Source organism: Lethenteron reissneri, chromosome 52, assembly GCF_015708825.2.
Source record: "Lethenteron reissneri isolate LAM-NWPU_2019-01 chromosome 52, ASM1570882v1, whole genome shotgun sequence".
Classification (NCBI taxonomy): domain Eukaryota; kingdom Metazoa; phylum Chordata; class Hyperoartia; order Petromyzontiformes; family Petromyzontidae; genus Lethenteron; species Lethenteron reissneri.
In genome coordinates, this window is record NC_083830.1 from 10,842,974 (window position 1) to 10,914,782 (window position 71,809).

Consider the following 71,809-nt stretch of genomic DNA (forward strand, 5'->3'; position numbering starts at 1 on the left):
CGGATTGTGGGGTTTGTAGTGCAGCGCGCTAACCGCCGCACCACCGCTCCCCACAACAACAACAACAACCACCACCGCTCCCGCGTGATATCTGCGGACCTCTCATTCTATGAGTGCTCGCGATTCAATTACAGAATCCATGTTACATTTATATTTTTAAAACACTGTGAATGTAGCAGCTTCAAGTGGCCGGATAAGGTCACGTTAATATATTTATATAACCAACATCATCAGCGGTCATGGTAAATTCACTGCTGTCACTCTAAAGAAGAACCATTGCCCGAAACGTCGCCTATTGCATATTTTATTTCTCAGTAGGGACGGGTACGAACGTCACAAGACATCTGGAGCACACTGCTAAGTCGGATTGTTATTCGCGCTATGGCCCGTGCGCGTGTGTCCGTCTCGTCTGTGGAAAAGCGCTTCATAGCTCATCGGATTCCTCCAGTGCAATCTGCGGAAGAACGTAATCAACCAGGCGGGGTGTTGACTGTTATGTTTGCCGACTCTCTGTGACGGACGCTGAACGTCTGTCGCGCCGCACGTGGCCAACCGCGCTCGTGTCGGAGGTTCGGATGGCTCTTTCATTTGTACCTGATGATGATTGCGTGTGTTGCAATCGAAACGTCGTATGCTATAATTGAATTTATTGTTCTTTCTACGTGACTTTACCGAAAGAACCAAAGAGTAATTCCTACAGTCACGAAAGCTTCAAATGAAGTTTGAGTCTCGATGGACTCGATGCGATGGACGAGTCCTGCAATTCGCAGGAACAGGATCATTGCATCACGCGCTAAAGGTTGGTGGCAGTGGGGGAGGGAGGGGAGGGAGGGGGGATTTCGAGGGCAAGGGGGGGGTGAGAGGTTATTGTGTGGGGGCGAGATAATGGGGGGGGGTTAAGAGAGTGGTGGGGTGGGGGGTTGTTGGGGGGGGGGGGGAATGGGGATGAGAGGCTAGGGATAGGGAGGGGTGGGATAATGGTGGGGGAAGACAATTGAAGACTTTGGGATGGCAATTGAGGAGGGGGTGGAGAAGTCTGGAGCGGGGGGGGGGCATTGTGTGTGGGGTTAATGGAGGGAGGAGATGTGCGGGATGTTGGATGGGAGTGCGGTGGGATGCTAATGGACGGGTGAGGAGGAGGAGGAGCGGGAGGTGGGGGGGGGATGAGGGAAGGGGGGTCAGGGTGGATGGGGGGGGCGTCACATCGCGCTCGCCGCTCTCATTCCGCGCACGTTCCGCCTCCCTCCCAGCGGCAGGTGCAGCAGCAGCAGCGGCAGCAGCGGCAGCAGCGTCGCGTTTCGCTCCTCCGCCCGTGGGCCGCCTCGAGCCGTCGACTGGAACGACGCCTCCGTCACGTGGTGCCCCCCCCCTCGCTCGTCCGTGCGCGGTGCTGCGCGCATCGCCATCAGCAACATCAGCACCGCCGTCACCACGCCCCACGCCTCTGTCGCGAGCATCTCCCCCTCCTCCAATCGTCGTCGTCGTCATCATCATCATCATCCCTATCACTGGCACCTTCACCACCACCATCACAACCGTCAGGTCCATCACCAACCGCAGCACGCATCTCCGATTCACATCACCCATCATCCTCACTCACATCCTTCATCGTTACCGACTTCGTCACACACGCCCATCATCCATACACCCATCTCCATCATCACCAGCACCAAAATCATTCATCATCCATACACCCATCTCCATCGCCACACGCATTCACCTCCATCACCACCATCATCCATCACCCCATCGCTGCTTCCTCGCTATCTCTCATCTCGCTCTTTGCCCGCGGGGAGGGGGGGTAGGGTGGGGGTGGTGCCGGTCGAGACGCCGTGGCGATGTCGGCAGGAGAAGCGAGCTCCGCGCAGGTGGAGAATGGAGCCGAGGCGGCTGAGACGGCTGAGACGGGAGGAGCGGGAGGAGCTGGAGGTGTATCAGGAGGCGGTGGGGCAGGAGAAGCCCCCGTGGACCCCAGGGAGCTGGAGGAGGCGTTCCGTCGCTTCGCGCTGCACGGAGACCCCAAGGCGAGCGGCGCGGAGCTGAACGGCAAGAACTGGGCCAAGCTCTGCCGCGACTGCCGCGTGGCGGACGGGAAGCGCGTGACGGCCACCGACGTGGACATCGTGTTCTCCAAAGTGAAGTGAGCGAGCGCCACGGCACCCGCGGTGATGCTGATCGTGATGATGTTGGCGCTGCTGCTGATGATGTTGATCGTGATGCTGGTGGTGGTGATGCTGGTGGTGGTGATGTTGGTAATGGTGCTGTTGGTGGTGGTCACCATGGGGATGGTGGAGGCGGTGTACGAGGTGATGGTGTTAAGATGGGATCATGGTGGGGATGCTGATGGTGGTGGTGATGTTGGAGGTGGTGGGCCAGGTGTGGGGTTCCGGTAGTGTAGCAGTTAGTGCGCCGCGCTACGAACCCGGCAACCCGAGTTCGATTCCCGCTCACGGCCAACACCCAGTGACGATTATCTGAACCGGTCCTTGGCCTCCCCTAGGTCGACTCAGCCTCAAATGAGTACCTGGTGCAGTGCGTAAAGATCGCCACTGGGGAGACAAAGGCGGCCGGGCGTGGTGCTGGCCATCCACCCCCTCGTGTGCTCCTCGCTAACAGCACTTGCCCCAACAGTCTGTTATGGCTATACGGGGGACCTTTGTCTTTTGTATTGGTGGAAACGCTGATGGTGCTGGTGGAGAGAGCAACGATGGTGACGTTAGCCACCAATGACGACGTTGACATTAGACGATGGCTGTGGATGATTGATGATGACGATGCTTTTGACCTTATCCGCCACAAAGGTTGGCAGCTGACGACGATGTTGACGATGACGACGTTCGCCATTATGATGACGGTCTCCCTGCAACGATATCAATGTGACACTCCAGCCATGAAAACGACAGCAGATGACAACGGAGGGGGAGGATTTCATTCATCCAGCGGTGCATTGACCATGGCTGATGACAACGACATCGACGACGTTATCCACACATCGCAATTTAAATTAATCGCTTCCGGCGCGCCTGATTGGTCGGCTGTCGGTGCGCGCACGGACGGACGTTGACCTTCTTTCGCACCGCACGTGGCCAACCGCGCTCGTGTCCGAGGCTCGGATGGCTCCGTCGGTCCTCGGGCGCCGCCCTGCGGCAGCTGGGGCTGAGCCTGCGTCACGCAGCGATCGATTGATCGCTGCGTCACTCAGAGATCGATCGATCGCTGAAGCTCATGACGACAGCCACGTGAAAGAACGCGCGCGGCAATGAGCCGCAGCCGTAGGCGGTGGTGATGTTGGTGATGTTGTGGATGGCGATGTTGGTGATGTTGTGGATGGCGATGTTGGTGATGTTGGTGATGTTGTGGATGGCGATGTTGATGATGTTGTGGATGGCGATGTTGGTGATGTGTATGGCGATGTTGGTGATGTTGTGGATGGCGATGTTGGATGGTAGTGGGGAGCGGCGGTGTAGCGGTTAGCGCTACGCTGCGCTACGAACCCGGCGACCCGAGTTCGAATCCCGCTCGCGTCCAAGAGCGGTGACGATTATCGGTCCTGGGCCTCCTCCCCTAGGCCGACTGAGCCTCAATTGAGTACCTGGAGCGCTGTGTAAAAACATCACCACTAGGGAGACAAAGGCGGCCGGGCGTGGTGCTGGCCACCCACCCACCCCCTCGTGTGCCGTGCCGGCCTTCATCGGTGCTCGCTAACAGCACTTGCTCCTACAGTCGGTTAAGTCTATACGGGGATCTTTGTCTTTGCTTGGTAGTGGAGGCGGTGGAGGTCACCGTGCTGATTTTGGTGGTGATGTTGGTGGTGGTGCTGGTGGTGATGATGGTGGTGATGGTGGTGGTGATGGTGGTGCTGGTGATGGTGGTGGTGCTGGTGGTGATGGTGGTGGCGCTGGTGGTGGTGATGGTGGTGGTGCTGGTGATGTTGGTGACTTCTATATTTGGTGGAGGGTCGCTTCGTCCCTCACATTAAGCATCGCGGGTGCATATCATAAATATTTTTTTTAATCTTAATTATTGACTACAGAAAATAAATTAATAAAGGTTTCCAGTTTGCCCCCCCCCCCGCAAACTCCGCCCATGACAGAACCAACGAGCGGACCCCTCCCTCGCCACCAGCCTCATCCCCGATCAGAGACCCTCGACTCTCTCTCTGTGTGCCCCCCACTATCACCCCTCTGCTCCCCTCAATCTTCACTCCTCTCTCTCTATGCGTATGCGCCCCACCTTTATTTATATTAAACTAAAACTATTTTTGAAAATATTTGATTTTAGCAGGTAAGTCCCCCTTGCGCTACGTAGCACTCTGCTATCGCAAGTGGTAGCTCAGCCAAGTGGCTTGTCACCTAAACATGGAGAGCAGCAGCAGCAGCAGCCAAATCATTTAAACGCGTGAAGTTGATTCGTAATGTGCATGGACAAACCGGAGGACCTGGAGAAAAATCCACGCGACCACGGGGAGGGAGAGACACGCAAACTCCAAATACACAGCAGCAGGCGTCAGAGTAGGGATCGAACCCACGACCTCGTGTGTACCAGGCGAGGTAGTCAACATCCTTGCCTTGCCCCCCCCCCCCCCACTCTCCAGGGAGCGCACGGCGCGTGTCATCACGGTCCCCCAGTTCCTGTCGGCGCTGGAGGAACTCTCCCGCAAGCGCTTCCCCAGCCGCGAGCCGGAGCACGCGCTGAGGGGGGTCCACGGCCTGGTGGCGGGGGGAGCGCCCGCCATCGCGGGGGTCACGGTACGGCAACAACAACATCAACAACAACAACATCATCGTCAACATCATCAGCAATATAATCAACAATAACAACATCGACAACATGAACATCATCAACAACATCATCAACAACATCATCATCAACATCAACAACATCATCATCAACATGATGAACAACATCGTAAAAAACATCAACAACATCATTAGCAACATCAACAACATCATTAGCAACATCAACAACATCATCAACAACATCATCAACAACATCATCATCGTGAACAACATCATCAACATCAACAACAACACCCGCCAGGGTCACCCAGAACGAGGGGGTCATGCTGTGCCCCTGGGTCTCACCCAACCGCCCTGCCCCCTTCTGTCGCTCATCAACACGGGGAAGGGGAGGGGGGGGGATCTGCCCTTGGGGGGCTCCCAGAACCTAATGGGGGGCACTGACAATCACAACAACAACAACATGACAACAACATGACAACAACATGACAACAATAGCACAACAACAAACAGCGGCATAACCACGACACAATCACAACAGCGTGGACAACAGCATTACAAACACAACAACAACATCAACAGCACAATAGCAGAACCGTTACACGCTCAATCACATTACAAAATTAGTGAGTTAAACAATGTTTACCAGGTAAGGCCCGCTGAGCTGTGTGGCTAGTTTACAGAAGCGACAACCTGGCTTACTGGCTATCATCACCAATGATAGCCAAAGGAAGTGGAAATTTATCGCAGCCGAATACTCTAAATGCGTGACGTTGATTCTAAATGTGGAGGGAAAAACCGGAGGACCCGGAGAAAAATCCACAATACTTCACGCACGATAATTAGTGATGCACGATTGATGTTTTTTGGGGGGCTAAGGCCACGTAGCCATGCGACGCGGCCACCGTCACCCTTCACGCAATCGCTGGCGATGCTGAACGCCGGCGCGGCCCGACCCTGCAACTCCACTCACGTGCAACGCTCAGCAGCGTAGCGAGCATGGGGCAGGCACGGGGGGGTGCCTTGACCCCCCCCCGCCAGCGCCGGATGAAGTAAGTGCGAGGCCTCTAGCGAATGTTGTTATGAAGGGGCCCTACATAAAAAAAACATAAATATTAAAACACATCCACTGTTTAACTTGCATAGTAAAGTAATTGTGTTTTTTCATTTGCTATACAGCCAGGTAATACGACAAATCGCTAACCTTAAACACTCAGTCGTTCGTAAAAGTTGAAGGCGGTATAGTACTATAGTAGTAGAGCAAGTGCAGAATCACTGAACCGGAATTGGTAGCTTGGAACCATTTAGCGTGGGGCCCTTGAAAGTGCGGGGCCCGTAGCATATGTAGCTACTTGCATTATGTTATACAATAATTATATATGCATTGAATATACTTACTGGAATCAATGTCTATATTGTACTACACAAAGTAACCACCAGAGGGTGACATCGCATCGCTGCCCAAACCCCCGACTCGAATCTCTCGCTATCCTTAAATCGTCTCACCTGGTTAAATCATCTCACCTGGTTAAATCATCTCTCCTGGTTAAATCATCTCACCTGGTTAAATCATCTCTCCTGGTTAAATAGTCTCTCCTGGTTAAATCATCTCACTTGGTTAAATCATCTCACCTGGTTAAATCATCTCACCTGGTTAAATCATCTCTCCTGGTTAAATCATCTCACCTGGTTGAATCATCTCCCCTGGTTAAATCATCTCTCCTGGTTAAATCATCTCACCTGGTTAAATCATCTCTCCTGGTTAAATCATCTCATCTGGTTAAATAATCTCTCCTGGTTAAATCATCTCTCCTGGTTAAATCATCTCACCTGGTTAAATCATCTCACCTTGTTAAATGATCTCTCCTGGTTAAATCATCTCACCTGGTTAAATCATCTCTCCTGGTTAAATCGTCTCACCTGGTTAATTCATCTCTCCTGGTTAAATAATCTATCCTGGTTAAATCATCTCACCTGGTTAAATCAGCTCATCTGGTTCAATCATCTCACCTGGTTAAATCATCTCACTTGGTTAAATAATCTCACCTGGTTAAATCATCTCTCCTGGTTAAATCATCTCTCCTGGTTAAATCATCTCACCTTGTTAAATGATCTCTCCTGGTTAAATCATCTCACCTGGTTAAATCATCTCTCCTGGTTAAATCGTCTCTCCTGGTTAAATCATCTCACCTGGTTAAATAATCTCTCCTGGTTAAATCATCTCACCTGGTTAAATCGTCTCACCTGGTTAAATCATCTCACCTGCTTAAATCATCTCACCTGGTTAAATCATCTCACCTGAATAAATCATCTCACCTGGTTAAATCATCTCACCTGGTTAAATCGTCTCACCTGGTTAAACCATCTCACCTGGTTAAATCGTCTCACCTGGTTAAATCATCTCACCTGGTTAAATTGTCTCACCTGGTTAAATCGTCTCACCTGGTTAAATCATCTCTCCTGGTTAAATCGTCTCTCCTGGTTAAATCATCTCTCCCGGTTAAATCATCTCACCTGGTTAAATCATCTCTCCTGGTTAAATCATATCTCCTGGTTAAATCGTCTCACCTGGTTAAATCATCTCACCTGGTTAAATAATCTCACCTGGTTAAATCATCTCACCTGGTTAAATCATCTCACCTTGTTAAATCGTCTCTCCTGGTTAAATCATCTCTCCTGGTTAAATCATCTCACCTGGTTAAATCATCTCTTCTGGTTAAATCATCTCTTCTGGTTGAATCATCTCACGTGGTTAAATCATTTCACCTGGTTAAATCGTCTCGCCTGGTTAAATCATCTCACCTGGTTAAATCATCTCACCTGGTTAAATCGTCTCACCTGGTTAAATCATCTCACCTGGTTAAATCATCTCACCTGGTTAAATCATCTCACCTGGTTAAATCATCTCACCTGGTTAAATCGTCTCACCTGGTTAAATCATCTCTCCTGGTTAAATCATCTCACCAGGTTAAATCATCTTTTCTGGTTAAATCATCTCACCTGGTTAAATCATCTCACCTGGTTAAATAATCTCTCCTGGTTAAATCATCTCTCCTGGTTAAATCATCTCACCTGGTTAAATCATCTCACCTTGTTAAATGATCTCTCCTGGTTAAATCATCTCACCTGGTTAAATCATCTCTCCTGGTTAAATCGTCTCACCTGGTTAATTCATCTCTCCTGGTTAAATAATCTATCCTGGTTAAATCATCTCACCTGGTTAAATCAGCTCATCTGGTTCAATCATCTCACCTGGTTAAATCATCTCACTTGGTTAAATAATCTCACCTGGTTAAATCATCTCTCCTGGTTAAATCATCTCTCCTGGTTAAATCATCTCACCTTGTTAAATGATCTCTCCTGGTTAAATCATCTCACCTGGTTAAATCATCTCTCCTGGTTAAATCGTCTCTCCTGGTTAAATCATCTCACCTGGTTAAATAATCTCTCCTGGTTAAATCATCTCACCTGGTTAAATCGTCTCACCTGGTTAAATCATCTCACCTGCTTAAATCATCTCACCTGGTTAAATCATCTCACCTGAATAAATCATCTCACCTGGTTAAATCATCTCACCTGGTTAAATCGTCTCACCTGGTTAAACCATCTCACCTGGTTAAATCGTCTCACCTGGTTAAATCATCTCACCTGGTTAAATTGTCTCACCTGGTTAAATCGTCTCACCTGGTTAAATCATCTCTCCTGGTTAAATCGTCTCTCCTGGTTAAATCATCTCTCCCGGTTAAATCATCTCACCTGGTTAAATCATCTCTCCTGGTTAAATCATATCTCCTGGTTAAATCGTCTCACCTGGTTAAATCATCTCACCTGGTTAAATAATCTCACCTGGTTAAATCATCTCACCTGGTTAAATCATCTCACCTTGTTAAATCGTCTCTCCTGGTTAAATCATCTCTCCTGGTTAAATCATCTCACCTGGTTAAATCATCTCTTCTGGTTAAATCATCTCTTCTGGTTGAATCATCTCACGTGGTTAAATCATTTCACCTGGTTAAATCGTCTCGCCTGGTTAAATCATCTCACCTGGTTAAATCATCTCACCTGGTTAAATCGTCTCACCTGGTTAAATCATCTCACCTGGTTAAATCATCTCACCTGGTTAAATCATCTCACCTGGTTAAATCATCTCACCTGGTTAAATCGTCTCACCTGGTTAAATCATCTCTCCTGGTTAAATCATCTCACCAGGTTAAATCATCTTTTCTGGTTAAATCATCTCACCTGGTTAAATCATCTCACCTGGTTAAAGCATCTCTCCTCGTTAAATCATCTCTCTTGGTTAAATCACCTCACCTGGTTAAATCATCTCTCCTGGTTAAATCATCTCACCTGGTAAAAACATCTCACCTGGTTAAATCATCTCTCCTGGTTAAATCGTCTCACCTGGTTAAATCGTCTCTCCTGGTTAAATCATCTGTCCTGGTTAAATCGTCTCACCTGGTTAAATCATCTCTCCTGGTTAAATAATCTCTCCTGGTTAAATCGTCTCACCTGGTTAAATCGTCTCTCCTGGTTAAATCATCTCTCCTGGTTAAATCGTCTCTCCTGGTTAAATAATCTCACCTGGTTAAATCGTCTATCCTGGTTAAATCATCTGTCCTGGTTAAATCGTCTCACCTGGTTAAATCATCTCACCTGGTTAAATCATCTCTCCTGGTTAAATCGTCTCTCCTGGTTAAATCATCTTTCCTGGTTAAATCATCTCTCCTGGTTAAATCGTCTCTCCTGGTTAAATCATCTCACCTGGTTAAATCGTCTCACCTGGTTAAATTGTCTCTCCTGGTTAAATCATCTCTCCTGGTTAAATCGTCTCTCCTGGTTAAATCATCTCACCTGGTTAAATCGGCTCACCTGGTTAAATAATCTCTCCTGGTTAAATCATCTCACCTGGTTAAATCATCTCACCTGGTTAAATCGTCTCTCCTGGTTAAATCGTCTCACCTGGTTAAATCATCTCTCCTGGTTAAATCATCTCTCCTGGTTAAATCGTCTCACCTGGTTAAATCATCTCACCTGGTTAAATCGTCTCACCTGGTTAAATCATCTCTCCTGGTTAAATCATCTCTCCTGGTTAAATCATCTCTCCTGGTTAAATCATCTCAACTGGTTAAATCGTCTCACCTGGTTAAATCATCTCTCCTGGTTAAATCATCTCACCTGGTTAAATCATCTCACCTGGTTAAATCGTCTCACCTGGTTAAATCATCTCACCTGGTTAAATCATCTCACCTGGTTAAATCGTCTCACCTGGTTAAATCATCTCTCCTGGTTAAATCATCTCTCCTGGTTAAATCGTCTCACCTGGTTAAATCATCTCACCTGGTTAAATCATCTCACCTGGTTAAATCGTCTCTCCTGGTTAAATCATCTCTCCTGGTTAAATCATCTCACCTGGTTAAATCGTCTCTCCTGGTTAAATCGTCTCACCTGGTTAAATCATCTCTCCTGGTTAAATCGTCTTTCCTGGTTAAATCATCTCACCTGGTTAAATCGTCTCACCTGGTTAAATTGTCTCTCCTGGTTAAATCATCTCTCCTGGTTAAATCATCTCACCTGGTTAAATCATCTCACCTGGTTAAATCATCTCACCTGGTTAAATCGTCTCACCTGGTTAAATCATCTCTCCTGGTTAAATCATCTCACCTGGTTAAATCATCTTTTCTGGTTAAATCATCTCACCTGGTTAAATCATCTCACCTGGTTAAAGCATCTCTCCTCGTTAAATCATCTCTCTTGGTTAAATCATCTCACCTGGTTAAATCATCTCTCCTGGTTAAATCATCTCACCTGGTAAAAACATCTCACCTGGTTAAATCATCTCACCTGGTTAAATCGTCTCTCCTGGTTAAATCATCTCTCCTGGTTAAATCGTCTCACCTGGTTAAATCGTCTCTCCTGGTTAAATCATCTGTCCTGGTTAAATCGTCTCACCTGGTTAAATCATCTCTCCTGGTTAAATAATCTCTCCTGGTTAAATCGTCTCACCTGGTTAAATCGTCTCTCCTGGTTAAATCATCTCTCCTGGTTAAATCGTCTCTCCTGGTTAAATCATCTCACCTGGTTAAATCGTCTATCCTGGTTAAATCATCTGTCCTGGTTAAATCGTCTCACCTGGTTAAATCATCTCACCTGGTTAAATCATCTCTCCTGGTTAAATCGTCTCTCCTGGTTAAATCATCTCTCCTGGTTAAATCATCTCTCCTGGTTAAATTGTCTCTCCTGGTTAAATCATCTCACCTGGTTAAATCGTCTCACCTGGTTAAATTGTCTCTCCTGGTTAAATCTCTCCTGGTTAAATCGTCTCTTCTGGTTAAATCATCTCACCTGGTTAAATCGGCTCACCTGGTTAAATAATCTCTCCTGGTTAAATCATCTCACCTGGTTAAATCATCTCACCTGGTTAAATCGTCTCTCCTGGTTAAATCGTCTCACCTGGTTAAATCATCTCTCCTGGTTAAATCATCTCTCCTGGTTAAATCGTCTCACCTGGTTAAATCATCTCACCTGGTTAAATCATCTCTCCTGGTTAAATCATCTCTCCTGGTTAAATCATCTCTCCTGGTTAAATCATCTCTCCTGGTTAAATCATCTCTCCTGGTTAAATCGTCTTTCCTGGTTAAATCATCTCACCTGGTTAAATCGTCTCACCTGGTTAAATTGTCTCTCCTGGTTAAATCATCTCTCCTGGTTAAATCATCTCACCTGGTTAAATCATCTCACCTGGTTAAATCATCTCACCTGGTTAAATCGTCTCACCTGGTTAAATCATCTCTCCTGGTTAAATCATCTCACCTGGTTAAATCATCTTTTCTGGTTAAATCATCTCACCTGGTTAAATCATCTCACCTGGTTAAAGCATCTCTCCTCGTTAAATCATCTCTCTTGGTTAAATCATCTCACCTGGTTAAATCATCTCTCCTGGTTAAATCATCTCACCTGGTAAAAACATCTCACCTGGTTAAATCATCTCACCTGGTTAAATCGTCTCTCCTGGTTAAATCATCTCTCCTGGTTAAATCGTCTCACCTGGTTAAATCATCTCACCTGGTTAAATCATCTCTCCTGGTTAAATCATCTCTCCTGGTTAAATCATCTCTCCTGGTTAAATCATCTCTCCTGGTTAAATCATCTCTCCTGGTTAAATCGTCTTTCCTGGTTAAATCATCTCACCTGGTTAAATCGTCTCACCTGGTTAAATTGTCTCTCCTGGTTAAATCATCTCTCCTGGTTAAATCATCTCACCTGGTTAAATCATCTCACCTGGTTAAATCATCTCACCTGGTTAAATCGTCTCACCTGGTTAAATCATCTCTCCTGGTTAAATCATCTCACCTGGTTAAATCATCTTTTCTGGTTAAATCATCTCACCTGGTTAAATCATCTCACCTGGTTAAAGCATCTCTCCTCGTTAAATCATCTCTCTTGGTTAAATCATCTCACCTGGTTAAATCATCTCTCCTGGTTAAATCATCTCACCTGGTAAAAACATCTCACCTGGTTAAATCATCTCACCTGGTTAAATCGTCTCTCCTGGTTAAATCATCTCTCCTGGTTAAATCGTCTCACCTGGTTAAATCGTCTCTCCTGGTTAAATCATCTGTCCTGGTTAAATCGTCTCACCTGGTTAAATCATCTCTCCTGGTTAAATAATCTCTCCTGGTTAAATCGTCTCACCTGGTTAAATCGTCTCTCCTGGTTAAATCATCTCTCCTGGTTAAATCGTCTCTCCTGGTTAAATCATCTCACCTGGTTAAATCGTCTATCCTGGTTAAATCATCTGTCCTGGTTAAATCGTCTCACCTGGTTAAATCATCTCACCTGGTTAAATCATCTCTCCTGGTTAAATCGTCTCTCCTGGTTAAATCATCTCTCCTGGTTAAATCATCTCTCCTGGTTAAATCGTCTCTCCTGGTTAAATCATCTCACCTGGTTAAATCGTCTCACCTGGTTAAATTGTCTCTCCTGGTTAAATCTCTCCTGGTTAAATCGTCTCTTCTGGTTAAATCATCTCACCTGGTTAAATCGGCTCACCTGGTTAAATAATCTCTCCTGGTTAAATCATCTCACCTGGTTAAATCATCTCACCTGGTTAAATCGTCTCTCCTGGTTAAATCGTCTCACCTGGTTAAATCATCTCTCCTGGTTAAATCATCTCTCCTGGTTAAATCGTCTCACCTGGTTAAATCATCTCACCTGGTTAAATCATCTCTCCTGGTTAAATCATCTCTCCTGGTTAAATCATCTCTCCTGGTTAAATCATCTCTCCTGGTTAAATCATCTCAACTGGTTAAATCGTCTCACCTGGTTAAATCATCTCTCCTGGTTAAATCATCTCACCTGGTTAAATCATCTCACCTGGTTAAATCGTCTCACCTGGTTAAATCATCTCACCTGGTTAAATCATCTCACCTGGTTAAATCGTCTCACCTGGTTAAATCATCTCTCCTGGTTAAATCATCTCTCCTGGTTAAATCGTCTCACCTGGTTAAATCATCTCACCTGGTTAAATCATCTCACCTGGTTAAATCGTCTCTCCTGGTTAAATCATCTCTCCTGGTTAAATCATCTCACCTGGTTAAATCATCTCTCCTGGTTAAATCGTCTCTCCTGGTTAAATCATCTCACCTGGTTAAATAATCTCTCCTGGTTAAATCATCTCACCTGGTTAAATCGTCTCACCTGGTTAAATCATCTCACCTGCTTAAATCATCTCACCTGGTTAAATCATCTCACCTGAATAAATCATCTCACCTGGTTAAATCATCTCACCTGGTTAAATCGTCTCACCTGGTTAAACCATCTCACCTGGTTAAATCGTCTCACCTGGTTAAATCATCTCACCTGGTTAAATTGTCTCACCTGGTTAAATCGTCTCACCTGGTTAAATCATCTCTCCTGGTTAAATCGTCTCTCCTGGTTAAATCATCTCTCCCGGTTAAATCATCTCACCTGGTTAAATCATCTCTCCTGGTTAAATCATATCTCCTGGTTAAATCGTCTCACCTGGTTAAATCATCTCACCTGGTTAAATAATCTCACCTGGTTAAATCATCTCACCTGGTTAAATCATCTCACCTTGTTAAATCGTCTCTCCTGGTTAAATCATCTCTCCTGGTTAAATCATCTCACCTGGTTAAATCATCTCTTCTGGTTAAATCATCTCTTCTGGTTGAATCATCTCACGTGGTTAAATCATTTCACCTGGTTAAATCGTCTCGCCTGGTTAAATCATCTCACCTGGTTAAATCATCTCACCTGGTTAAATCGTCTCACCTGGTTAAATCATCTCACCTGGTTAAATCATCTCACCTGGTTAAATCATCTCACCTGGTTAAATCATCTCACCTGGTTAAATCGTCTCACCTGGTTAAATCATCTCTCCTGGTTAAATCATCTCACCAGGTTAAATCATCTTTTCTGGTTAAATCATCTCACCTGGTTAAATCATCTCACCTGGTTAAAGCATCTCTCCTCGTTAAATCATCTCTCTTGGTTAAATCACCTCACCTGGTTAAATCATCTCTCCTGGTTAAATCATCTCACCTGGTAAAAACATCTCACCTGGTTAAATCATCTCACCTGGTTAAATCGTCTCTCCTGGTTAAATCATCTCTCCTGGTTAAATCGTCTCACCTGGTTAAATCGTCTCTCCTGGTTAAATCATCTGTCCTGGTTAAATCGTCTCACCTGGTTAAATCATCTCTCCTGGTTAAATAATCTCTCCTGGTTAAATCGTCTCACCTGGTTAAATCGTCTCTCCTGGTTAAATCATCTCTCCTGGTTAAATCGTCTCTCCTGGTTAAATCATCTCACCTGGTTAAATCGTCTATCCTGGTTAAATCATCTGTCCTGGTTAAATCGTCTCACCTGGTTAAATCATCTCACCTGGTTAAATCATCTCTCCTGGTTAAATCGTCTCTCCTGGTTAAATCATCTTTCCTGGTTAAATCATCTCTCCTGGTTAAATCGTCTCTCCTGGTTAAATCATCTCACCTGGTTAAATCGTCTCACCTGGTTAAATTGTCTCTCATGGTTAAATCATCTCTCCTGGTTAAATCGTCTCTCCTGGTTAAATCATCTCACCTGGTTAAATCGGCTCACCTGGTTAAATAATCTCTCCTGGTTAAATCATCTCACCTGGTTAAATCATCTCACCTGGTTAAATCGTCTCTCCTGGTTAAATCGTCTCACCTGGTTAAATCATCTCTCCTGGTTAAATCATCTCTCCTGGTTAAATCGTCTCACCTGGTTAAATCATCTCACCTGGTTAAATCGTCTCACCTGGTTAAATCATCTCTCCTGGTTAAATCATCTCTCCTGGTTAAATCATCTCTCCTGGTTAAATCATCTCAACTGGTTAAATCGTCTCACCTGGTTAAATCATCTCTCCTGGTTAAATCATCTCACCTGGTTAAATCATCTCACCTGGTTAAATCGTCTCACCTGGTTAAATCATCTCACCTGGTTAAATCATCTCACCTGGTTAAATCGTCTCACCTGGTTAAATCATCTCTCCTGGTTAAATCATCTCTCCTGGTTAAATCGTCTCACCTGGTTAAATCATCTCACCTGGTTAAATCATCTCACCTGGTTAAATCGTCTCTCCTGGTTAAATCATCTCTCCTGGTTAAATCATCTCACCTGGTTAAATCGTCTCTCCTGGTTAAATCGTCTCACCTGGTTAAATCATCTCTCCTGGTTAAATCGTCTTTCCTGGTTAAATCATCTCACCTGGTTAAATCGTCTCACCTGGTTAAATTGTCTCTCCTGGTTAAATCATCTCTCCTGGTTAAATCATCTCACCTGGTTAAATCATCTCACCTGGTTAAATCATCTCACCTGGTTAAATCGTCTCACCTGGTTAAATCATCTCTCCTGGTTAAATCATCTCACCTGGTTAAATCATCTTTTCTGGTTAAATCATCTCACCTGGTTAAATCATCTCACCTGGTTAAAGCATCTCTCCTCGTTAAATCATCTCTCTTGGTTAAATCATCTCACCTGGTTAAATCATCTCTCCTGGTTAAATCATCTCACCTGGTAAAAACATCTCACCTGGTTAAATCATCTCACCTGGTTAAATCGTCTCTCCTGGTTAAATCATCTCTCCTGGTTAAATCGTCTCACCTGGTTAAATCGTCTCTCCTGGTTAAATCATCCGTCCTGGTTAAATCGTCTCACCTGGTTAAATCATCTCTCCTGGTTAAATAATCTCTCCTGGTTAAATCGTCTCACCTGGTTAAATCGTCTCTCCTGGTTAAATCATCTCTCCTGGTTAAATCGTCTCTCCTGGTTAAATCATCTCACCTGGTTAAATCGTCTATCCTGGTTAAATCATCTGTCCTGGTTAAATCGTCTCACCTGGTTAAATCATCTCACCTGGTTAAATCATCTCTCCTGGTTAAATCGTCTCTCCTGGTTAAATCATCTCTCCTGGTTAAATCATCTCTCCTGGTTAAATCGTCTCTCCTGGTTAAATCATCTCACCTGGTTAAATCGTCTCACCTGGTTAAATTGTCTCTCCTGGTTAAATCTCTCCTGGTTAAATCGTCTCTTCTGGTTAAATCATCTCACCTGGTTAAATCGGCTCACCTGGTTAAATAATCTCTCCTGGTTAAATCATCTCACCTGGTTAAATCATCTCACCTGGTTAAATCGTCTCTCCTGATTAAATCGTCTCACCTGGTTAAATCATCTCTCCTGGTTAAATCATCTCTCCTGGTTAAATCGTCTCACCTGGTTAAATCATCTCACCTGGTTAAATCATCTCTCCTGGTTAAATCATCTCTCCTGGTTAAATCATCTCTCCTGGTTAAATCATCTCTCCTGGTTAAATCATCTCAACTGGTTAAATCGTCTCACCTGGTTAAATCATCTCTCCTGGTTAAATCATCTCACCTGGTTAAATCATCTCACCTGGTTAAATCGTCTCACCTGGTTAAATCATCTCACCTGGTTAAATCATCTCACCTGGTTAAATCGTCTCACCTGGTTAAATCATCTCTCCTGGTTAAATCATCTCTCCTGGTTAAATCGTCTCACCTGGTTAAATCATCTCACCTGGTTAAATCATCTCACCTGGTTAAATCGTCTCTCCTGGTTAAATCATCTCTCCTGGTTAAATCATCTCACCTGGTTAAATCGTCTCTCCTGGTTAAATCGTCTCACCTGGTTAAATCATCTCACCTGGTTAAATCGTCTCACCTGGTTAAATTGTCTCTCCTGGTTAAATCATCTCTCCTGGTTAAATCGTCTCTCCTGGTTAAATCATCTCACCTGGTTAAATCGGCTCACCTGGTTAAATAATCTCTCCTGGTTAAATCATCTCACCTGGTTAAATCATCTCACCTGGTTAAATCGTCTCTCCTGGTTAAATCGTCTCACCTGGTTAAATCATCTCTCCTGGTTAAATCATCTCTCCTGGTTAAATCATCTCACCTGGTTAAATCGTCTCACCTGGTTAAATCATCTCTCCTGGTTAAATCATCTCTCCTGGTTAAATCATCTCTCCTGGTTAAATCATCTCAACTGGTTAAATCGTCTCACCTGGTTAAATCATCTCTCCTGGTTAAATCATCTCACCTGGTTAAATCATCTCACCTGGTTAAATCGTCTCACCTGGTTAAATCATCTCACCTGGTTAAATCATCTCACCTGGTTAAATCGTCTCACCTGGTTAAATCATCTCTCCTGGTTAAATCATCTCTCCTGGTTAAATCGTCTCACCTGGTTAAATCATCTCACCTGGTTAAATCATCTCACCTGGTTAAATCGTCTCTCCTGGTTAAATCATCTCTCCTGGTTAAATCATCTCACCTGGTTAAATCGTCTCTCCTGGTTAAATCGTCTCACCTGGTTAAATCATCTCTCCTGGTTAAATCATCTCACCTGGTTAAATCGTCTCACCTGGTTAAATCGTCTCACCTGGTTAAATCATCTCACCTGGTTGAATCATCTCACCAGGTTAAATCATCTCACCTGGTTAAATCATCTCACCTGGTTAAATCGTCTCTCCTGGTTAAATCGTCTCACCTGGTTAAATCATCTCTCGTGGTTAAATCGTCTCACCTGGTTAAATCGTCTCACCTGGTTAAATCGTCTCTCCTGGTTAAATCGTCTCTCCTGGCAAAATCATCTCACCTGGTTAAATCATCTCACCTGGTTAAATCATCTCACCTGGTTAAATCGTCTAACCTGGTTAAATAATCTCTCCTGGTTAAATAATATCACCTGGTTAAATAATCCCTCCTGGTTAAATCGTCTCACCTGGTTAAATCATCTCTCCTGGTTAAATCATCTCACCTGGTTAAATCATCTCACCTGGTTAAATCGTCTCTCCTGGTTAAATCATCTCTCCTGGTTAAATCGTCTCACCTGGTTAAATAATCTCTCCTGGTTAAATCGTCTCTCCTGGTTAAATCATCTATCCTGGTTAAATCGTCTCTCCTGGTTAAATCATCTCACCTGGTTAAATCATCTCACCTGGTTAAATCGTCTCTCCTGGTTAAATCATCTCTCCTGGTTAAATCGTCTCACCTGGTTAAATCGTCTCTCCTGGTTAAATCATCTCTCCTGGTTAAATCATCTCACCTGGTTAAATCGTCTCTCCTGGTTAAATCGTCTCACCTGGTTAAATCATCTCTCCTGGTTAAATCATCTCTCCTGGTTAAATCGTCTCACCTGGTTAAATCATCTCACCTGGTTAAATCATCTCTCCTGGTTAAATCATCTCACCTGGTTAAATCATCTTTTCTGGTTAAATCATCTCACCTGGTTAAATCATCTCACCTGGTTAAAGCATCTCCCCTCGTTAAATCATCTCTCTTGGTTAAATCATCTCTCCTGGTTAAATCATCTCACCTGGTTAAATCATCTCTTCTGGTTAAATCATCTCACCTGGTTGAATCATCTCACCAGGTTAAATCATCTCACCTGGTTAAATCATCTCACGTGGTTAAATCATCTCACCTGGTTAAATCATCTCTCCTGGTTAAATCGTCTCACCTGGTTAAAGCATCTCTCCTGGTTAAATCATCTCCTGGTTAAATCATCTCTCCTGGTTGAATCATCTCACCTGGTTAAATCATCTCACCTGGTTAAATCATCTCACCTGGTTAAATCATCTCACCTGGTTAATTCATCTCTCCTTGTTAAATCATCTCTCTTGGTTAAATCATCTCTCCTGGTTAAATCATCTCTCCTGGTTAAATCATCTCTCCTGGTTAAATCGTCTCACCTGGTTTAATCGTCTCACCTGGTTAAATCATCTCTCCTGGTTAAATCATCTCTCCTGGTTAAATCATCTCTCCTGGTTAAATCATCTCACCTGGTTAAATCGTCTCTCCTGGTTAAATCATCTCACCTGGTTAAATCATCTCTCCTGGTTAAATCATCTCTCCTGGTTAAATCATCTCACCTGGTTAAATCATCTCTCCTGGTTAAATCGTCTCACCTGGTTAAATCGTCTCTCCTGGTTAAATCGTCTCTCCTGGTTAAATCATCTGTCCTGGTTAAATCGTCTCTCTTGGTTAAATCGTCTCTCCTGGTTAAATCATCTCTCCTGGTTAAATCATCTCACCTGGTTAAATCGTCTCACCTGGTTAAATCATCTCTCCTGGTTAAATCGTCTTTCCTGGTTAAATCATCTCTCCTGGTTAAATCATCTCACCTGGTTAAATCGTCTCACCTGGTTAAATCATCTCTCCTGGTTAAATCATCTCACCTGGTTAAATCATCTCTCCTGGTTAAATCGTCTCTCCTGGTTAAATCATCTCTCCTGGTTAAATAATCTCACCTGGTTAAATCGTCTCACCTGGTTAAATAATCTCACCTGGTTAAATCGTCTCACCTGGTTAAATCATCTCTCCTGGTTAAATCATCTCACCTGGTTAAATCATCTCTCCTGGTTAAATCGTCTCTCCTGGTTAAATCGTCTCTCCTGGTTAAATCATCTCACCCGGTTAAATCGTCTCACCTGGTTAAATAATCTCTCCTGGTTAAATCGTCTCACCTGGTTGAATCATCTCACCTGGTTAAATCGTCTCTCCGGGTTAAATCATCTCTCTTGGTTAAATCATCTCTCCTGGTTAAATCGTCTCACCTGGTTAAATCATCTCTCCTGGTTAAATCATCTCTCCTGGTTAAATCGTCTCTCCTGGTTAAATCATCTCACCTGGTTAAATCATCTCTCCTGGTTAAATCATCTCTCCTGGTTAAATCATCTCACCTGGTTAAATCGTCTCACCTGGTTAAATCATCTCTCCTGGTTAAATCATCTCACCTGGTTAAATCATCTCTCCTGGTTAAATCATCTCTCCTGGTTAAATAATCGAACCTTGTTAAATCGTCTCACCTGGTTAAATCATCTCTCCTGGTTAAATCATCTCACGTGGTTAAATCGTCTCTCCTGGTTAAATCGTCTCACCTGGTTAAATCATCTCACCTGGTTAAATCGTCTCACCTAGTTAAACCATCTCTCCTGGTTAAATCATCTCACCTGGTTAAATCATCTCACCTGGTTAAATCGACTGTCCTGGGCCCCCGTTTTGGTGGGCGTTGGGGGGCATGCTTTGACGTCCACGGTGTCAAGAGGGACCCACACGGTGTGCAGTTTGCCCCGGGCCCCGAAACTTCTCCCCGCCCGTATATGGACGGCCCTATGGATTAATCAATCAATCGATCTCCATTTGACGTGCCGATTTCGCCCTCGATAAAGGAGGCATCGGTGCAGATTGCAGCGGAACGTGAGCGGTTCCAGGGGGAAAGGTGAATAAAAACAGAAATCCTTTCACGCCCTCCGTGGCCACCACCGACTGAGCAAAGATAAAGAAAGCCCAGTCGTGCACGACGAGTAGCGAACGAGAGGCAGGCAGTGAATACAAACACGTGAAATGAACAGAAAGAGACAGTTTTTTTCTTTCATTTCTAAACGTCAGGTTTGTGTGTGGGTGGATCACACGCAGATGGGCTGTGAGGCTCCCCTGGGGCATCGCGACGTGGCGCCGTCTCCTGGCTCGTCGCGGGTACGGAGGCACAGGCGATGAATGGTCTGTTCCGTACGGGATAGGGGCCGTCCATAATTGATATCACGCACCTAGTGGGGGTGGGGGGGGGGGGGGGGTCTGCCTTTTTGTGACGCCGTATGACGAGGGGGGGTTGGGGGTCAAAAATCGTCCAAAATCGCGTGACGTCATATATGGACGGCCCCATAAATCAGGGGTCGCCAACCTGCGTCTCTTTTAGGACTGCCCCCTTTGCTGCTCTTTGGCTGCCCCCTCGCGCGGGCAGATGTTTGTTTTTTAACTAAATATACTATATTCGGTTAGTTACATTCTACAGGTGTAGTACAGGCGGTCTCCGCTTTCACGACGCCACACCGCGTCGCTTGGACCCCCGTCGTAAAGCGGGCCCTGCCTTCTGTGTTCTGCCTTCTGTGTTCTGCCTTCTGTGTTCTGCCTTCTGTGTTCTGCCTTCTGTGTTCTGCCTTCTGTGTTCTGCCTTCTGTGTTCTGCCTTCTGTGTTCTGCCTTCTGTGTTCTGCCTTCTGTGTTCTGCCTTCTGTGTCGGTGACAACAAAGCGTGCAGTCAGACTGCAGAGAAACTCGGGGGAATAAATCATAGCACTGAATAGACGCAGTTTATTCTATCACCTATTTTGTTTAACTAAGTGAGAATGAGTGTGCTTGTCATCTGCCGCATAGCTGCTGCGGCTGTGTTTGTCTTACAGTGGCTCTGCGTGCGTGAAGCGGCCTCTCTCGAAATACTTTGGTCAAAGACACAAAACAACACAAATTGTCTCTTCTTATTTGTAAAGGTTGCCGACCCCCTGGGAGAGACAGAGTTGCTGGCTCCCTTACACGCGTTAGGGGGGTGGGGGGGGGGGTTCCTCCGGGTGCTCCGCTCTCCGTTCCTCTCGCTTTGAGAAGCGCTCAAGTGCTGACTGATGTTGTTCTGGCTTTGGAACATGAACGATACAAGGGCTTGTAACGGTACGGAGATGCATTTATTGATGATGATATTGGATCTTGAGACTCGAAGCCAAAGCAGTGAGACGCTCGTGCTCATCTCCTGTTTAAAGGCCTGCAGAGCCAGTTGTGGAAATTCCACATTCCCATGCCGAGACTTCCCAACACAGCGTTCTTCTTTCGTACGGCTGATGTAAACGGTCAAGCCCAGAGAGGAGCAGTGGCGTGGTGATTTCTCCTTCTTCGCATTCGTGGACCGGGGGCATTGGGTCGCTATACGTTATTTACGGTCTGTTCTGGTTGATCGCCGTCGCACACTGGAGACTTTTAAATTCAAGTATCACGCATCTGCTATGGTTTGTGCAGTGGATGTGGTTAAGGGTGGACCATGAGCAGCTTCGTGGAAGATCAAACCCCAGGGATCTTCTGCGTTGGGGTTTTTATTTTTATATCACACAGTTGCTGATCGTTCAATGGACCGGCGATGGACGACTGGCAGAGTCTCACCACACACGCAGAGCATTCGCAGAATTGCTTACGGAACAATCGGTGTGATTCGAGTGGCAGGGCTGGCGCGGCAGAGTTGCCATTGGCGTTGTTTTCGGCCATACTTCACCAATCTGGTCGGGATGATTTGGTCGAAGAGGATGCAGGGTGGACCTGCTCAGTTTATTGCCGCTCAAGTTGGCCGTGTCGGGGACTAGAAACTCGAGGTCGGGTCGCCGGGTTCGTATGGCCGTGGGGTAACCGCAGGGCCACCACTCCACTCACTATCTTGTATTTATCGCTGCTGATAACTTAGATCCGCTAACCTTTCAGATCGCATCGAGCGGAGCAACGCCACGCATGTGAACAGCCACAGATAGGAGGAGATATGGATAGGAATAGAGGCGACCTTTCCTTATCAGCCTTTTATTACAGCAGATTATTTGTTTATGGAACACGTGCTTTTCACCATCATCATTACCAGCCATGATCAATCCACTGCTGGATCGTCTGTCTCTGTCTCACGGACGCGTTCCGTGCCCTTTGGCTGCCACTCCGCCACTCGTCATGACCAGCGGACATCAACCCCGCTCGCCACGACGCGTCCCGAAGTCATTGTTGTGTCCATTGTTACAAACACGCGACAACATGTTTGTGTGTTACAATGCAACGACAGCCCAGGTGAGAGCACCGACCGCGACGCAAGGTGTGGAGGTGAGGGGCGAGGGGTCAGAAACTCCGCGGACACAATCCCAGGGCTGGGTGCTCCAGGGGCCGAAAGAAGGGCGGCGTGGGGGGGGGAGTGATTTGGGTCTCTCTCTGTCCCACCCAAGTGGGGACCGCGAGCGAGAGGGTGAAAGTTCATAGCGGGAGGGAAGAATGGGGGGGGGGGAGATAATTATCATGCAGGGACAAAGGGGAGGGGCGAAGGGGGGTGTTTTGTTTATTTAAAACAAATATACAAATACAGCAACACCCCAGTTAACGTCGGGAATGCGTTCCTGAAAGGTGCGACGACGAATATCGAAACGGCGTAAATCAAAAAGCGGTTTACGGGGTAGGGTCTGGGAGGCGCCGTGGTGGCTAGGAGATGTTGACTACCTCGCCCGGTATGCAGGAGGTCGTGGGTTCGATCCCGGCCCTGACGCCTGCTGCTGTGTATATTTGGAGTTTCCATGTCTCTCTCTCTCTGTGGTTGCGTGGATTTTTCTCCGGGTCCTCTGGTTTTCCCCTCTACATTTAGAATCATACATTTAGAGAGTTTGCCTGCTATAAAAGTCCACGTGATAGTGATACACCGCTTCGTCGAGCTGTCATTCGTGGCCAGGTCGCATTCTGAAAAGAGCTGTGCAGCTCAGTAAGCCTTACCTGGTAAGTAAAAGAAGAATTTCAGTTTATTCGAGAAGAAGAAGAAGTGTGGGCGTTGAGGCGAAGCGGCGCCAATACAGCGACGACGTATTTGTGAAACGACGTTAAAGGGGGAGAGTCCTGAGCCTCGGTGAGTCTCAAGACTCTCTCTTCAGGAGGGTCCTGCTTCATGGCGACGTTTGCCCAACTCCTCTTTGAGGGGGGAGGAGATAACAAAGTACTCACACAAAGCAGTTAGTCAACAGAAGCGTTTCTCTATTATACACCGAGAGACAGCGGTGGAAACTCCACGTGCATATGACGAGGACAGTCATTTCTTCCACTACGGAGCAAAGACCGGCTGAGTTGAACGACCCCCCCACCCCCCCCAACCACCCCCCCACCACCCCCCCACCACCCCCCCACCACCCCTCCACCACCCCTCCTACTACCTCCCCCCCCCCAGGGGTGGTGAATTTGCATCCAAGGGCATCGCAATCACGTGGGTGGCAGTTCATGAAATTTGATTTGAAGCTTTCGTGACTGCAGGAATTACTCTTTGGTTCTTTCGGTAAAGTCACGTGGAAAGAAAATAAATTAAATACTAGATTACGACGTTTCGATTGCAAAACAAGCAACCGTCATCAGGAAGAACTAAATTTGAGAAAGAGACAAAACACAGACACGGTGACACACAGACACACACACAAGCAGAGAGAGAGACAACACAGAGACACACAGAGAGAGACACACAACATAGACACACAGAGAGAGACAGACAGAGAGAGATACACACAGAGACTTCGAGGTGGATTCATTGACATGCTAATTTCTCTGCTCCAGCAGCTGCCCCAGCAGACCCACCCCTCTCTCTGCCCCCCCCCCTCTCTCTCTATTTAAGGCCTCGACACAGAGGCATTGGGTCTCTGTGTGTCTATGTTGTGTGTCTCTCTCTGTGTTACTGTGTTGTCTCTCTCTGTTTGTGTGTCTGTCTGTGTGTCTCCGTGGTTCATGAAATGTAAAGTAAAAGCGACAAGAACGCTGCAGACAAGTGAGGCGCCCACGTGATCGCAGTGGCGATGCAGTGTAGGCCGGTGCGGGCGGCATGGTAGGGGTGGGTGGTGGGTGGGTGGTGTTGCGTTTGCTTTTCACGATCAAGAAAGGGTAAAGCAGAGGTTGTGGTCGCACGTGAACCCGTGCTGGCGAGGTCACGCGCAGGCGAGACTCCCCCCCCCACCGATTTTAAAATATTACAAACTATTTGTTTTGGTTTTAAGTCGTCTTTCTAAATTGTATTCGCCGCACGAAGATGCTTACTGGCGTGCGTAAAAAATCGTCGTCGTCGGCAAGTTGAAAAATTTGATGAATTTGACGCTGTATTATTATTATAATAAATTTTATAAACAGAGACTAAACTAAGCTATTTTATTTGATCAGGTATGGCCTACTGACATGTATAGCTCTTTATCAGAAGCGCCCTGGCCACAAATTATAGCTGAAGGAAATAACTTATCACGTGGAAGTTAATCGCAGCCAAATACCCGAAGCGGACGTTGCGATTCTAAATGTGGGGGGGGGGGGGGGAACCCGAGGACCCGGACAAAAATCCACGCGACCACGGGTAGCAGAGACACCGCAGACTCCAAATACACAGAAGCAGCAGCAGCAGCACCAGCAGCCGGCGTCAGGGTCGGGATCGAACCCACGACCTTCTGCATACCAGGCGAGGTAGTCAACATCTCCCCATCGCACCCGGGCATCTCCGTTCATGGTGAGAATTCGTGCGAGGGCTATCAAGAGAGCGTGCGGTTTGTTGTCCACAACCCCAGCATCTCCGATTAGCACGGTTGGCTACGTACAGTGGTGCGAAAGAAGTTCACCATACACACGTAGGTGAGAGAGAAACCTGACCGGGCGAGACCCGCTGGGCGAGAAGGCAACTTCACTGCCGTGCCAGCTTCTGCGTCCCACCCACCCACCAGCCACCCCGCCAAAGTCTCCGTGCGGGTCCGGGTCGCCTCTTCCCGACCGCGCGGTGGAATTCTACCGCCCCGAAACCCGAGCGCGACCCGCACCAACGCGGCTTGGCGCGTGGCCGCGCCGCGTGGAATCCACGAGGCCCCCCCCCGCACCACAATCCACGCCACACCGCACCCCCTACCCCCCACAATCCACACCCCCTCCCCCCACAATCCACGCCACACGTCACGCCCGCAGGTCGGCAGGTAAGGAATATCGAGGCGTGCAACGCCCCCCCCCACGCCCATAACTTGTGCTCAAGAGTGGCAGCAGTCGCGGAGTTGTGGGAACGGAGAGTGAGATGGGACCGCCCGCACGCGCAGCGGCGGCGTCTGCGGTGTCGAGGTTATCGAGGGGTCAGGGCGCTGACATTTCTTGCCCTGTGCCACGGCTGGTGAAGCCGAATGGCCGCCGGTCCACGTGCCCAGACCCAAGACGTCTTCGCCTTGTCGCGACGACAGAGGGAGGGGTGGCGTCACTTTGCCGGTTTCCAATTTTTTTTGATGGGACCAGCTACGGCGAAATTACGTAACCGTTTCAAACCAGTTTGGGGCTATTGTATCGTCGTTAGCCACGTAAAGACATCGCGACAACTGAAGTGCCGCTTGCCTCGGGTGCTACCGGTTTCTGCCGTGGGTCCGTGGGCTACAAAGGAAACCGGAGAACCCAGAGAAACCCCCCCGCAATGCACCATGCATGGGGGTGACACTCAAAGATCCGTACACCATGTTGTTTGTATGATGAAACGTGTTACCAAAGATATCGTCTTGAATAGATGTACTTCTATAGCGAGGATAGGGCACAGTGTTTATACAAGGAGGCAGAGTCGTGCCAATGTCAATCGTTTTTTTCCATAAGGTGAGAAACTGTAACACTGGAGATTAACTTTTCGAGATTCTTTCATCTTCAAGTATTTTTTTCGCACAATCTCATTCTCAATAGAGAGCGGTGCAAGGGAAGACAAGCGGCGGCGTTGTTGTTGTGCTACGCGTGAACCAAGCGAGTGGCATCGGCGGTAGTCGTGACATGGGCAGCGGTAGCAGCTGTCGAAAGTGATCACTGAAGGCCTACGAAAGAGAACTGCCCAGGGCCTACAAGAACCTTAATCCGGCCCTGGCTGTACCATCATTCTCTGGCTACCGCGTACCCCAAGTCTATAGCGCGTGGACATCACCCATTCAAGTCCTGTACCGACCAGGCTGAAGTCTGCTCAGCTTCTAAGAGCTGTGGAGATCGGGCGCATTCAGGGCGACGTGGTCATGGGTTGACGCCGGCTCCGTAATTATTTATAGGGCGCCACGCTGGCGAGATGTTAACTCCCTCGCCTGATATACAGCCAGCCGTGGGTTCGATGTGGACCCTGTCTCTCCCGGTGGTCGCGTGGATTTTTTTCCGGATCGTCCGGGTTTTCCCTCCACATTTAGAAACAACATCACGTGGTTTAGAGTGTTTGGCTGCTGCTATACAATTCCACGCGACGACGACGATGATGATGAGCCCACTTCGTCTAGCTGTCATTTGTGATGGACAGGTCGCTTCTTAAAGATAAAGAGTAGCACCATCCATATGTAGGGGTGTTACGGAGGGACTGTTATACAATGGAATCAGATGGGAAAGAAACACAGTGGGCGTGGCTATGTCGGTGCACGGGAAGGTGCTCCCAGCGACGTCCGCATCGGGCAACCTGGGGGGCTGACTCGGAGCTGGGATCCCCCGGGGCCCCACCCCTCAGCGGGGGTTTTGGTATAAAAGGGGATGAGCCGGAGGGCTCGAGGAGAGATGTTGAAGCTAACCAGTGAAGACTGAAGATCGTCATAGATAGAGCCCTGGACTCCCCTGGATCGCCGCCCTTATCAGGGCCGAACAGGATCGAGCCAGTGGCGTGGTCCCGAGAGCCAGAGCCGGTGCTCTTGTAAGAGCTGGTCTGGGACTCCGGGTACCGTGAGCCCGACTTACCAGTGTCGGGCTAGCTAGCCTCCCCTAGCCCGTTAGTGGAGTACCCAGAGGTAGGCTAGGCGTAGCTAGAGAGTGTATCCCCAGTTAGACGGGTGAGGGGGCCGATACCCCCTCCAGTGTTGCATGTCAGTGTTGTGCTGTACCGACACATAATAAATACGTGTGCCTCCAACCCCGGCGTCCAAGTCTCCTGGAACACTATTACACATACAACAAAACGTGTTTGCGGATGCCACTCTCCACGCACGGGTTCCTGCTATGCTCCATGCTGGGCTTGCGTCTGCCACCTTGAACACACACAGAGATGAACTCTACCGCCATCAGCCAAACCCACCGCGCCTCTCATCACTCGGATTAACGAAGTCCACCCCACCCCTCCCCCCAACCCGGTCGCGGGCTCCGACGCGAGTGTCTTGTTGTGGTAGTCGGAGTGTTGACGCTGCACGGGCGAGGTTTTTGTCGCGACGACATCAACGCACGCCGCCTCGGGGGGGGGGGGGGTCGGAGTGGGGGTTGCCCCCCCCCCCCACGACGGAGAGGAACCGCGCCCCGGGGGAGTCGGGGGGCGCGCGTCCACCCCCAACAAAATCACCACGCGGGAAAGGTGGACACTGAACTCGCGGCGCGGGGTTTGTTCCCGTGGATCTCTGAGGTCGCCCGCGGAGTGGCCATGGCTGATGGTTGCGGTGGTGGTGACGATGTGACGTCTGTCGGTTAAGCGGGACCCCGCCTGGAGATTGCCATGGTCCGGGCTGCCCAAACGTGTCCACAATCCCAGAGAGTTTGAAGTCGCCACTCTCCACAGCCCCCCCCCCCACCGCCGTGTCTCTTCCCAACTCCCACGACTCTCTCCCCACGCATGCCCCCCCACACACACACATACCCACGCCGCCGTCTCTCCCATTCATCTCTCCCTCCTCCCCCCGTCTCCTCCACGCGTCTCTCTCTCTCCCCGCGCACCGCGCGCGTCTCACCCCGACGTCTCTCTCGACCTCTGCGCCTCTCAACTCCCCCTGGGTGTCTCCCCCGCCCCTGTGCAGAAGGCGACGAGCGCGGGCGCTGTGAGTCGCCTGACGGACGCGAGCCGCTTCACGGGGAGCCACCGCGAGCGGTTCGACGAGGCCGGCCGAGGCCGGGGCCGCGCGGGCCGCGAGGAGGCAGTGGATCCCAGCGGCTACGTCGCCTCCTACAGGGGCGCCGGCACCTACCACGACAAAGCCAAGGGGGGGAAGTGACCCCCCCCCCGCCCTTGCCACCCCCCGCCCTCCACCCTCGATCCTCCCCACCCTCGCCACCCCTCCCCCACCCTCGATCCCCCCCACCCTCGCCACCCCCCCCCACCCTCGATCCCCCCCACCCTCGCCACCCCCCCCGCCCTCGCCATCCCCCCGCCCTCACCCCCCCCACCCTCGCCACCCCCCACGCCCCCCACCCCCTACCCCCCACCCTCACCCCCCCACCCCCCGCCCTCACCCCCCCACCCTCGCCACCCCCCCCACCCTCGATCCCCCCCACCCTCGCCACCCCCCCCCACCCTCGATCCCCCCCACCCTCGCCACCCCCCCCGCCCTCGCCATCCCCCCGCCCTCACCCCCCCCACCCTCGCCACCCCCCACGCCCCCCACCCCCCACCCCCCACCCTCACCCCCCTCACCCCCCGCCCTCACCCCCCCCCACCCTCGCCACCCCCCCCACCCCCCACCCTCACCCCCCCACCCTCACCCCCCCACCCCCCACCCTCACCCTCACCCCCCCCACCCCCCACCCTCGACCCCCCCACCCCACCGCGAGCCCCCTCAGCTCCCACGGCGGTCCCCATGGATCTCTAAGGCACCTGGAAGATCTCCAGAATCCCCCCTCCCGCCTCCCCCCCCTCCCCCCCCACCAGAGCTCCGTAGCCCCCCCCCCCACACCGCCCCTAGGGCCCCCCAGAACTATTCACAGGTGGCGCCAACATTTTGCAATGGGGTGGTGGGGGGGGGTGAGCCCCTTCAAAGTTCCAGAGGGTGAGGCTCTGAGGGGATGAGGGGGTGAGGGGATGAGGCTCTGAGGGGGTGACCGGATGAGGGGATGAGGGGATAAGGGGGTGAGGGGACCGAGGGGGTGAGGCGCTCTATCCCAGGGGCAGGAAGCACCTCGGCTTAGTCTCCCCGTGCCAGCTGTGGGTTATTTATTGTAGCCCCCCCCCCCCCATCCACTTCGTCTATCCACTATTTTATATATATACATAACAGCTGTTAATGTGTTACAGGATTTGCCTTTACTGTGAGGTGAATGTGTTAATTATAACAGCGCACACTCAAGTGAAGTCCATGGGCTCCTACTGTACTCCCCTGTGCACGGACTCTCTAAAGTCTGAGGGGGAGGGGGGGGTGAAAGAGCCTTTGTCTCTCCACACGTTATCCTCGTGGTGGGGGGCTCTGCTGGGTGGGGGGGCGGTACCCCTGTTACCCCCATTACCTGAGTCATCACAGCTACTGCAGTCATCTCAGTTAACCCATTCACCCCCGTTTCCCTGGTTACCCAAGTTACCTCAAATACCCCCGCTAGACCCCAGTGACCCTTTTTCCCAGGTTACCACACTCATCTCAGTTACCCCACTCGTCCCATTGACCCTGTCCACTCCAGTTACCCCAAAGACCCCTGGTCCTTACAGCCTAGTTACCAGTCTCCACACTCATCTCAGTTACCCCATCACCACAGTCATCCCGGTTATGCTAGTTACCTCAATTGCCGCGTTCACTTCTGTTAACCCTGCAGGCTACAGTCATCTCACTCACCCCAGTTCTCAGTTACCCCTGCCACTTCGGTTACCCCCTTTAATATCAGTTACCCCACTCACTCTGGACAATTCGGTCCCCAAAGTTGTCTCATTTACCTCAGTTATCCAATTTGCCAGTAACCCTGGTAAATTCCAGCCCAGTTACCAGTTACCCTGGGATCATCTCAATTACATCATTCACTCCGGTTAACCCTGACGTCATCTCAATTACCCCAGTTACCCCTGCTTTTTCCGGTCCAGTTCCCAGTTACCTTCATCATCTCAATGATCCCATTCCCTCCAGTTACCCTGGGGTCATCTCAGTTACCTAATAGTCACTCCAGTTAACCCTGAGGTCATCTCAATTACCCCGGTTACCCCAATTTCTGCAGTATAGTTACCAGTTACCTTGATCATCTCAATGACCCCATTCCTCCAGTTACCCCGGGGTCATCTCAGTTACCTCGGATTCCCTCCACTTAACCCGGAGGTCATCTCAATTACCCCAGTAACCTCCTTAAATCCGCAGCGCTCACACCGCGCGGTGTGCGATATGCACTGTACATATAAACTGCGGCACGGTTTAGAATACCGCACTGTGTTATGTGTCCGCGCGTATTCATGGCTCGGTAATCGCGTAATTACCATTCGCAATTGCAGCTAAAGCATGCGCCATTAGCTTTAGGCGCCCTACATGGTGGCCCGCGCAGAGAGAGAGGGAGAGAGACAGAGAGTCACTTTGCACGGAATGTGAATGTTTCCTTGGAGATTCTTCTGGACGTGTTCGGATCGGGAATTCAGCGGCCGAGGCGGAACCGAGAGGAGGGACATCTGATGCGATGTGGCCCGCCCCGAAGGCCAGACCTGGCCAACAACAACAAACCAGACGCGATGATTATTCAGGAAAAATCCTTCACACGTCCTCAAGATTGACAAATGTGGCGGCCACTGCTTGTTAGCAGTGAAGCAGCCACCACAACCACCACCACCATCGTCACCGTCGCCACCTCGGCATGAATCTGCCGGGGAGATAACGTGGGGGGTAAGCATAGCTGCCACCCCCTTATCACTGCTGCCCACCTTATTACAGACCAATTCAGACCCTACTGGTCACCCCGTGCCCTTAGACATCTCAACGTGCGTCCTACAGACCCATCACAAGGGAGAAACACAAACAAATAGACGCACTTTGTACTGCCCGTATTGAAACGGCTGTACCCCGCATGGACCTGATAACTCAATGTGCCTGGACGAGACTATGGGGCGAACCGTGTGGGTTGACAGCTTTGGCCGTGAGCGGTACGGGTCTATTCCGTGGGCTGAGAGTAGTGGGGGGGGGGGGGACTGAGGCTGCTGCTGCTGCACTAACACCAGTGGGGGGCTCTGTGGGCTGGCCACCCTGCAGGTCGACGGTGCAGGGGGAGGTTGTCGTGGGTCTGCTGTTGGCAAGGAACTCGCAACAGAATGACGCAAACTGCTACCTATGTACTCTATTTAAGTGTATACTGTATGTACGTGTGTACTGTAACGATACTGTACCCATATTAAGCCCCCTCCCCTCCCCCAGTGAGTCCAATGTCCGAATATTTAAGACTTTCCTGAAGAAGGCCGTTCGCCGAAACGTCGAGATGTATTCCTACTGGTAGACTAGTGGCTCGCAAGGCGTGAGTCGAGGCGCTTGGGACCTGCCCAGGCATTTGAGAGCCATTATATTTGCACATCCTTGCCGCGTCTATTTACGTGTTGTCTCCGTGGGGGGCACACTGTTGTTGTGTTTAATGTACCTGCTATTTTATAAACTGTATCTTGCCCGCGTGTAACAATTCACTGGTCCATGAACGATTCGATTCAATGTTTGTGTCGTTTTTTATTTTTTCTTCCCGCGTTACCCCCGTCTCGTTTGTCCGGTGTTGTTCCCCTCGTTAGCATAACCATTGTAACCTTAACATCTAATTTCCTTACGTTATACATAGTTGACTGAATGTTTCTCAAGCGCATACTTGGATGTACTTTATGTAACGTGAGCGTGAGAATTGGTGTTTAATCCACGCCGCTTGGGTGCGAGCCTCGTTCTGCCCTCAATAAAAACAAGAGCAGGAAATGCGCGACCGCGAGTGAGTGGTGAGTGGGGGGTGGGGTGAGTGGTGAGGTGAGTGGTGAGTGGGTGGGGGGGGTGAGGTGTGAGGTGAGTGGTGAGGTATGTGGTGAGGTAAGTGGTGAGGTGAGTGGGGGGGGGGTGGTTAGGTGAGTGGGGGGGGGAGTGGTGAGGTGAGTGGCGAGGTGAGTGGTGAGGTGTGTGGTTAGGTGAGTGGGGGGTAAGGTGAGTGGTGAGGTGAGTGGTGAGGTGAGTGGTGAGGTGAGTGGTGAGGTGAGTGGTGAGGTGTGTGGCGAGATGTGTGGTGAGGTGTGTGGTGAGGTGAGTGGTGAGTGGTGAGGTGAGTGGTGAGGTGAGTGGTGAGGTGAGTGGTGAGGTGAGTGGCGAGCTGTGTGGTGAGGTGAGTGGTGAGGTGTGTGGTTAGGTGAGTGGGGGGGGGGGGGGAGTGGTGAGGAGAGTGGCGAGGTGAGTGGTGAGGTGAGTGGTGAGGTGAGTGGTGAGGTGAGTGGTGAGTGGTGAGGTGAGTGGTGAGGTGAGTGGCGAGGTGTGTGGTGAGGTGAGTGGGGGGGGGAGTGGTGAGGAGAGTGGCGAGGTGAGTGGTGAGGTGAGTGGTGAGGTGAGTGGTGAGTGGTGAGGTGAGTGGTGAGGTGAGTGGTGAGGTGAGTGGTGAGGTGTGTGGCGAGGTGTGTGGTGAGGTGTGTGGTGAGGTGAGTGGTGAGGTGAGTGGTGAGGTGTGTGGCGAGGTGTGTGGTGAGGTGTGTGGTGAGGTGAGTGGTGAGTGGTGAGGTGAGTGGTGAGGTGAGTGGTGAGGTGAGTGGTGAGGTGTGTGGTTAGGTGAGTGGGGGGGGGGGGGGAGTGGTGAGGAGAGTGGCGAGGTGAGTGGTGAGGTGAGTGGTGAGGTGAGTGGTGAGGTGAGTGGTGAGTGGTGAGGTGAGTGGTGAGGTGAGTGGTGAGGTGTGTGGTGAGGTGAGTGGTGAGGTGTATGGTGAGTGGTGAGGTGAGTGGTCGGGCCGAGTGGTGAGTGTGAGGTGAGCGAGTAGATGAATGAGGGAAATGTTGAGTGAGTGGTGAGGGAGTCGATTCATGTCGGCCTGTGAGGTGAGTGTTTGTGTGAAAGACTTGGTCAAGTGTGAGGGAGTTGGTGAATGAGTGAGGACATTGTTGATTGAATATTTTACAGAGTTGACGAGTGTGTGAAGGAGTTGGTGAGTCAACGTATGACCACGTGAGATGGGTGTGTGAAGTTGGTGAGCGAACGAGCGAGGGGACTTGATGAGCGTGTGACGGACTTTGTGGGTGAGGAAGTTGTCGAGTACTGTGATTAAATGAAAGAGTTGCCGAGTGTGAGTGGGTGAGGGAGTTGGTGAGTGTGTGAGGGAGTTGGTGAGTGTGTGTGAGGGAGTTGGTGAGTGTGTATGAGGGAGTTGGTGAGTGTGGGTGAGGGAGTTGGTGAGTGGGTGAGGGAGTTGGTGAGTGTGTGTGAGGGAGTTGGTGAGTGTGTGTGAGGGAGTTGGTGAGTGTGTGTGAGGGAGTTGGTGAGTGTGTGTGAGGGAGTTGGTGAGTGTGTGTGAGGGAGTTGGTGAGTGTGTGTGAGGGAGTTGGTGAGTGTGGGTGAGGGAGTTGGTGAGTGTGTGTGAGGGAGTTGGTGAGTGTGTGTGAGGGAGTTGGTGAGTGTGTGTGAGGGAGTTGGTGAGTGTGTGTGAGGGAGTTGGTGAGTGTGTGTGAGGGAGTTGGTGAGTGTGGGTGAGGGAGTTGGTGAGTGTGGGTGAGGGAGTTGGTGAGTGGGTGAGGGAGTTGGTGAGTGGGTGAGGGAGTTGGTGAGTGTGTGTGAGGGAGTTGGTGAGTGTGTGTGAGGGAGTTGGTGAGTGTGTGTGAGGGAGTTGGTGAGTGTGTGTGAGGGAGTTGGTGAGTGTGTGTGAGGGAGTTGGTGAGTGTGTGTGAGGGAGTTGGTGAGTGTGGGTGAGGGAGTTGGTGAGTGTGGGTGAGGGAGTTGGTGAGTGGGTGAGGGAGTTGGTGAGTGGGTGAGGGAGTTGGTGAGTGTGTGTGAGGGAGTTGGTGAGTGTGTGTGAGGGAGTTGGTGAGTGTGTGTGAGGGAGTTGGTGAGTGTGTGTGAGGGAGTTGGTGAGTGTGTGTGAGGGAGTTGGTGAGTGTGTGTGAGGGAGTTGGTGAGTGTGGGTGAGGGAGTTGGTGAGTGTGTGTGAGGGAGTTGGCGAGTGTGGGTGAGGGAGTTGGTGAGTAGGTGAGGGAGTTGGTGAGTGTGTGTGAGGGAGTTGGTGAGTGTGTGTGAGGGAGTTGGTGAATGTGTGTGAGGGAGTTGGTGAGTGTGTGTGAGGGAGTTGGTGAGTGTGTGTGAGGGAGTTGGTGAGTGTGTGTGAGGGAGTTGGTGAGTGTGTGTGAGGGAGTTGGTGAGTGTGTATGAGGGAGTTGGTGAGTGTGTGTGAGGGAGTTGGTGAGTGTGGTGAGGGAGTTGGTGAGTGTGGGTGAGGGAGTTGGTGAGTGGGTGAGGGAGTTGGTGAGTGTGGGTGAGGGAGTTGGTGAGTGGGTGAGGGAGTTGGTGAGTGGGTGAGGGAGTTGGTGAGTGTGTGTGAGGGAGTTGGTGAGTGTGTGTGAGGGAGTTGGTGAGTGTGTGTGAGGGAGTTGGTGAGTGTGTATGAGGGAGTTGGTGAGTGTGTGTGAGGGAGTTGGTGAGTGTGGGTGAGGGAGTTGGTGAGTGGGTGAGGGAGTTGGTGAGTGTGGGTGAGGGAGTTGGTGAGTGGGTGAGGGAGTTGGTGAGTGGGTGAGGGAGTTGGTGAGTGTGTGTGAGGGAGTTGGTGAGTGTGTGTGAGGGAGTTGGTGAGTGTGTGTGAGGGAGTTGGTGAGTGTGGGTGAGGGAGTTGGTGAGTGTGGGTGAGGAGTTGGTGAGTGGGGTGAGGGAGTTGGTGAGTGTGGGTGAGGGAGTTGGTGAGTGGGTGAGGGAGTTGGTGAGTGTGTGTGAGGGAGTTGGTGAGTGTGTGTGAGGGAGTTGGTGAGTGGGTGAGGGAGTTGGTGAGTGTGGGTGAGGGAGTTGGTGAGTGGGTGAGGGAGTTGGTGAGTGTGGGTGAGGGAGTTGGTGAGTGGGTGAGGGAGTTGCCGAGTGAATGAGACAGTTGAGGGAGTGAGGAAAGCGTCCGGGCAGTGACGGAGGCGAGATGTCAATTACCTCGCCGGGTATACAGGGAGGCCGTGGGTTTGATCCAGACCCTGACGATACCAGCTGCTATATACTGTGAGTGTATATCCATCTCTCTATCATCATCATCATCATCACGGTGGCTAGGAGATATTAACTACCTGGTCTGGTATAAGGGAGGATTGGAGTTTGCGTGTCTCTCAACTCGTGGTCGCGTGGATTTTTCTCCGGGTCCTCCGGGTTAATTAATTAATTAGTCGGATGTTTCTCTGGGCTTCTTTGTGACTTCCTTGATGATTTTCTGGGTTGTTCTTGGAGAGATTTTGGGAGGACGACAGCTCCTGTGTCGAGTGACCGTGGTCTTGAACTTTTTCCATTTGTAGGCTCTATTTTAAAGTGGATTGGTGGAGCCCCACATCTTTAGATATCGTTGTTTAACCCTTTTCGGAGGGATGAGCATCAATAACTCTTTTTCTCAGGTCCTCAGAGATGTATTTTGATCGTGGCATTACTTCTTCCCACACACCTGGATGGTGATGACCAAACTCACAAAGTTTCTGATCATTATGTAGGGCGGGGCCTCCCAAACTCACCCTTGAAGATCTACCAAATTATTTTAACACCTGATTCTAATTATTCACTTAATTGAGCTAATGAAACCAGGGCTTCACTTACTTTTGAACATACCCTGAACCTTAATTATTCATTATTTGTTTCATTTATACATCATATGTAGGACCGCAGAGCTTGGGCAATGGCCATTCGTGGCACGTGGTTGTATTTAGCTGTATACTGTCTATATATGTGTATGTAATGTAGCTCTCAGAGACACCGTCTTGTCTTTCTGTATATTTATTCTGAATAAAGTACACTGACAACTCAACGAGTGACTCTGTACACTTGGGCAGTCAGACGACTCTATATTTAGAATCAACGTCACGCGTTTAGAGTATTTGGCTGATGTCACAATCCACGCGATGAGCCGCTTCGTTGAGCTATCATTCGTGATTGCCAGGTCGCTTCTGAAAAAGGAGCTATGTGTATCAGTGGGCCTTACCTGGTACAATGAAAGACACGGTGTTGTAGTTGAGTTTAAAGGAACGTCCCCATGGCAGAGGGTGACACTAACTGACTCACGTCACGTGCCACACACCTTGCCGACGACCACCGCCGCAATGCGGTGGTGGATGGTGGGGGAAGGATCAAGGCCCCAATTAGCGCCGCTCAATTAACGCCGATTGCGGAGTAATCGTGCGATCAGCTCCCATACCAATTAGCGCTCGTGCACCAATTTATTAATTAGTTAAGGGATCACCACCACCACGACCGTATCTCCCCCCCATGTCCAAACCGGTCCCCTCGGAATGAAGCACAGATTCAATACAAATTACTCTAAGTGGTTGTTAATGATTCATCGCCAACCACGGCGATTTAATTAACACAATGGTGGTGGCGTCTGTTACGATGATGGTGGTGGCTGGTGATGGTGGTGGTATTTCCACCACCATGACCACCTTGTTGGAGGCGCTGCTGCTGAAACTGGAGTGTGGCACTAAGAGGTGGGTGGGTTCTTACAATTGTAGAGGTGATACGCGCTGGGATTAGAGATCGTATGCCAGCGCGTAATGATTGGCTGTGTAGGTGGTGACGCGCGCTGACGGTGGAGGATCAGGGGTCAGCGCGGGGTCGTGGGTTACGGGGTACTGATTGGCTGTGGGCCGGTGACGTGCTGAGAGGGAGTGATCGGGTGGCAGCGCGGTGTGATTGGTGGAGGAGTGTTAACACGCGCTGGGGAAAACGGATCGTAGAGAGAGTGCGTCGTGATTGGTTCATTAAGGAGCGATGCTCACGTTGAAGTACGCATCAGCTCCGCCTCTCGTGAGCAGGGGCTATAAAAGGGGATGCACACAGGCGTGAAGGCAGTGTGTAACCAGCGAAGAATGAAGACGGGGATGAAGACCTAGGGCCCTGCGGTACCTAGTCCCGCTGTCCTAACGGGACCGGGACTCTGTGTAACCCAGAGGCGAGTGTAGTGTGTGTAGCCATAGGCATAAGGTCTACACGAGCCGACTGCAGTGTGTGTAGCCAGGGACATAGGGTCTACACGAGTCGAGTGTATGGTGTAGCCAGAGGCATAGGGTCTACACGAGTGAAGGGTATCGTGTGTAGCCAGAGGCCTAGAGTTTACACGAGAGTAGTGGAGTGTGAAGTCGGAAGAAAGGAGACTACACGTTGTATTTTGACACGTAAAGATTTAATAAAAAGTGTGTTCCCGTCAAGAAGTTCCTGCCGTCAATTCCCATACTTCAACTGGCGTCAGAAGTGAAACGGTCTTCCAAGCATGGATACAAGGAGGAACCGTCGGACCCACGGGATTGACCACGGGGACAACCTCGACGACGCGGGCCGGCTGCCATCGGGGGGTGAGGAAGAGGAGTTGCCCACGGGGCAGGATCCGCCGACGGCGCCAGGCGAGCGACGGGGGACTGACGCCGTGCTTCGCGAAGCGCACTCCCGTCTGGCGGAGCTGCTGCTCGCCGCCGCGTCCATCCTGGCGGAGATCAGCTCGTCGGGAGGAGCGGGAACGGCGGCCGACGTTCTGCAGGGTCGCCCTGCAGATTCCCGCCAAAACCATTTGGAGATGCCTGCCATTTCATCTGCACCGACTTTTGGCGGGAACGGCCATCACCACGTGGCAGCGGTTCTCCATGCGCGCCCGCTGACGTCACCAACGCGCGCGGCGGACCGCCATCACACACCCGCCGATGGGGCCGCCATCTTACACACCGACGGGGCGGCAGAGAGGAAGCACGAGGAGGAGGACGACTTCATCTTTCAGCAGCGCCTTCCCACGTTGTCAGCCTTCAAAGCGGAAGGCGGGGATTGGAGCAAATTTCAGCGCAGATTTTTGGCGCATCAGGAGATGTCCGCCTGGTCCGACGCTACGGCACTGCGGGCACTGCCTGCCATGCTGGATGACAACGCGCTCGCGGCCTTCACGTCCGCACGCAGGTCGGACCGCTCCACGCTCAAAGATGCGCTGGCTCTCATGGCCAAGGTCTATGGTCCTCCCTCCGCGTGCCGCCATCATTTTTATGCAAGACGGAAGGCGGACACGGAGACCGTGCTCGCCTACCGCACGGCGTTGCTTGCTCTCGCCGACGCCGCGTTCCCTCGTATGGATGAGGAGGGCCAAGATGCCATGGTTTTGGAGCAGCTGCTCAAGTTGGCGCAGGACCTGGGGGTCCCCATCAACACGGCCGATGAGACCGATATTTCATCCTTACGGGTCGCCACAAGCATACAAGCGCACGAGGTCCTTCAACGTAAACAGGGAGTCGTCTGCAACGCTGCCGTGGCCTCAACTCCGGGCCCAGTTGTCACCGTGCCCCAAGTCGTCAGCCCACGAGAGGAGGCGTTCATCGCGGGACGACCGGGGGACTGGAGATCGGGGGGTCGTTCGCCTCTGCGAGCGGCCCGCAAGCTGGAGCAACCGAGATCTCCGACGACTGTCATCACCTGCTATAACTGCGGCCTCCGGGGCCACGTGGCCTCCGGTTGCCGCGCCCCACGTCAGCGCGCCATGGGACCTCGGCTGGACGACGACCAAGGCCCCAAGTCGTCCCTGCAAACCCCGGCAAGTCGCGGCACCTCACATGCTCGGCCCGCATACTCGGCACATATGGGTCGTCGCGTTGCGGCGGGGGAGAGCCGAGTAGAGTTCGGGGATTCGGTTCAGAGAGGGCGATTCGGCCGGGACCGGGGAGACATTAAATGGTCGGAGTTGGGGCACAGAATAGTGGCTGCCTCAGCGGGTTCATCCGTCATTACCGGATCTATTGATGGGGTCGAGGTCAGGGTGTTAGTGGACACGGGGGCATCGGCGACTATTATATCGGATCTCATTTATAATATTCTCCCTGTACAATGTCGTCCGCTTCTTCCGGTGGATGTGCCATTTTACGCCGCTAACGGGGGATCATTGGGCATTATCGGTCAGATTAGGGCGTCCATTTGCATTGGTGATATCAAATTGTCGGGACCCGTTTTTGTTTCGTCCTCCCTGGCGGTCCCTTGTCTATTGGGCACTGATTTTTTGGCAAAAATGCCCATCAAAATTCTCATTGATCAGCGTTGCATTGAACTACCATCGGGTCGCCGTATTTCATTTTTGACGAGCCCTAATGAAATTCGGACGGCGTGCGCTACCATACAGGCGTTAGCGACACAGACCGTGCACGTGCCCCCGGGTTCACAAATGTTAATTCCCCTCCGGTTGCGGAAGCCATGGGTGAAGGAGGCCTCTGAACAGGGCATGCTTTTGGGTCCTTCTAATAGGGCTGTTGGTGGTCTCGATTTGTCGGTGGCTCACACTTTGGTGGGGGCAGACAGGGATCCGTTTGTGATGGTTTTAAACGCTGGTGCGCGGCCGGCCGTCATTCAGCAGGGCACCGTGCTAGCTCACGCGGCGCGGGTCCCTGCGGAGGAGAGGCTGGTTGCGCAGGCGGATGCGAGTCCCACGGAAAACGTTACATTGAAGGAGGACCTCGATTGGGTTGATTCGCTGTGCGCGGACTCTGACGAGTTGTCAGCGGTACAGTTGGGTGCGCTGCGCGGGTTGCTCATTGAATTTTCGGATGTCTTCAGTAAACATAAGTATGACATTGGGTGCACGGACCTGCTACGCCACCACATTGAAACGGGCGATGCGGCACCGGTCAGGCAAAATCCCTTCCGACTGAGTCCTGCTGAGAAGGAACATGTTCAGTCGGCAGTTAACGATATGCTAGAAGCCGACATTATTTCGCCTTCCTCCAGTTCTTGGGGAGCACCTATTGTGCTCGTTAAAAAGCAGGACGGGTCCCTGCGATTTTGCGTCGATTTCCGTCGCCTGAATAAGATCTCTGTGGCCGACGCGTATCCGCTCCCCAGGATGGACGAGTCTCTCGACGCATTGTCTGGTGCGCGATACTTTTCGACTCTTGATTTATTATCCGGATTCTGGCAGTTGCCACTCGACGAAGAGTCTAAGCCTAAGACCGCATTTCGGACTCCAGGGGGCCTGTTTCAGTTTAACCGGTTACCCATGGGACTTCACTCCTCTCCGGCGACGTTTCAGCGTCTTATGGAATTGGTTTTGTCGGGCTTGCAGTGGGATACGTGCCTCATTTACCTTGACGATGTCATTGTTTTCGGTAAAACGTTTGAAGAACACCTCCAGTGATTGAGGGGGGTGTTCTTGCGAATGCGATCGGCTAAATTAAAGTTTAAACCGGCCAAATGCCACCTTTTTCGTAAATCCGTGAGGTACTTGGGTCACATTGTCGACTCTTCGGGGATTTCTACCGATCCTGCGAAGACGGACTGTGTCAGTTCGTGGCCAACGCCCACGTCAGTGTCAGACGTACGCAGTTTCATCGGTTTTGCTTCGTATTATCGCCGATTCGTTGAGCACTTTGCCACCATTGCAAAACCCTTGCACGCTCTAACGGCGAAAGGAGTGAAGTTCCGATGGGGACCGGAGGAGGAGGCTGCATTCTGCTCCCTCCGGGACGCCTTGGTTAGGGCCCCACCCTTGCGCTATCCGGACTTTGTGAGTCCCTTCTTGCTAGACACGGACGCTAGCAACACGGGCATTGGGGGAGTGCTGTCCCAAGTCGTTGGAGGGGTCGAACGAGTGGTCGCCTATGGTAGCAGGGTGTTGTCGCCGGCAGAGCAGCGCTACTGCGTCACCCGTCGCGAACTGCTTGCCATTGTTTTTTTTGTACAACAATTCAGGCCATATCTCTATGGTCGTCATTTCACGGTCCGGACGGACCACGTGGCGCTCCAGTATTCATTGCGGGTCGCCCAGCCCTCGGGCCAATTGTCGCGGTGGTTGGAAGTCCTCCAGGACTATCAGTTCACGACTACGTACCGTAAAGGCTTGCGACACACAAATGCCGATGCCCTGTCGCGGTTGTTGCCTTGTCACAAATGTGCGTGCTTATCGGGATCGGCGCGCTGTAAACCGCCGGTTACGGAAGGTAGGGAGGCGTTGGTTGCGGCCGCGAGCACACCAATTGGGGATGGTCCCGCTACCCCTGGGGGTCAGGACTCGCTGCTCTCAATGTCATTGATTGAGTGGGGCCGTCTCCAAATGGCGGACAGCTCCCTGCTGGCATTGCGCCGCAAGACGGGGGGTTCCGAAGGTAACCACGACCGAACTGGCTCCTACGAGCTTAAGCAAGGCCTATTGATGAGATGGGACAGTTTGTCCCGGCGGCATGCGATTGTGGTGCCTGCTGCTGTGAGGGGGAAGGTTGTCTTGGCCGCACACGAACGCCTCTTGCATTTGGGAGTTAACAAAACGCTTGCCCTGCTTCAGCGTGACTATTATTGGCCGGGAATGGGGGGTGACGTGGTGAATATTCTGAAGGGTTGTGTTGAGTGCGCCAGACGGAAATCACCGCCTGTGCCAGCTAATCCACCGCTGCAATCCATCCAGGTCTCGCGCACTAACGAGCTCGTTGCACTCGATATTCTGGGGCCTTTTCCGGTCACGCCTAGGGGTAATAAGTACCTGTTGGTGGGGGTCGAATATTTTACCCGGTGGCCTATGGCGTGGCCACTCGCCAACCAGTCGGCGGCGGCTGTGACGGACGCCTTTGTCCAGGGCTACGTCCTGGACAAGGGGGCTCCCGAACGCTTGCTGACTGACCAAGGGAAGAATTTTTCGAGTAAATTACTGCAAGAGGTGTGCGACCTGTTGGGTACCAAGAAGGTGCGTACCTCCCCGTACCACCCGCAGACGGACGGGATGGTGGAGAGGCTTAACAGGACATTGACTTCTATGTTGTGCCAGCAGGTGTGTGAGGCGCATGTTGATTGGGACCTGCAGGTCCCTGGGGTCCTCGCCGCGTATAGAATGGCCCCCCATGCAGCTACGGGATTTTCCCCGTTTTATCTGATGTACGGTCGGGAAGCCGACCCGCCCATGGAAACGCAGCTGGGTCTGTCCGCACCACGAGCAAATTCGAAATTGGCAGAGCATATTAAATTTAATATTCATAAGCTGACAGAGGCAAGGGAGGCCGCACGGCTTAATTCACGGGCTCGCCAAATTGCAAACGAGCGGTTGCGGGCACGGAAGGTGTCCGTGCACAATTGGGAACCAGGTGACAGGGCCTGGCTGCATTGCCCGCAGGCACCTTTGGCTACGTCGCCGTGGCGGGGACCTGTGGAGGTCGTGCGGGTTGCACGCCCCCAGTGCGTTCAGATAAAATGGGGAAAACGCCGTTGGTACGTCCACCCCTCCCGACTGAAACCGTTCTCGCCTCCGTATGGCCTCCCCTTGTGTCATGAGGGCCGAGCATGTGACGTGACCAGCGACCCTGAGGGGGAATTGTCTTTGCCTGCTCCTCACATGTCTCCGCCTGATCCGCTCCCAGGTGTCTCGGAACTGACAGCTGCCGACCACCGGCGGCCGGATCTTGAGCGGCCGGAGCCACCGGACGGTCGCCAACGTCCCGTCCCATACGACGGACTGGCCAGACGGACTCGCGCTAGGTCGCGCTACTTTGTGTGACCTGCCACGTGAGGAGTCGAGGCAGCCGGAGCGCCTCGGCACTGCGTTTAGTCACAGAGACACTTGGCGCGTTCGTTTTCCGGTGTTCGCTTTTATTGTGTTCGTTTTCCGGTGTTCGCTTTTATTGTGTTGTTCGTCGGGCTGTATATTGCTTCATATTTAAGTGTTGTGTTGTGTTGTTGTTGTTGCGTTACGGGGCACACTGAGAGGTGGAGTTTCTTTGTTACTGCATTGACGTTAGGTTGTGTTGTTGGTTAACAGCCGGGCCGGCTGCAAGCTATGTGGGAGGGGGTGATGTAGAGGTGATACGCGCTGGGATTAGAGATCGTATGCCAGCGCATAATGATTGGCTGTGTAGGTGGTGACGCGCGCTGACGGTGGAGGATCAGGGGTCAGCGCGGGGTCGTGGGTTACGGGGTACTGATTGGCTGTGGGCCGGTGACGTGCTGAGAGGGAGTGATCGGGTGGCAGCGCGGTGTGATTGGTGGAGGAGTGTTAACACGCGCTGGGGAAAACGGATCGTAGAGAGAGTGCGTCGTGATTGGTTCATTAAGGAGCGAAGCTGATGGTGGAGCCCAGGTACTTAAAGTCCGTCATCTGAAGAAAGTGACGGACTTTAAGTACCTGGGCTCCACCATCAGCTCAGATGGTAGCATCACGACTGATGTGAGGTCACGAGTCAATGCGGCGTGGATGAAATGGAGGCAAGTCACCGGAGTCCTCTGTGATCGGAAAATGCCGGATAGGCTGAAGGGAAAAATATACAAGACCATCGTCCGACCGGTGGCACTCTATGGATCCGAGTGCTGGCCAGCCACAACTGTACACGAACAAGCTCTCCACACCATGGAGATGAGGATGCTCAGATGGAGCCTCGGGCTCACTCGATGGGATTGTGTCAGGAACGAAGACGTTCGGAAGCGACTTGGTGTGGCCCCCATTGCGGACAAGATGCTTGAGGCAAGGCTTCGGTGGTACGGCCATGTGATGCGAAGTGAAGAGTCATCAGTGGCCAAGACTGCCGTGCGTATTGAGCCAGAGGGCCGCCGTCCACGCGGACGTCCGAAGAAGCGATGGATGGACCGAATAAAGGAAAACATGAAGACGGTCAACGCATCCCCTGAAGATGCCCTGGACCGAGCCAAATGGAGAAGACAATGCCGAAAAGCGGACCCTGCGCCACAGCGGGAACAACGCTAGGAAGAAGAAGCTCACGTTGAAGTACGCATCAGCTCCGCCTCTCGTGAGCAGGGGCTATAAAAGGGGATGCACACAGGCGTGAGGGCAGTGTGTAACCAGCGAAGAATGAAGACGGGGATGAAGACCTAGGGCCCTGCGGTACCTAGTCCCGCTGTCCTAACGGGACCGGGACTCTGTGTAACCCAGAGGCGAGTGTAGTGTGTGTAGCCATAGGCATAAGGTCTACACGAGCCGACTGCAGTGTGTGTAGCCAGGGACATAGGGTCTACACGAGTCGAGTGTATGGTGTAGCCAGAGGCATAGGGTCTACACGAGTGAAGGGTATCGTGTGTAGCCAGAGGCCTAGAGTTTACACGAGAGTAGTGGAGTGTGAAGTCGGAAGAAAGGAGACTACACGTTGTATTTTGACACGTAAAGATTTAATAAAAAGTGTGTTCCCGTCAAGAAGTTCCTGCCGTCAATTCCCATACTTCACAATCAGCCCCACCAAAATGAAGCACCTGCCTGGGTATTTTGTGCCACCAAACACTCCACCCCATTGGTGATGGAGCGGTTGTGGAGAGAGTTTGGTGGCATGACCAGCTCCAATTTGACAGCAGAGGTTTCACTCCAAATCAGTCGAGCGGCATTATCTTTTCACTGGCTGCACAATGCTGTGTGTAAGCTACCTGGTCCGTCGCTCCACACGAAGCTTCGGGTCTTCTCGGCCACAGTCATGCCCTCCCTTCGCTATGCTTGTGAAAGGTGGACTCCTCTAATGGAACATCTGCGCTGGTTAAAACAATTCAGGCTGGCATGCCCTACGATCCATTATGGGTTTAACCAGGCTGGATTGTGTGAGGAGCTCACAAATCTTTGAAAGATCTGGACACATTCCCATCAGTGAGCTCTTCTGGCAGGCGAGGCTGCGTTGACTGGGTCATGTAGCCCGCTCGCCCAGCCACCGCATGCCCAGCCACCGCATGCCCAAGCAGCTTCTGTTTGGCCGTATAGAGGGGGCTAAACGGGGACGACACGGGCTGGAGAAGAGATGGAGTGATGTAGCACGAGAGGACGTGGAGCTGAGTGGACTTGTCGAAGATTGGTACCAGCGGTGTCAAGATCGGCATCTGAGGAGGAGGCTCGTGAAGGACGCTGCTACTGTGCAGTTGGAGGCAGTCGCCCTCCAACAACAACGGAGGGCAGAGGAGCGACGCTCACAACAACGAGCGGAGCGCCGGGTGGACAAAAACAGCAAGTTGGCACAGTAGGGAGCACAGGTGGTGCATCGGCCACTCATCTTAGTCACTCAACCCATGGCACCTGCTGGGTCTGTCCTCAGACTTCTTCATGTGAGCGAACCTTCGACACCTCACGTGATAGCCTCAAAGTGCACCTGGCCTGGCACAGGCGCCGTGGGGAGGACGTCACCGTGACTTTGTGGTCAGTGGCGGGTGTTGGGTTATGATACCAGATGAGAGACGACTCCACCGCGACTGGCGGCGGGAGGCGTCGGGCAGCGCCCGTTCCCACAGGTAGTCACCCACAGGTAGTCACCCACAGACAGTCACCCACAGACAGTCACCCACAGACAGTCACCCACAGGTAGTCACCCACAGGTAGTCACCCACAGACAGTCACCCACAGGTAGTCACCCACAGAAGTCACCCACAGGTAGTCACCCACAGGTAGTCACCCACAGACAGTCACCCACAGGTAGTCACTCACAGACAGTCACCCACAGACAGTCACTCACAGGTAGTCACCCACAGGCAGTCACCCACAGGTAGTCACCCACAGGTAGTCACCCACAGACAGTCACCCATAGACAGTCACCCACAGGTAGTTACCCACAGACAGTCACCCACAGGTAGTCACCCACAGGTAGTCACCCACAGACAGTCACCCACAGACAGTCACCCACAGGTAGTCACCCACAGGTAGTCACCCACAGACAGTCACCCACAGACAGTCACCCACAGGTAGTCACCCACAGGTAGTCACCCACAGACAGTCACCCACAGGTAGTCACTCACAGACAGTCACCCACAGACAGTCACCCACAGACAGTCACCCACAGACAGTCACCCACAGACAGTCACCCACAGGTAGTAACCCACAGACAGTCACCCACAGACAGTCACCCACAGACAGTCACCCACAGGTAGTCACCCACAGACAGTCACCCACAGACAGTCACCCACAGACAGTCACCCACAGGTAGTCACCCACAGACAGTCACCCACAGGTAGTCACCCACAGGTAGTCACCCACAGACAGTCACCCACAGGTAGTCACTCACAGACAGTCACCCACAGACAGTCACCCACAGGTAGCCACCCACAGGTAGTTACCCACAGACAGTCACCCACAGGTAGTCACCCACAGAAGTCACCCACAGGTAGTCACCCACAGAAGTCACCCACAGGTAGTCACCCACAGGTAGTCACCCACAGACAGTCACCCACAGGTAGTCACTCACAGACAGTCACCCACAGACAGTCACTCACAGGTAGTCACCCACAGGCAGTCACCCACAGGTAGTCACCCACAGGTAGTCACCCACAGAAGTCACCCACAGGTAGTCACCCACAGGTAGTCACCCACAGACAGTCACCCACAGGTAGTCACTCACAGACAGTCACCCACAGACAGTCACCCACAGGTAGTCACCCACAGGTAGTCACCCACAGACAGTCACCCACAGAAGTCACTCACAGGTAGTCACCCACAGGCAGTCACCCACAGGTAGTCACCCACAGGTAGTCACCCATAGACAGTCACCCACAGGTAGTCACCCACAGGTAGTCACCCACAGGTAGTCACCCACAGACAGTCACCCACAGGTAGTCACCCACAGGTAGTCACCCACAGACAGTCACCCACAGACAGTCACTCACAGGTAGTCACCCACAGGTAGTCACCCACAGGTAGTAACCCACAGGTAGTCACCCACAGACAGTCACCCACAGACAGTCACCCACAGACAGTCACCCACAGACAGTCACCCACAGGTAGTAACCCACAGGTAGTAACCCACAGACAGTCACCCACAGGTAGTCACCCACAAGTAGTCACCCACAGACAGTCACCCACAGACAGTCACCCACAGGTAGTCACCCACAGGTAAACAAGTAAACTATTGTCATTGTAGTGCGTATTTAATGTGGCGCTGCACTCTGATGTTGTAGGAGAAAACATTTATTAAAAATGAGGCGTTGGAAAGCTGAAATTTTGCATATATTCACTTTAAAATATTTAACGTCTAACTAAAACTGCAGATATTCAGAATATTATATTGAAATTATCTTATAATTATAAAACATTAAAAGTAATTATAACTATAAAAATACTTTAAACTTTGTAGTAGAACGTAGCAAATTTGAGAGTACAATTATAACAATCACATATTCTGACTTAAAGCTTTCGTGACCGCAGGGATTCATGTTCTTGGTTCTTTCGGTAAAGTCACGTAGAAGGGAAATAATAAAAATATAAATGTTTTATATTTGTAATCACATATTCATTTCACAGAATGAAAAGCCCTGGTAGAATCATTAGAATCAAAATGTTTAATAACAATCATTCAAAAAATTCACAAAATGTATGCTTCTCCATTCTCCCATGGAGAAGCAAAATGATCCATCATGGAATAAATAAAAAGTGACCTTAGTAAATTTAAATAATCAAATAGTTAATAATGAAAATTATTAAAAATGAGTGTTGTTATAACAATTCAATTTAATTAATATTTATTTAAAGTTGCGCATTTTCACGTGACGTCACATTTCTCAAACCCCCGCTCCCCCCCCTCGTCACGCATCGTCACAAATGTCTGACCCCCTCCCTCCCCGAGGTGCGTGACGTCATTTATGGACGGCCCCCAAGGGCCGAGTCCGTGCAGGTGAGAGGCCCGAGTAATTCTCCGTTATCTCTCGCCCCTGATGCTCATCTCTGGTGGGGGGGAATTGAACCACACAAGCACGTGCGCACACACACACAGTCTCGCCCACGTACACCACCACAAAACACATTCTCACCCACACAGTCACATAAAACACACACATTAAAGATAAACATCCCCCGCATTGCCTTGAACATACTGTTGGGTCAAGTGCTGTCTGTTAGCAAGAAGCTCTGATGGCTGGCACGGCACACGAAGGTGTGGGTGGTCAAACACCACGCCCGGCCGCTTTTGTCTCCCCAGTGATGATGTTTACACACACTGCACTGCCCATTTAAGTCTGTACGGCGTCGATAAAGCGTTTGTGAACCCCTTAGAACTTTCACATATTTCAAAACCTAAAACGTTATTAGAACTTAATCTAAGTCCTAATAATAGATAAATGTAACCTGATTAAACAAATTACACACACATGACACAAACATAACACAAACATGATACTTATATTCTTGGTTCTTTCGGTAAAGTCCCGTAGAAGGGAAATAATAAAATAATAAAAATAAAACAAATACATTCTCACGACGTTTCGATTGCAACACAAGCAATCATCACCAGGTGTGAAAACCACAGCAAGAACATTTGAAAAAAAAATCTAAATTTAACCATGATACTCTTTCAACATTTATCCTCAAATTATTCTACATTCAACAACCACGTGTGTGTGTGTGAACACGTGTGTGTGTGAACACGTGTGTGTGTGAACACGTGTGTGTGTGTGAACACGTGTGTGTGTGTGTGTGAACACGTGTGTGTGTGAACACGTGTGTGTGTGTGTGTGTGAACACGTGTGTGTGTGAACACGTGTGTGTGTGTGAACACGTGTGTGAACCTTTAGATTCAGTAACTGGTGACACCCCCTTGTGCAGCAATGACTGCAGCGAAGCGTTTCCTGTAGCCGTTGGTCAGTCTCTCTCACATCGGATTTGAGGACTGTTCGCTCATCCTTCCTTACAGAACTCCTTCAAGTCGGTGACATTTGAGGGTTGCCTTGCCGCAGGCATCTCGCTGCAGTTCCTGCCACGACATCTCAATGGGGTTCAGGTCCGGACTTTGATTAGGCCCATTGTAAAACGCGGATTCTTTTCCTTCTGCAGCCATTCTTGTGTAGACCTGCCTGTATGTTTATGATCATTGTCTTGCTGCAAGACCCACTTTCGGTTCAGCTTCAGCTCAAGGACAGATGGTCTGACATTCTCCTCTAGAATCTTCTAATACAATGCAGACTTTATCGCATTCTCATCACCACGCTTGACGACTGGGATGAGGTTCTTCTGTTCGAAAGCAGCGTTTGGTTTTCGCCAAACCTAACGTTTCTCATTAAGGCCAACAAGTTCTACCTTTGACTCGTGTGTCCAGAGAACCTTGGTCCAGAAGTCGTGAGGATCATCTATGTGATCTTTGGCGAACTTCAGACGGGCAGCAATGTTATTTTTTGAGAGCGGTGGTTTTCTCCTCGCTGTCCTTCCATGAACACATCATTCTTGTTCAGATGTTTTTTTATGATAGCTGAGTCATGAACACTCACATTGGCCAAGGCGAGAGTGGCCTGCAGATCCTCGGATGTTTCTCTGGGCTTCTTTGTGACTTCCTTGATGATTTTCTGGGTTGTTCTTGGAGAGATTTTGGGAGGACGACAGCTCCTGTGTCGAGTGACCGTGGTCTTGAACTTTTTCCATTTGTAGGCTCTATTTTAAAGTGGATTGGTGGAGCCCCACATCTTTAGATATCGTTGTTTAACCCTTTTCGGACGGATGAGCATCAATAACTCTTTTTCTCAGGTCCTCAGAGATGTATTTTGATCGTGGCATTACTTCTTCCCACACACCTGGATGGTGATGACCAAACTCACAAAGTTTCTGATCATTATGTAGGGCGGGGCCTCCCAAACTCACCCTTGAAGATCTACCAAATTATTTTAACACCTGATTCTAATTATTCCCTTAATTGAGCTAATGAAACCAGGGCTTCACTTACTTTTGAACATACCCTGAACCTTAATTATTCATTATTTGTTTCATTTATACATCATATGTAGGACCGCAGAGCTTGGGCAATGGCCATTCGTGGCACGTGGTTGTATTTAGCTGTATACTGTCTATATATGTGTTTGTAATGTAGCTCTCAGAGACCCCGTCTTGTCTTTCTGTATATTTATTCTGAATAAAGTACACTGACAACTCAACGAGTGACTCTGTACACTTGGGCAGTCAGACGACTCTATTCTGAGACAACGGAGCTTCTCGTCTCAAGATACCCCCTCCCCCGCACACCAACAGCTCCCGGCTCCGGCTCGCGACGGCTCTGAAGCCTCGCCCGGTGCGGCCACGCCCCTGTTCTCGAACCCTCCTCGCCGCACGTGGCCCTGTCAATCTCCGCCCTCGTTACACTCCCCCCGCCATGGGATCCCGTGCTCCCCCCCACGTGACCCTGTCAACGTTTGTCTCGTCAATCATCATGACCATGCCCATTAGTAACCGTGGTCCCGGGGAACCAGACTGTGCCGCTATCACTCCGCACTGTCTCTACAAATCAATGTGGAGGAGTCGAACCCTGGCCCGCCAGCAGACGGCAGCAGACCGAAACATGTGGATGTCCACCTGCTCCAGCTCGATGGGGATACAGCGTTTCCCCCTCGCGCCAGGCGTGGGGTTCTCCGGGTTATTCGCTTTCCTCCTCCTCCCTACGTGAATTATAAACACAACAACAACGCGTCGCTCATTAATCGGCTTAAAACATATTTACAATGTTTTAAACGCAACGCAGTGGCAGGACCCTCCTGAAAACGAGTCATACGAACACAGTGCTAACGCGTGTTTGTTTTAGCCCGTGTTTACGACGAGCCCAACATTAAAGCCGGATGCAATGCGCCTCTCCAAAGGGGTCTTGAACACTGCCGTATCGACCGGATTATAAGACGCACCCCCCCCCCCCCCTTTCCAACGTTGGTGGCGGTCGCCTCCTGCGTTACATCGCAGCGCCGTGAGAGTCGGTGACGGCTGCGGGAGGGAGGCATTCACCCAGCAGCAGTGGATTGATCATGGCTGATGAAGATGTCGGTGGTGGTGATAAGACACACGCATTAGACACACACGGACACAAAGTCCCCCGTATAGACCTCACGGACTGTCGGGGCAAGTGGCACCGCCGCGCCACGTGACGCCGCGTGCCGCAATTGAAGCCCTTGCTGGCTCGCTCGGCAGCACTTGCCCTGAGTTCTATTGCAGCCCACACGGGGCACCTTTGTGGTCGCTGCTGATTTGATTGTTTTATGGATGTGATGACAGGAAGCAGGGTCGCGTCTTGCGCCAGCTGCCTGATTACCACCGCTGCTCTATTTGCATTCGCGGGAGGATGACCCCCCTCCCACCTCGCGCCCGGGGCGGGGAGCGGTGGCGCAGTGGTTAGCGCACTGCGCGCGCTCCGAACCCGGCGACCCGCGTTCCGTTACCGCTCACGGCCAACGACGACGATTATCTGAACCGGTAATCGAAACTGAGCCTTCTCCACTAAGTCGACTTAGCCTCAAACGATTACCTTTTTTCGTGCAATGTGTGAAACATCACCACTCGGAAGACAAAGACGGCGAGGCGTCGTGTTGGCCTCTCCCCTGCCCCTTTTAAGTACCGTGCCGGCCTTCATAGGTGCTCGCTGACAGCGTCCTCTCCCCTGCCCCCTTTAAGTGCCGTGCCGGCCTTCATAGGTGCTCGCCGACAGCGTCCTCTCCCCTGCTCCCTTGAAGGGCCGTGCCGGCCTTCATAGGTGCTCGCTGACACGTTCGCCCCCGCAGCGTGTCGGCTGCTCGGGGGATGTTTGTCTTCACTATCAAAGGCTAAAGTCTTGAGGAAGTCTGATATGAAGACGGGGCAGTGAGGCGTGGGACGACTAATACATTCATTTGTCCATCGTAATTCATTCCAACGATCGCCCGCACTGACCGGCGTGGTGAAGTATGGTCAAATAACCCCCAACTGGCACGGCTTGGTGTGAGGGGGGGGGGAGCTTTCATTCAGCAGTGGATATGGATGGCCTATGAATACGGGGTGCCTACGGTGGCTAGGAGATGTTAACTACTTCACCTGACTCTGACACCTGTACATTTTGAGTCTGCATGTTCTCCCCGTGGTCGCGTGGATTTTTTTTATCCGGGTCCTCCGGTTTTTCCCTCCACATTTATAATCAACGTCACGCGTTTCGAGTATTTGGCTGCTGGACATTTACATGCAATACTCCACTTTGTTGAGAAATCATCTGTGGCCATGTCGCTTCTGAGCCTTACCTGCTAAAATAGAAAAAAACGTTTAATTGGTTTTATACAATCCAGTACTGTTCCTACAACAACAACCGCCATTCGCCACTAATTGGCAGTGGCGTCACCACGCCGCTTGTGCCAGGCTATGTGCACGTTGAGGCTACGTGAAGTGTCGAACGCCCACTGGCAGGAGGTCACGGGGTAGACCCAGCAGGTGCCACGGGTCGACTGATTGAGATGACTGGCTCATGCACCACCTGTGCCCCCTACTGTGCCAACTTGCTGTGCTTTAGCCACCCGGTGCTTCGCTCGTTCTTGTGAGCATCGCTCCTCCGCCCTCCGTTGTTGGGCGACTGCCTCCAACTGCCCAGGAGTGTCCTTCATGAGCCTCTTCCACAGAGGCCGATCTTGACACCGCTGGTACCAGTCATCGGCAAGTCCATTCAGCTCCACATCCTCCTGTACCACATCACACCATCTCTTCTCTAGCCCGTGTCGCGCCCGTTTAGCCCCGCGACCCGGCCGAACAAAAGCTGTTAAGGCATGTGGTGGCTGGGCATGCGGGCTACATGACCCAGCCAACGCAGCCTTGCCTGCAGGGACTTTGTCCAGATCTTTCAAGGAACTGTGAGCTCCTCACACAATCCAGCCTGGTTAAACCCAGGATGGACCGTAGGCAGGCCAGCCTAAATGTTTCTAACCGGCGAAGATGTTCCATTAGGGGGGTCCACGTTTCGCAAGCGTAGAAAAGGGAGAGAATGACCGTGGCCGAGAAGACCTGAAGCTTCGTGCGGAGCGACAGACCAGGTAGCTTCCACACAGCGTTACGCTACCGATGAAAAGATAATGCCACTCGACTGATTCGGAGACCTCTGCTGTCAACCGGAGCCGGTCATGAGCACACTGCCCAGGTATGGGAAATTCTCCACTCTCTCCACAACTGCCCTATCACCAATTGGGAGTTGTGGGGGTGGAGTGTCCGATGGTACAAAATACCCAGGCAGGTCCTTAGTTTTGGTGGGGCTGATGTTAAGGCCCCACCTCTTAGTGCCAAGCTCCAGGTTCAGTAGCAGTGCCTCCAACTCCTCCTCTGAGTGAGCGGCAATTACCAAATCATCGGCATACGAAACTTTCATAATCAACGTTTTTGGGTTTATAATCAACTTTTTGGATTTAGATCGCGTTATTTATAAATGTGTCGTAACCCTCCACCACCCGACACGGCCAATCAGTAAAAAAGTGTCACGTTGACAAAAGACAAATAGTTCACTGCTTTAGCCCACCAGTGTGTTGAAGCGTGAAACCACAACATTTACAATTTTTGAGTCGCGAAAGCCTACGTGTTAAACATACGTAACTTTGTTGACCAAAAGGGAGCCATCCCTTGACTGCACCCGGGCATCGATCAGCCTCCCATTGTATCTGTACCAGATGGAAATTCCTACGGTACAGCTATTGAAGGCTTCACGAACTACGTGGTCGAAAATGATGGTAAATAATATGGGAGCCAGAGGACATCCCTGTCGCACCCCAAGGTGAACAGGGAATGAATCCGACTCCTGGCCACGTAGTTTGACCCGGGCCCGCTCACCATCATGAAGGTCCTTAATGATCGATAGCAGAGGGTCAGGGACTCCGAAAGCACGAAGAACAACCCAGAGCCCAGGCCTACTGATGGTATCATAGGCCTTGACCAGGTCAATAAAGCAGAGATCTAGGTTTTCTTGGAATTTCTTAAACCTCTGCTGTAGCAGACGGACGGAAAATATGGCATCTGTGCATGACCGCCCTTTCCTGAAACCGCATTGGGCTCCGCAAGCGTCTCCTCAGCGTGCCTGGAAAGCGATGTTGAATAATCCTTGCCAGGACCTTTCCCGGCACACTGAGGAGTGAGATGCCCCTGTAGTTGTTACAGTCTGCGCGGTCCCCCACCAGGGCATCCTTCCAATCCTGCGTAACCCGTCCAGTGGTCCAGACTGTTGTTATGATACTTTCTGGTTCTTTCGGTAAAGTTACGTAGATTGAGAAAATAATAAAAGAACACGGCGTTTCGGTCGCAACACATGCGTCCGTCATCAGGTGAGAAAGAATAATCTGTTGTTGTGGCTTAATATAGGCACGTGAGGGGGGGGGGTAAGGGGGTGTTGTAGAATCGTGGCTGCAGGAGTTCACGGGGGGGGAGAGGGGGGAGGGTTTGTGGCGTGCAGGGACAGGTGGGGGCTGGAGAAAGTAACATGTCCATGAGCTTGAATTAGTAGACGAAAACAGCACGGGTGTGAGAGTGAGAATCACAGCAGGTAAAACTTGACGTGGTTTATCACGTTCTTCCAATGATTGCTCAATCTGAAGCCATCTTCTCGATTCAAGTTTTGTCTGTGTTTGTACATCTGGATGGCTTCATGAACAAATATCTGATGGTAGCCCGAGGGTTTACACCACCCATCCTTGCAGCGCCTTACGGCTCTCCGAACTTCCAAGCAAAGGCTGCAGTAAGCTTCCTCATTCTCCGACGTGGCATGCTGTAGATGATGAGAGTGGGTCTGTCGCTTTTTCTCAGCCAGACTGAACACCTCCTCTGTCAGCCAGAGTCTCTGGGGAGGTCTGGACCGTGTACCCAAAGCAGCCATTGCAGCTGCATGAGCCACAGTCCTAAACCTCGCCCATTTACCCTCGACATGTGGAGAAGTGGGGGACGATGCCAACCCCAGCTGCAAGCGATGATGAAATTCTCGCTTGCAACTTTCATCAGCTAGCTGAGACTATGCCAATTTGGGTTTGAATGAGGTCCTGGGTGTACACCCACCACCGGAGTGGATGAATAGCAGGCGCATCTTACAGATGACAAGTCGATGGTCAGTAGACAAATCAGCTCCACGGTAGGTCCTGGTATCAAGGACATGGACCCGCAACCGCTGTTTCGTCACTATGTAGCCCAGCAGATGTTCTTGCTAGGACCCGGCATGTATCCATGATGTTGTGTGGATGCGCCGATGCCGGGTCCCGGTTTTGTTTTTGCTTGTTTCGAGAATTGCTCAAAATGATGCAACTCCCAGAAGGGAAGGCCGCGCGCGCGCTGGGGTGTGGCTGATGGAAAGTGTAAAAACGAAAACTGTATTTTCATATTTTTTTCAATGCAAAGGGACAGAGATATTTGAGAGGTGACGTAGCGTCGTCATCTGGTAACATCTTGTGACGTAGGGCCACGTGGTCGCCACCGACACGTGACAGGACGCGTGCGTCTGCGCAGGAGCAACTCCCGTGGACGGATGAGGCCGACCCACGTGTTGCCGGCTATTCACGTGGGGAGCGGTGGCGTAGTGGTTAGCACACTGCCCTGCGTACCGGCCGGCCCGAGTTTATGTGTATGTGGCGTGTGTGTCATTGTCCTATGAATAGACTCGCCCCCGCCATGTAAATGTGGAATTTCCACCACCGGCTCTGCAGGGCTGAAATAAACAGGGGATGTTTCGATTTAAAGCTTTCGTGACTGCAGGGATTCATCTTATTGGTCTCCCATTCAGACTGTGTCTTTCCGACAGACCTGTTCTTCACCTGAGGACGGCTGCTTGCGTTGTGGCCGAAACGTCGTGAGAATTGTATTTTATTATGTTTTATTTTTATTGTTTTATTATTTCCCTTCTACGTGACTTCACCGACAGAACCAAGAAGATAAACAGGGGATGCCTCAGTGCTTATTTGATGAGCAGGACTTTGCTTTGACACTTTAATTAGTGTTTTTTTCTCGTGATGCGTTCACGTACGCGTGGCTGCGGTTCTCATGCAGCATTGATTCGAGCGAAGAAGCCTACACGTGCTGAGACACCGCGATGTCGACACCGGTCCAGAGTGCCGCTCGTGTTGAACCAGCTCTACTGAAAGCACGCAGCCCCCAGCGTGGCCGCTGGCGTGGGTACAATCAGACCCGTTTCGGCTGCGGTCTCGGTGTTGATGAATGTGGATTGCTCAAGAATATTGCCACATCCAAGAGGGAGGAGGAGGAGGCGAGGGAGGGGGGTGGGTTTTAGTCCTGCAGTGAAGCCATGGCGAGGATGAATTCACGACACGGGGGCTTTGGCGGGTTCGGGAATTAGGCGGCCGAGCCAGGAGGAGGCAGAGTTTGACTCGGGACAATGCCCCTTTCATTTGCTTAGTGCTCTCACTGTCTGCACATCGCCGGCTCGTCTATTGTTTTACATTCAAATGTTGTCACCTCGATAAGCCGCGGAGATGAAGCGTCCCGGTTGTCAACGTGGTGCTTTGTGGGGGGGAAGGGGTGTCCATTGACACGTGCGTAGCAAACGCGTGGACAAACAATATTTTTTTTTATGAAGGACCATTGCCCGAAACGTCGCTTATCATTGATGTTTTCCTTGTTGAAGGCCACACACACGGCGGTGGTGTCGCTATTGACGACTGCGGTGTTTGTGGGTTGCGCACCGCTGCCCACGCAGGGCCACACACACGAATGAAGGATTCTATGTTACTCGTTCAGGACAGCCGCAGGTCTCGCTTGCAGGAGAGTCCTGCCGCTACATTCCGTGTTTATTATTTTTATTCTTTGATGTTTTCAGACCTTCAGTGACGAGTTCTTTATGATACAAGTGGGAGCAGGGCACCGGAGCGCCGTGGACGTCACGGTGGCTACGAGATGTTGACTACCTCACCTGGTGCACAGGAGGTCGTGGGTTTGATCCCGATCCTGACGCCTGCTGCTGCTGCTATGTATTTGGAGTTTACGTGTCTCTCTCGTCCCATGGTCGCGTGGATTTTTCTCCGGTCCCCCCCCTCCCACCCCCACATTTAGAATCAACGTCACGCGTTTAGAGTATTAGGCGGCTGCTCTCAATTCCCACGTGACGATAATCCACCTCGCTGAGCTATCAATTGTGGCCCGGTCGCTTTTGAAGAAGAGCCACATAGCTCAGTCGGCCTTACCTGGTACAATCTAAATAAGTTTTAGTTTGGTAAAATCATTACCTTGCGAGAGGGAGCAACCGCCCCATCCCCGTACAGATGGCAACAGATGGCGATTAGTCCACTCGCCGTGCCGCCTTCTCCTGGCGAGCCAGGGCACGGCTGCTCGACGCCCACGGGGAAGGCAGCTTCACAGCCCATCAGTGCGTGATCCAGCAACCCTCGGTGCTGGCTCCACAGCCGGCGAGCGGAGGGGAGGGTTCTGTCTGGGAGAGGGACACGGGGATCGGTTGAACCCGTGCATCGTGGAGATGGAGCGATGGAATCGGCTCGCGCTGGGGGCTGGCCGGGTGCATTGGCGTTGCATGGCGTGACCCTGAGAGAAGGAGACAGCTCGAGCGGTGGAAGCCTTCGTCCAGCAGTGGAACGATCATGGCTGATGATTCGTCCAGCAGTGGAATGATCATGGCTGATGATTCGTCCAGCAGTGGAATGATCATGGCTGATGATTCGTCCAGCAGTGGAATGATCATGGCTGATGATTCGTCCAGCAGTGGAATGATCATGGCTGATGATTCGTCCAGCAGTGGAATGATCATGGCTGATGATTCGTCCAGCAGTGGAATGATCATGGCTGATGATTCGTCCAGCAGTGGAATGATCATGGCTGATGATTCGTCCAGCAGTGGAATGATCATGGCTGATGATTCGTCCAGCAGTGGAATGATCATGGCTGATGATTCGTCCAGCAGTGGAATGATCACGGCTGATGATTCGCGTGGGAGGAAGTGGACCCAAATCCCAGCACCGCGCTGCTGCTGTACACGAGGAGGGGGGGGGGGGGACACCGCTGGGCACCCCTCGCAGCCCCGCGCCTACAACACCCGGCAAGCCCCGGCAGCAGTGGGGCTGGTGGTCACCCATCCAAGTGCCGAGAAGGCTCAACACCAGCTTAGCTTCCGAGATGCGATGCATTCAGAGCGGACTTGGTCACACCCCGAAGGCGTGTAGGCAAGAGATAACCCACCCCACGTGCCCCCCCCCCACGTGCCACCCCCACTCCATCCTCCACCCCTCCCCCCTTCTTCCTCACCCCCCCAGCCCCGCCCCTTGAGCGCGCAATACAAACCTCAGGGGGACCCAAACACAACCAGAGCGGGGTTCAAACAGCCGCCTTTGTCTCTCGCCATCGCGGTTTGCACAAGGGGCGTCCGTGTCTCCCTTCCTCTCGCCGTCACCACCGCCGCTACTATCAATAATGCCATCATCACCACCAACACCATCACCACCACCACCATCATCACCATCATCATCATCACCACCATCATCACCATCACCACCATCACCATCACCACCACCACCATCACCACCACCATCACCACCATCACCACCATCACCACCACGATCATCACCACCACCATCACCACCACCACCACCATCATCACCACCATCACCACCACCATCATCATCATCATCACCACCATCACCACCACCATCATCACCACCATCATCACCACCACCACCACCATCATCACCACCATCACCACCGCCATCACCACCACCATCACCACCATCACCACCACCATCACCACCATCACCATCATCACCACCACCATCAGCACCACCACCATCACCACCACCATCACCACCACCATCATCACCACCATCATCATCACCATCACCACCGCCATCACCACCACCACCATCATCACCACCACCATATCACCACCACCACCATCATCACCACCACCATCATCACCACCATCACCACCATCACCCCCACCACCACCATCACCACCATCACCACCATCACCACCATCATCACCACCACCATCACCACCACCATCACAACCACCATCACCACCACCATCACCACCATCATCACCACCATCACCACCATCAGCACCACCACCATCATCTCCACCACCACCATCACCACCACCATCACCACCATCACCACCACCATCACCACCATCATCACCACCACCATCATCACCACCATCACTACTATCATTGCCATCATCATCATCATCTTTACCATCATTATCATCAGCATTAACATCTCCACCATCATCATTGCCATCACCACCATCATAATTACCATCATCGCAATCACATCATCTTAGTGAATACCATCGTTACAAATCAAAGGTCCCCCGTACAGCCTGTAGACACTGATGGGGCAAGTGTTATTAACGAGCACCTATGAATAGAAGAATCAGTTTTTTTCCCCTTTTGTCTGGCAACAAAACTGAAACCTTTTTACGAGGAATCATGTCTGCATTAACCACAACACTTGTGGTCAGAATGCAAACACAAGCACACTGACCTATGAATGTCAACGCGGCACACGAGGGGGTGGGTGGCCAGACCCACGCCCGGCCGCCTTTCTCTCCCCCAGTGTTGATGTTGTTTGAACACCGCACCAGGCACTCATTTAAGGCCGAATCGCCCTGACGGAGGCCTTTAACCGGTTCAGATATTCGCCACTGTTATTGGCCCGTCAGCGGGAATCGAACTCGGGTAGCCTGGTTCGTAGGGCGGTGCGCTAACCGCTGCGCCACCGCTCCCCCTACCATCGTCACCGCCATCGTCACGGAGGTGGAGGAGGCGGGTGCAGCTGAGCTCCCTTCCTGCTCCAGCGTCGTGGGGGGTTTTGACCATACTTCCCCACTCTGGCCAGTGCGCCTTTGTCCAGGTTGATGCGTGGGTGGGAAGGGCAGCAGCCCCACTTCCAGTATCGCCACGCGCCCCTGATGATGATGATGATGGCGGTGGACCGGGTCCGGAGCGCGGCGCGCTCACCACTGCACCACCGCTCCTACCCGGGAACGCCGCAATGAGTCCCGAGGCTCTTTTACAGGAGGGTACTGCCGCACCTTGATGTTTGTCCGTCCCCCCCCAATCACCCCCCGCCCCCCCAATCTCTCCCCCGACGCCCTCCCATCTCTCCCCCCGCCCCCCCTATATCATTGTAAGGACAGTCCTGGGTGATGTAGGGACAGTCCTGGGTGATGTAGGGACAGTCCTGTGTGATGTAGGGACAGTCCTGGGTGATGTAGGGACAGTCCTAGGTGATGTAGCGACAGTCCTGTGTGATGTAGGGACAGTCCTGGGTGATGTAGGGACAGTCCTGGGTGATGTAGGGACAGTCCTGGGTGATGTAGGGACAGTCCTGGGTGATGTAGCGACAGTCCTGGGTGATGTAGGGACAGTCCTGTGTGATGTAGGGACAGTCCTGGGTGATGTAGGGACAGTCCTGGGTGATGTAGGGACAGTCCTGGGTGATGTAGGGACAGTCCTGGGTGATGTAGGGACAGTCCTGGGTGATGTAGGGACAGTCCTGGGTGATGTAGGGACAGTCCTGTGTGATGTAGGGACAGTCCTGGGTGATGTAGGGACAGTCCTGGGTGATGTAGCGACAGTCCTGTGTGATGTAGGGACAGTCCTGGGTGATGTAGGGACAGTCCTGGGTGATGTAGGGACAGTCCTGGGTGATGTAGGGGACAGTCCTGTGTGATGTAGGGACAGTCCTGGGTGATGTAGGGGACAGTCCTGGGTGATGTAGGGACAGTCCTGTGTGATGTAGGGACAGTCCTGGGTGATGTAGGGAGAGTCCTGGGTGATGTAGGGACAGTCCTGGGTGATGTAGCGACAGTCCTGGGTGATGTAGGGACAGTCCTGGGTGATGTAGGGACAGTCCTGTGTGATGTAGGGACAGTCCTGGGTGATGTAGGGAGAGTCCTGGGTGATGTAGGGACAGTCCTGGGTGATGTAGCAACAGTCCTGGGTGATGTAGGGACAGTCCTGGGTGATGTAGCGACAGTCCTGGGTGATGTAGCGACAGTCCTGGGTGATGTAGGGACAGTCCTGGGTGATGTAGGGACAGTCCTGGGTGATGTAGGGACAGTCCTGGGTGATGTAGGGACAGTCCTGGGTGATGTAGCGACAGTCCTGGGTGATGTAGGGACAGTCCTGGGTGATGTAGCGACAGTCCTGGGTGATGTAGGGACAGTCCTGGGTGATGTAGGGACAGTCCTGGGTGATGTAGGGACAGTCCTGGGTGATGTAGGGACAGTCCTGGGTGATGTAGGGACAGTCCTGGGTGATGTAGGGACAGTCCTGGGTGATGTAGGGAGAGTCCTGGGTGATGTAGGGACAGTCCTGGGTGATGTAGGGACAGTCCTGGGTGATGTAGGGACAGTCCTGGGTGATGTAGCGACAGTCCTGGGTGATGTAGGGACAGTCCTGGGTGATGTAGCGACAGTCCTGGGTGATGTAGGGACAGTCCTGGGTGATGTAGCGACAGTCCTGGGTGATGTAGGGACAGTCCTGGGTGATGTAGGGACAGTCCTGGGTGATGTAGGGACAGTCCTGGGTGATGTAGCGACAGTCCTGGGTGATGTAGGGACAGTCCTGGGTGATGTAGCGACAGTCCTGGGTGATGTAGCGACAGTCCTGGGTGATGTAGCGACAGTCCTGGGTGATGTAGGGACAGTCCTGGGTGATGTAGCGACAGTCCTGGGTGATGTAGGGACAGTCCTGGGTGATGTAGCGACAGTCCTGGGTGATGTAGGGACAGTCCTGGGTGATGTAGCGACAGTCCTGGGTGATGTAGCGACAGTCCTGGGTGATGTAGGGACAGTCCTGGGTGATGTAGGGACAGTCCTGGGTGATGTAGGGACAGTCCTGGGTGATGTAGCGACAGTCCTGGGTGATGTAGCGACAGTCCTGGGTGATGTAGGGACAGTCCTGGGTGATGTAGCGACAGTCCTGGGTGATGTAGGGACAGTCCTGTGTGATGTAGGGACAGTCCTGGGTGATGTAGGGACAGTCCTGGGTGATGTAGGGACAGTCCTGGGTGATGTAGGGACAGTCCTGGGTGATGTAGGGAGAGTCCTGGGTGATGTAGGGACAGTCCTGGGTGATGTAGGGACAGTCCTGGGTGATGTAGGGACAGTCCTGGGTGATGTAGGGACAGTCCTGGGTGATGTAGGGACAGTCCTGGGTGATGTAGGGACAGTCCTGGGTGATGTAGGGACAGTCCTGGGTGATGTAGGGACAGTCCTGGGTGATGTAGGGACAGTCCTGGGTGATGTAGGGACAGTCCTGGGTGATGTAGGGACAGTCCTGGGTGATGTAGGGACAGTCCTGGGTGATGTAGGGACAGTCCTGGGTGATGTAGGGACAGTCCTGGGTGATGTAGGGACAGTCCTGGGTGATGTAGGGACAGTCCTGGGTGATGTAGCGACAGTCCTGGGTGATGTAGGGACAGTCCTGGGTGATGTAGGGACAGTCCTGGGTGATATAGCGACAGTCCTGGGTGATGTAGCGACAGTCCTGGGTGGTGTAGCGACAGTCCTGGGTGGTGTAGCGACAGTCCTGGGTGGTGTAGCGACAGTCCTGGGTGGTGTAGCGACAGTCCTGGGTGGTGTAGGGACAGTCCTGGGTGATATAGCGACAGTCCTGGGTGATGTAGCGACAGTCCTGGGTGATATAGCGACAGTCCTGGGTGATGTAGCGACAGTCCTAGGTGATGTAGGGACAGTCCTGGGTGATGTAGGGACAGTCCTGTGTGATGTAGGGACAGTCCTAGGTGATGTAGGGACAGTCCTGGGTGATGTAGCGACAGTCCTGGGTGATGTAGGGACAGTCCTGGGTGATGTAGGGACAGTCCTGGGTGATATAGCGACAGTCCTGGGTGATGTAGCGACAGTCCTGGGTGGTGTAGCGACAGTCCTGGGTGGTGTAGCGACAGTCCTGGGTGGTGTAGCGACAGTCCTGGGTGGTGTAGCGACAGTCCTGGGTGGTGTAGGGACAGTCCTGGGTGATATAGCGACAGTCCTGGGTGATGTAGCGACAGTCCTGGGTGATGTAGCGACAGTCCTGGGTGATGTAGCGACAGTCCTGGGTGGTGTAACGACAGTCCTGGGTCGTGTAGCGACAGTCCTGGGTGATGTAGCGACAGTCCTGGGTGATGTAGGGACAGTCCTGGGTGGTGTAGCGACAGTCCTGGGTGATGTAGCGACAGTCCTGGGTGATGTAGGGACAGTCCTGAGTGATGTAGCGACAGTCCTGGGTGATGTAGCGACAGTCCTGGGTGATGTAGGGACAGTCCTGGGTGATGTAGGGACAGTCCTGGGTGGTGTAGCGACAGTCCTGGGTGATGTAGGGACAGTCCTGGGTGATGTAGCGACAGTCCTGGGCGATGTAGGGACAGCGTCACGTTCGGGTAACGTGGGACCTGAGTGGTGATTGATGGGACAAGCGTCGACAGGGTCACGTGAGGGGAAGCACGTGACCCCACGGTCGTGAATGGTAATCAGGGCAGAGGGGGAGACAGGGCCACGTGCGCTGAGCGAGAGTTGGGGAGTAGGGGCGGGTCGTCTTCGTCATCGTGGAGTGGGCACCTCGTCGTCTTGAAGGGCTGGAGTTGCGTCGTCTACGTTGCCCAAGTGTTTCGAGCCACTCGCGGTTACTCGTGAAGTTGTCACTGGACCTTATTCGTGATAAATATCTCAAGGACAAGACGGTGGCTCTGAGAGCTGCATCACGTCATGATGAGCGATTGGCTCGTTGCACACGAGGGGGGGGGGGGGGCAGTTCCGCACAGATGGGCACAGGAACCCACCACTTTCTGTCCTGCCATCTCCTGACCACCACCTCGCAGTCTCGGCGGCTTTGGGAGTTTTTTTTTAAATCAACAAATCTTTGCGTGATCCACCAACCCTCTCCTCCCAACGTCATGCTCACACTGACGGGGATGACGTCTGGGCATGCGCCGTGATGAGCCCCAGTGACCACGATGACACGAACAACCCTCTGGCGCTATTCTGGGCAGCCCAACCTCTGGGCACGGCTCACCGATGAGTCCCGACGCCGAGGAAGACTCCGCTCGTCACGTGGCGGCGAGTGGCTCTCCGCCGCCTGTCGGCTCTGAGCTCCACCCGCCGCGCGTCATGCCGCACGATGTCCGACGTTTCGCTTCACGTGCTGGGAGCTACATCGGGAACATTGGGAACTGGGTTTTTATTTCATATAATTTCTGATGATGCTCCGAGCAGGTGGAGAGGGAGCAAAATGTTGAACACCAGACGGCTCGTCAAATCTATACAACAACCTCCGATTGGCCCGGTTGGCTACGTACGGTGTGGAAGAAGTCCAACTCACATACATACTATTGGATCTGCTTGGCATTCCGCACGTATGGGCGAATTTCACTCATGATCTCCCCGCTACCAACACGATCCGAGCTGCTTGCCAATGTCCGTGCCCGGCTCACTGATCAGTCCCACAAAGAGCCGATGACGCCGCTCACTAGAACACAACCGCGAGTGACCTTCGTTTGTAACGAGGGTTGGGGGGGGGGTGACTTTGGGCCAAACCCGCACACTCCCGTGAAGGGGGGGGGGTGAATAGGGGTAGGAGGGGTGGGGTGGGCGTAGGAGGGGTGGGGGTAGGAGGGGAGGGTGGGGGTAGGAGGGGTAGGGGTAGGAGGGGGGGTAGGAGGGGTGGGGTAGGAGGGGAGGGTGGGGGTAGGAGGGGTGGGGGGTAGGAGGGGTGGGGTAGGAGGGGTGGGGGTAGGAGGGGAGGGGTGGGGGTAGGAGGGGAGGGTGGGGGTAGGAGGGGTGGGGGTAGGAGGGGTGGGGGTAGGAGGGGTGGGTGGGGGTAGGAGGGGAGGGGTGGGGGTAGGAGGGGAGGGGGGACGCCCGCTACTCCATTATTTTACAGCCGTCAATGACTTAACTCGCGCCGCGGCATCGCTGCCAACACAATCACGGATCGTGCGATTGGCTCCGCGTCTGTCCGCTTACCCCCCCCCCGCCCCGGTGGGGAGTGAGTGGAGGAGGAGGAGAGGGCGGGGTGAGTGCGCTGTGTGGGAGTGCAGGTGTCTGTCTGTGCAGGTGTTGAGTATAAAAGCGAGGGGCGCCGTGCGGGTACCAGATGTCTTCTCGTCTCAATCAGCAGCAGCATCATCATCAGAAGCAGAAGCAACATCATCAGCAACATCATCATCAGAAGCAGAAGCAACATCATCAGCAACATCATCAGCAACAGCATCAAGCGACGTGTATAGTTGTGAACGAGACACTGGCCACGCGAGTTGTAGTCACTGCCGCCGCAGTGATTGCTGTGATTAGGAGGAGGAGGAGGAACGAGAGGGCTTTACACTGGGTGTCGGATGGTGACACCTGTGGCTCCGCTCGAGTGCAGTTCTATGAGACACACTGACACACACACACGCTGACACACACACACGCTGACACACACACGCTGACACACACACACGCACACTGACACGCACACTGACACGCACACCTGTATAGGCACGCAGGCACGCACGGACGGGTAGACAGCACAAAGGCAAAGCTTCCCCCGTCTAGGCTGACGACGTCGGCTGTTGGGGCAAGTGCTGCTAGCGAGCACACGCGCGGCCATGCGTGCTGCGGAATGGCTCTCAGCTGCGCCTCATCATCCTCATCATCATCATCGTCGTCGTCATCTGCGCACGACGCCCACGATACCGAAGCTGCTGATGATGACGCTGCTGCTGATGATGTTGATGATCTCGGGCAGCGAGGCCAATGCCGGTGCCGCCACTCCGCGTGGCCCGGCAGCCGCGATCGAGGGGGGCTCCTCGACGCGGGGCGGGCAACTGGGGTCCCCCCACGGAGTGGCCGCAGCCACCACCACCAGCATCACCACCGCAGCAGCAGCAACAACCACAACAACAACCACAACAACCACCGCGGCGAACCGAGCGCCGAGAGCCGGGGGAGCATCCGACCCCCACCAGGCGACGGGCGCGCCGCACGAGCCCCCCACGCACGAAGACTCGAACGGAGCGGGGGGCTCTGAGACTCACCCCACCCAGGACGCATCGTGCGGGGCGGGGGGCCACGGCAGCGGCGGGCACGAGAGGCCCACGGGCTACCAGGTGGTGTCGTTCCAGTGGGAGCACGTCAAGGACCCCTACATCATCGCCGTGTGGATACTCGTGGCCAGCGTGGCCAAGATCCGTGAGTAGTGCACGGGCCGCGTGTCTGCAGGGGGCGGGAGGGATATGGAGAGCGAGAGGTGGGGGAGCTGGAGAGAGGGGAGACATGGGGAGAGAGAGAGGGGGGGGGGCATGGTGAGAGGAGGGAGGGGGGCATGGTGAGAGGAGGGGGGGAGGATGGAGAGAGGGGGGAGAGATGGAGCGAGTAAGTGCGGAGAAGAGAGAGAGTCGTGGTCATGTTGTCCGTGCGAGAGGGCGAGGGGTGTTCAAAAATGCGGCCGCCAGGTTGCGACTGGTACAGACGCGACCCTTGGAGGTTCGCGACTCCCGCCACCGGCGCGTGCTGCTGCCCTTCACGGCGCGTGCTGCTGCCCCTTCACGGCGCGTGCTGCTGCCCCTTCACGGCGCGTGCTGCTGCCCCTTCACGGCGCCCTGACCGCGCCCCGTGCTCACTTGACGATCCTCTCGCTCGTATTCAAGGCCTTGCATGGACTTGCTCCTCCCCTGCATTCGTGACCTCCTTCAGCCACGGATATCTCATTAAGATCCTCAGATTGTGCATTGCTCGCTGTCCCACGGTCTCTAAGGCTTCACACTTGGGGGGGGGGGGGGGTGATCGTTGTCTTTGCAATTGCGGCAACTCAACTCTGGGACTCGTTGCCGCTTGGAGGTCCGGGGGCTTCCGAGACGCTGCACATCTTCAAATGTCGACTAAGAACATGGCTGTATAAAATGGCTTGTTCTCCCATCTTTCCTTGGTTGATGTTTAACCTTTTCCCACCCTTTCATGCAAAGCGCCCTTACAATTATTCTTTAAAAGGGCGCTTTATAAATGTAAACTATTATTATGTATGCAAGTGTGTGACATCCATGTCGTCTCGGCCACAGCCGTGAGCCCTCTCTTCTCTATTGCTGCGAAATCTGGGCACCCCCTGAATGAACGTCTGCGCCCGTTTGAAACATTTTCAGGCCAACCCGCCCACGATCATCCAGGCTGGGTCTCACCCAGGCTGGATTGTGTGAGGAGCTTACAAATCATTTAACGATCTGGACATAGTCCCATCATTAGAGAACTCCTCCGGCATGCGAAAATACGTTGGCAGGCGCATGTGGCCGACATGCCGCAGCCACCGGTTGCCCAAAAGCAGCTTCTGTTTAGCCGGCGAGAGGAGGGGGTTAGACGGGCGGGGCACGGGCTAGAGTAGAGATGGATTAATGTGGTACAGGAGAATGTGGAGCTGAGTGGACTTGCCGATGACTGGTACCAGCGGTGTCAAGATCGGCCTCTGTGGAGGAGGCTCGTGAAGGACGCTGCTGCTGGGCAGTTGAAGGCAGTCGCCCTCCAGTAATAACGGAGGGCGGAGGAGCGACGCTCACAACAACGGACGGAGCGCCGGGCGGCCAAAACACAGCAAGTTGGCACAGTAGGGGGCACAGGTGGTGCATCTGCCAGCCATCTTAGTCAGTCGCACTATGGCACCTGCTGGGTCTGTCCCGTGATCTCCTGCCAGCAGCGAGCCTTCGACACTTGACGTGGCCTCAATGTGCACCTCGCCTGGCGCAAGCGAACGGCGCCGGTTGTCGGTGCTGTCGTTCGTGAGAGAGAGATGGAGGGTGCGAGTGGGCAAGAGAGATTGTGAGGGAGGAGAGAGAGAGTGGGGCGCCATGGTGGCGAGATGTTAATTCCCTCGTCTGATATACAGGAGGTCGTGGGTTCTAACCCTGACGCCTGCTGCTGTATCTTTAGAGTTTGCATGTTTCTCTCCCCGCGGTAGCGTGACATTTTCCCCGGGTCCTCCGGGTTTTCCCTCCACATTTTTTAAAATTAACATTCGTTTCGAGTATTTGGCTGCTATAAACTTCCACATGACAAGCCAATTGCTTGAGTTTCATTTGTAGCCAGGCCGCTTCTGAAAACGAGCTCTATAGCTCAAGTGGGACCTGAGCTGGTCAAATAAGATAAAATAAAAAGTTTTTATTTTGTGGAATGGTTGCCCCGAGCAGAATCCAGAACCCCAGGCGGCCAGGTGAAGACCGCGCCACGTGACGTCCAGAGAAGTTGTGGCGCTGCGAGGTGCACAGTGGAGACACGCCACTCGCATTGAGCGAGGTCCTCACGAGATCTTGGGATGGGGGGGAGCGGTGGGGATACGACGGGAGGGTGCGTGCGTGCCTGGGCTGGACTCCCTTTGGGTACACTTGGCCTGAAACAAAACGTCTGTCTCGTATTTTGGTGCCTTTTTTGGGGTCGTCCTGGGAGCTGTATGGGGTCAGTGCGGGGTCCTAAAGGGGGTTTATATATTTATATGTATATAAATATATAAAAACATTTATATATATATTATATATATGTTTTTATATATATTGTATATATATTATTTTCCATGGGCTCCGGGGTCTTCTGTTCTGTCCCCGGGGTAAAGTCCTAGAGACGTTATCGATAGGGCAGCCCCATTTTACCATCGCTGCACTGTCGGTGGTACTGGGGGGAGATGCGCCGTGGGGCAATGGTCCGCACGCTGGACCTTCATTCCAGAGGTCGCCCGCCTGTCCACTCTATCTCCCCGGCGCGGCGTTTGAAACAAACCCCATTGCAACCTCGTGGAATCCCATCCGCCACCATCTCGTCTGCCAGACGGACAGACAGTCTAATTGGGTGGGGCGGAGCAGGGTGTTTATGCCGATAAGACGCCATCGAGCAATTGCAGGGCCGCGACTCTTAACGGGGTTGTTTGTTTCTATTATTGAGACGAGTGAGACACGATCATACCAAGAGGCAGACCGAGGAGCACACGGAGCAGAGAGCACGCGGCGTTCGAGACCTCTTCCTCGTGACCTTCATCCAGCAGTAGATAGCCGCTGACGGTGACGCTGAGAGAGATGCACACGCGAGGGGTGGTCTTGCGAGAGGGGATGGAGGGGCGCGCCACCGCCGCCGCCGCCGTGCTTGTGGGGACGCCCCTCGTGGTGCCCACTTGGGCAACGCGAGCAGCGGCCACTGGGCACGAGGCGGCGCGGGGCACGAGGCGGCGCGGGGCACGAGGCGGCGCGGGGCACGAGGCGGCGCGGGGCACGAGGCGGCGCGGGGCACGAGGCGGCGCGGGGCACGAGGCGGCGCGGGGCACGAGGCGGCGCGGGGCACGAGGCGGCGCGGGGCACGAGGCGGCGCGGGGCACGAGGCGGCGCGGGGCACGAGGCGGCGCGGGGCACGAGGCGTCGTTGCCCAGCGAGGGGACGCTGGGGGGAGGCCCCCGGCGGCCGAGGCCGGCCGAGTGAGCGGCAGCGCGAGGAGGGGAGAGCGCGCCCGAGGGGAGGCGCGCCGGGGAGATGGAGCGGCGCGTGGTGTGAGTGCAGGGGCGAGAGGGACGCGGAGCGTGGAATCGCGAGATCTATTGAGATGGCGAAGGTTGTGTGGAGGCCTTCATCCAGCGGTGGAGAGAGACTGGGGGAGACCATCCAGCAGTGGATAGATGACGACTCGTGGCCACTTCAGCATGACTGCTATCGGTGTACCACCACCACCACCACCACGTCATTGTCTGTCTCGCTGCTGGATCAAGACGTCCCATGCATGCCGTGTTGGCCGTGGGGAGCTGTTGGCCATACTTCACCGCGCGGGGCAGAGCGGCTTGGTGAGCGGGGGCTGGGGGGGGGCGGTGGTGCGACTCGCAGCGCGGCCGCTTCACAGCTCTCACTCGCCACGGATGCTCGTCGTGAGCGAGAATGGATCTCGTCGGGTTCCGTAGCGCTCGCCACGAGCGCCACAGCTCCCCCACCACGCTGTGACCTGCTACGCGGTTGAGGAGCGGTGGCGCAGTGGTTAGCGCGGCGGGTGTGGACTTGCTGGAGTTTGTGACGTAATTCCATGTAATCCGCCAACCCCCCCTCCCCCCCATTGTTCACCCATATTACGTAATCGCATTTACATCTTTCTACAAATAGCCGGCGGCGGGCGAGACGCGGGGTTGGGTTGCCGGGTTCGTTAAAAAAAGAAATTCGAAGCTGATTTAATATTTTTTTAAATTCATAGCTCCCGCAGTAACTTTCCAGTCGGTGGTGGTGACGCGCGCGTGGGTGCCGGGGGGGGGGGGGTAAAAGCGAAGTAGCGGGTTGGGGGGGGGGTCGTGAGGAACAGGAACCATCACGCAGGCGACCTCGCAAAGTCTCGGTTCGATCACCCAGGGTCCTGGTGAATGTGAAACGGTTGCGTAATCGGTACGGTGGATAACGCGACACGTCCGCCGATAACGCTTAGAATGAAACGTATTTACATAGCAGCTGACGTTTGGCGTAATGTCCCTTCTGCAAAGCGCGCACAGAGCAGAGAGCAGAGAGGTATATACACGACCTCTCTGGCCTATGTGCTGCGAAGAAGGGCCATTGCCCGAAACGTCGTCTCCTGTTATATACTTTGTCCCAGTTTAAAGGCCACACACAGAGTGTTGTTGACACGGGATGTGAGTTGCCGTTGTTGTCACTGACTCTGCGCGTGTGTCCACCAACGCAGCAGCATCGCCAAATAATAGTTTGCGTTTTAAATGGCCGTGGAGACAAACTGATGGGAGCTTTGCATTTGTCTGTGCGGTAGCAATTGGACCGCAGCTCGCCCCACGTGAACACTGTCCACTGGATCTGTGTTGTTATTGTTGTTGTTGCTGCCCAGGTAAGCCTCGCCAAGTCTCAAGACTCTCAGGAGGGTCCTGCCAGGTTTTGTCGCAGCAGATTTGCGATGCTGCTGCTGCTATTCTGCCGTCGAGTGTCGCGTCATCCCAATTGGGGATTTTGCGGTGGGATTTTGTTTCTCTTCTTAGAATTGGGAAGGGAATTAATTACTGAAAAAAATTGCTACAGTGACGCCTGCACACAACTCGTGCCAATGACGTCGCTGGGTCTTTAACGTTTCGCTGTGACGCTTTCGGCGCGTGGTGTTTGTAGGCTGAAGAGACACCGACATAATTTTACCAGGTAACGCCCCACTGAGATTTTTAGCTCTCTCTTTCCAGAAGAGACCTCCTGGCTATCTCCGATAATCGCTGGACGAAGTGGCTTATCACGTGCAGATGTATAGCAGTCGCCAGATCATCTAAGCCGGTGCTGCTGCTTCTTAACCGGGGTGCGAGATGCCCGTCTTGGGGGTAGCGAGACATGGCCAGATTTAGTTGAAGAAGGTAAATAATCGAAACACAAATTAAGCACGGACACGTCAAAACAACTACTTTGTTTAATCAAACCCTGAGTATCTATTAACATTACACTTTGTAACGATTAAAACACAAACGTGGGGTGCAAGGCTGCAGTGAAGGTTAAGAACCACTGCTCAACGCGTGACGTTGATTCTAAATTTTGAGTGACAAACTGGAGGACCCGGAGAAAAATCCACGCGACCACGGGGAGAGCGAGAAA

General features: G+C 52.3%; 2 protein-coding genes across 2 annotated transcripts in view; both read left to right on the plus strand.

Annotated features, from left to right (window-relative positions):
* Positions 1–1,215: 1,215 nt before the first annotated feature.
* Positions 1,216–28,854, plus strand: LOC133355989 (tubulin polymerization-promoting protein family member 3-like). The gene is made up of 3 exons (XM_061573459.1): positions 1,216–2,140; positions 4,595–4,748; positions 28,572–28,854. The coding sequence occupies exons 1-3, from the start codon at positions 1,839–1,841 to the stop codon at positions 28,764–28,766; spliced, it is 651 nt and encodes a 216-aa protein (XP_061429443.1). The 5' UTR covers positions 1,216–1,838; the 3' UTR covers positions 28,767–28,854.
* A 36,513-nt stretch (positions 28,855–65,367) lies between these two features.
* Positions 65,368–71,809, plus strand: part of LOC133355889 (sodium/hydrogen exchanger 3-like) — a 55,548-nt gene continuing 49,106 nt past the window's right edge. Inside the window, exon 1 of the mRNA XM_061573304.1 lies at positions 65,368–66,428. Within this exon, the coding sequence (XP_061429288.1) occupies positions 65,846–66,428 (583 nt within the window). The 5' untranslated portion in view covers positions 65,368–65,845. The remainder of the gene's footprint in view (positions 66,429–71,809) is intronic.

Bases quoted from the DNA above. Each gene is read 5' to 3' on its own strand.
- LOC133355989 (XM_061573459.1), top strand. From the start codon at position 1,839: ATGTCGGCAGGAGAAGCGAGCTCCGCGCAGGTGGAGAATGGAGCCGAG. The intron at 2,141-4,594 runs GTGAGCGAGCGC...CCCACTCTCCAG, and splicing joins ATCGTGTTCTCCAAAGTGAA to GGAGCGCACGGCGCGTGTCA. The intron at 4,749-28,571 runs GTACGGCAACAA...GCCCCTGTGCAG, and splicing joins CCGCCATCGCGGGGGTCACG to AAGGCGACGAGCGCGGGCGC.